Here is a 72,089-nt window from a genome sequence, read left to right as displayed (position 1 = left end):
ATAAAGTAACCTAAAGTAGATGGAAAACATCAGTGAGAGAAAATGTTTTGTATATTTATTGTTAAAATTGTGTATTAAAAACTTACTAATTGCAGGTTTTATGTTAAATTTACAGAGGGCTACAATGTGATTAACAGGCAGTATTCATGTTGTTCCATTTCCTGTATAGGAACTTTTGAGTTAAAGAAAATCTTTTGAAAAGCAATGGTTCATATTCTAGATTGTGTGACTACAATTCGAATTTGTTTACTGTGATGGCCAAATAATGCACATCGGTTAACGTTTTCTTATGGTAGAGACCCATCTTTAGAAAGCTTATTATGTTAACTGTCTCACAAAATGCACAAGAATTATAGGGTAAATCATAAAGCTACTATAACACATTTATAAAACATCAAGTAAGTTTCTCTACTTATTCATCCAGAAACTCTTCACCCAGGGGCAAGATTTAGGTTAGTGTTTTAAAAACTAAAACCAAAAAATAGATAAAACAGATATGTATGGGCAGGCCAAGAGGATTAACAATGTTTTTATGATCAGTCAACTATTAGATTAATGAATGACATTAGAGAATTACTGTATGCTTTCTGAAGTGAAGGATAAAGAATTTATGTTGTAAGATGAAACAATGTTTACAGAAAAATGTATCCTCAGTTTTTATTACAACACGGTAAGACAGTCTGTAACATTATTAAATTTTAGTCCTAAATTTTTGTTTTTCAGGTTGCAAATCTATGATATCATGAATGTGGGAAGGGAAGATATTTTGACCTACATTTTGTCAAATATATATATAAAATTTTCTAACGCAAACTTTGCCCAACCCTGAGAGTCAGTATGAAAAAGACCTTAAAAGCTTTCAAGGAGTTACCATAGTTAAAACTATATTAAATTATAATTATTATAAGTAAATGCCATGCTATTATGGTAAAAGGTATAATGCTATATATCAAAGATATGGATACATTTAACAAATTGAAGGTTATTTTGAAAAGAATAGAAATAATTAAGGACCAGATAGAATTTACGAGAATAATCTAATAACTCAATAATAGTACTTAATTACTTAATTACTAAAATAACTTGGACATGTTAAAATTAAGGCAGAAATAAAATTAACTATAATAGTATAAAATTAGGCAAAAAACTTACATGAAACATTAGGTAAAAATGATAAATTTAACTGGACTGACAATCATCTATAAGTGATGTTATTCATGCAAAGACCTCATAATTTTCCTTGAAGGTAATGAGAAAACAAGTCCTAATAGTTCAGGGGTTTTGTGAATAGGATGACTCCAAGAAAAGAGAAGTCTGCTTGGGCCCTTCCTAAACTTTGAGTCAATGAAGATGAGAGAACATTAATAGGGATATTTAATTTCTCATATTTGCACTTCTGAGAATGCATTCCATTATTTTTGTTTCAATTTTTTGCTTCTGTAGAGAATTTAACATTCTGATTTCACAATTTCCAGGGTACAAAAACAACACCTTTCTTACTGTTCTTATCTCTTAGCTCCTCTACTTCCTCATATCTTTCCACCAATACTCTCTTTCATCGTATCAACTTTTCAATCCCTCCTATTTTCCTTTACTTCTCCGTATTTGAATCTTTTGTATATTAGAAATAATCATTCCTATGGCAGATAATCCCTCAAAATCCACTCTGGTTAATATATCTATAATATAATTATTTTTTTCATAATATCCTTTTAATTTATCCCTTCTCATAAATATACTTATATTATGTTAAATTTAAATATCAGTAGAATCTTAAAAATCAAAAAACATAAAAGAGGACTTCCAGTTTCTGGTTCTACATATAGTGGACTTGGTAGTTACCACTCTATCCTAACAAGTAAAAAGCTGAAAAGACTAAAACATTAACAACTCTTCTTGGATTCATATGAGAGGAGAGGATACAGGAGTCTTCCGCAATATTGTAAGACTTACCTCCAAGAGCTCAACCATGTTCTTATAGTAAACATCCAGGAAAAAAACTTCCTATGCTTCTGGCATCAGGAAAGGAAAGGAACCATTTTGAGAGGCCAGAGCACATTGTTGTTAATAAGGCCTGCCCTCAGGGGATCCCAGTTAACAAGACCCTAACCTGCTAGGATATAATATGGGAAGGAAAATAACAAACACTTATCAGCTCTAGCCTTTCATATAGAAGAAGGGAAATACCTAACTTCAGCCCATCTAACTCCCACCTAACTACCACATAAGGGGAGAAAAGAAAAAAAATCCCTGAAAAACTTGTGAGGTTCACAGTTCAAAGGCACAGGCTCACCAAAACTGAGATCTAATCATAAGACTATCGAATGCTTTCCCTTCTCCCCATATCTTATCACCACGTTACTAAAGACCTATTTATAGTAGGTCTTTTATCATGTGCATCATGCCTAGATATTAAGAAGAAAAAAAAGAAAAAGAAAAACTAAGGCACCCTAAAAGGTAAAAAACTGTTCTAAGAGGTAAAGCAGCATTAGGACCAGACATAGCATGGATGTTAGGAATATCCACCTGGGAATTTAAAAAAAGATTACGTCAATAAGCTAAGAGTTTTCAATGGATAAAGTAACAGCACACAAAACAGATGGGCAATGTGAGCACAGAGATAGAAATCCGAAGAAACAATCACAAAGAAGCGCTGAGATCAAAAACACTGTCACAGAAATAAAGGTGGCCTTTGATGGGCTTGCTAGAGACTAGTCACAGCTGAGGAAAGAATCTGAACTTGAGAATATCTCAATAGAAACCTCCAAATCTGAGAGGCAAAATAATAAAGACTGAAAAACACAGAACTGAATACCAAGGGCTGTGGGGCAACTACAAAAGGTGTAGCGTATGCATAATGGAAATACCAGAAGGAAAAGAAAAGAGAGAAATGAACAAAAACGTATTTGAAACAATGATTGAGAATTTGCCCAAATTAATACCAGACACCAAGCCATAGATCCAGGATGCTAAGAGAACAGAAAGCAGGATAAATGCCCAAAAATCACCTAAGCATATCATTCTCAAATGACAGAAAATCAAAGAAAAAAAAAAAAGATTGTGAAATAATCCAGAGGGAAATAAAACACCTTACCTACAGAGAACCAAATATAAGAATTAACATTTATTTCTCTTCAGAAATCACGCAAATAAGGAGATTAAAGTGCAATATTTGATATGTTGAGAGAATAAAGCCACCAAACTGGAATTCTGTACTCTGTGAAATTATCCTTCAAAGGTGAAGGAGACAAAAAAGACTTTCTCAGACAAAGAAAAATTGGGGAAATTTATTGCCACTTGACCTGTCTTGCAAGAAATTTTTAAAAGAAGTTCTTCAGAGAGAAGGAAAATAGTATATGTCATACAGATATACATAAAGAAAGAGCATTGAAAAGGAATGGGTGAAAAGTAAAATGAAAACGTTCATGTTACTTATTCTTAATTGATCTAACAGACAATGGTTTGTTAAAAAAATGGCAACAGTGTATTTGATTATGCTAAGCAAAATAAGTCAGAGAAAGACAAATACCGTATGATTTCACTCATATGTGGAATTTAAGAAACAAAACAAGCAAGCAAGGGAGGAGAAAAGAGAGAGAAAGGAAAACCAAGCAGTAGACTCTTAAATATAGAGAACAAAATGATGGTTATGGGGGCAGGTGGGCTGGGGGATGGGTTAAACAGGTGATGGGGATTAAGGAGCACACTTATGATGAGCACCTGTTGATGTACAGAAATATCAAATCACTATATTATATACCTGAAACAACATTATACTGTATGCTAAGAGGAATTTAAATAAAAACTTGAAAAAAACCCACAAAATAATAATGGCAACAATGTATTTAAGTATGCTCATGTTATATATATATATATTACTTATAAGCATATATGTTTAAGTATTTTTTTATGTTTAAGTATTTTATCCATAAGTAAAACATAAGCATACCTAAACAAATACATTGTTGCTATTATTTTGTTATTTTTCATGTATATACATGTAAGTATGCTTTTAATATATGGGTAAAATGAATAAAAATAGAGATATAAATAATAGAAAGTGGAATTTAGAATTATTTTGTTATTATAAAGTACTCATACTACTCATGCAGTGGTATATACTGTTACTTGAAAGTAGACTATGTTTAGTTTTAAATATATTTTGCAAACTCTAACACTAAAAAAGTAAGAAAAGAAGTTTAGCCAATAGGCTAAGAAAGGAGAGAAAATGGAATCAAAATCTCGGTTATAAGAACAGAAGGCAGAAAAAGAAGGGTAACAAAGAGGAACCAGTAACAAAATGGTCAATATGAATCCAACTATATCACTAATCACTTCAAACGTCAATGGTCTAAATGTACTAATTTAAAAATTCATATGGGGCTCCTGGCTGGCATAGTTGGTTAAGTGTTGGCCTCTTGGTTTCAACTCAGGTCTTGATCTTGGGGTCATGAGATCGAGCCCCAAGTCTGGTTCTGCACTTAACACAAACTCTGCTTGGGTTTCTCTCTTCCTCTCCTTCTGCCCCTCTGCCCCCAGGCTCTCTCTCTCTTTCTCTCTCAAATAAATAAGTACATCTTTAAAAAAAAAGAGAGAGAGAGAGATTGTCAGATTGCATGAAAATTCAAGACTCAACCATATACTGTCTATAAGAAACCCATTTTAGATATAAAGATATATACTAATTAAGCTTACTAAATGGATGGCTGGGGTGGTAAGGGGATGGGCAAAATGGGTGAGAAGAAGTAGGAGATACAGCCTTACAGTTATGGAATGAATAAATTATGGGAATTAAAGGCACAACATAGGGAATACAGTCTTGGCATTGTAATAGCTTTGTGTAGTCACAGAGAAGAGCCACAATTGTGGTGAGCAGAGCATAATGGACAGACTTGTTGAATCACTGCCATACACCTGAAACTAATGTAACATGGTCTATCAGCTACACTTCAATTGAAGAAGAAGAAGAAGAAGAAGAAGAAGAAGAAGAAGAAGAAGAAGAAGAAGAAGAAGAAGAAGAGGAGGAGGAGGAGGAGGAGGAGGAGGAGGAGGAGGAGGAGGAGGAGGAGGAGGAAGAAAAGCAGAGGTAGCTAAATCAATTTTAGGCACAGCAGACTTCAAACAAGGAAAGTAATCAGGGATAAAGAATTGCATTACCTGACAAAGGGGTCAATCCTCCAAGAAGGTAAGACTGCAGGTGCCTAACTACAGAGCATAAGACACATGAAGCAAAAACTGGTAGAACCCCAAAGAGAAATAGATGAATTCACTATCATAGTTGGAAACTTCAACATACCTCATTAAAAAGAGACAGATCCAGCAGTCAGAAAATCAACAAGGACATAGTTGAACTCAACAACACCATTAATCAGCTGCATATAATGGATATCTATAGACTACTTCATACAACAACATCGTAATACACATTTCTATCAGGGTCACATGGGAATATTCACCAAGTTAGACCACAACCTGGGCCATAAAACACATCTTAACAATTTAAAAGAGCAGAAATCATACAATGCCTGCTTTCAGACCACAGTGGAATTAAGCTATAAATCAGTAGCAGAAAGATAACTGGAAAATCCCAAAATAAATTGAAATTAAACAACATACTTCTAAATAGCACATGGGTCATAGAAGAAATTTCAGGAGACACTGAAAAATATTCTGAACTCAATGAAAACAAAAACACAACCTGTCAAAATCTGTGTGATGCAATAAAAGGAATTCTTAAAGGGAAATTTAAAGCATGGAAGACATATATTAGAAAAGAAAATTTCTTATTAAACCAAACATACTTTTACAATACGGTATAGTAATCATGCTCTGTAGTATTTACCCGAGGGAACTGAAAATTGTATCCACAAAAAACCTGCACATGGATATTTATAGTAGCTTTATTCATAATTGCCAAAACTTGGAAGAAACCAAGTTGTCTTTATTTTCAGTGCTAAAAACAAATGAGTTATTAAGACATGAAAAGACAGGGAAGAAATGTTAAGTGCATATTACTAAATAAAGAATCCAATATGAAAAGACTATATATTGTGTGATTCTAACTATATGACATTTTGGAAAAGGAAAAACTATGGAGATGGTAACAAGATCAGTGGTTGCAAGGGGAATGGGTGGGAGCAGACAGGGAGGGATGAATAGGCAAGAGCATGAAGGACTTTTAGGCCAGTGAAAATACTCTGTATGATACTATAATGCTGCGTACATACTATTATGTATTTGTTTCAACCCACACAATTACAATACTAAGACTACTCCTTAAGGTAAACTATGGACTTTGGATGATAATGATGTGTTAATGTACGTTTACCAAAAATAACAAGTGTACCACTTTAGTGGGGATGTTGATAATGGGGGAGGTTATGCATATGTGGAGGCCAGCAGTAAATAGGAAATATCTATACCTTCACCTCGATTTTGCTGTGAAAAATTGCTCAAGAAACAAAAAGTTAAGGGACACCTTCGAGGCTCAGCAGTTGAGTGTCTACCTTTGGCTCAGGGTGTGATCCTGGAGTCCTGGGATCGAGTCCCACATCAGGCTTCCTGCATGGAGCCTGCTTCTCCCTCTGCCTGTGTCTCTGCCTCTCTGTGTCTCTTATGAATAAATAAATAAAATCTTTAAAAAAAAGTTAAACAAAAAGTTAAAAAGAAAAATACTTATTAAGGAAAAAAGAAACACTAATACTAATTTATCAGATAACAGCTCTCTATCCTCCTCTCTTACTCTCTCTTAGACTTAATTATTTCTTAATCTTGTCATTTACCAGAAGTTATTTTGTTTAGATTAGTCTTTCTACCTGCAAATCATAGCTCAATAAACTTATCACTATTTTATTTATTAGTATTTCATTACTAAGTCTTTAATATATAAGAAAATTTAATGTATTTTTATGAGAAATCATCATTTACACTTTATTAATTTTATTCTCTTATAAATCTTTATTTTTTTATTTTTTTAATTTAATTTTATTAATTTATGATAGTCACACAGAGAGAGAGAGAGACAGGCAGAGACACAGGCAGAGGGAGAAGCAGGCTCCATGCACCGGGAGCCCGACATGGGATTCGATCCCGGGTCCCCAGGATCGCGCCCTGGGCCAAAGGCAGGCGCCAAACCGCTGCGCCACCCAGGGATCCCATTTTATTCTCTTCTATCCTTAGAATTATCAGACAAGGTGTGGGTGAGGCAGGAAACTAGCTCATAAAGCACACCTCAAGCCTCTAGGAACATATCCTAACTAAAATGTTGCTAAATTAAAAATAATTATATTTTAAGGTTTTAGAGGTGGTTCTGCTTATCATCAAGATTGAATATGCAAGATCAACCCTATCTGAATTAAATTTAAAATGCTGAAATGAATACATAGGACAGCTATTTGAGGACTCTGGGGAGTAGTGGCAGCTGGTGGTTAGGGGAAGGAAAGCAGAAAGTAATGTACCATGGAACCAGTAGTGAGTTCAGTCATTTCTGTTTCCCTCGCTGTCTCCTGATCTACACTTAAAAGAGTCCTGAAACCAAGAACTGTGTATTACATGCTGACAGACAGTTTCAAGAAAAAACTTCTATTTCCGATGATCCAAAGAGTAGGAAAGGAGTACCCTGTGAGATAGTTTTGTTTTGTTTTCAATTCTTTCTGGCTGACTTCCAAGCAAACAGATGGTGGCAGAGGAATCTTTTTTCTTTGACCAGGATTGTGGTCTCAAGAGCATGAGGAGAATGCCTATTGCTTTGTTTTCACTCTACCCTCTCATCACTTGGCTCTGGAGGAGGACACTTTCAGGAATGCTTGGCTGAGTAGGGAAACTAAAACCACAGTTTTTATATAAAAAGGACCACTAAGAGCAACCTCTGAGAATCACAAACAGTTGGGAGTGTACAGAGAGGAGGGAGCTCAAGAAAACAATACCCTGAAGTTTCGTATTAGCTTTTTCTTACTCTTTAGCTACACATGCATGGGTCTGACCCTCAATAGCATACCAGTCTTCAAGAGCTGAATTGTGGATTTAGACTATTACTCAGGTCTCATATTGGCTATGAAGAAGCACTTTGACACTGGAGTGACATTAAAACTACAGCCCATGGAAATCAGGTAGGAGCTCAATGCTTCAACCTAACAAATGCTACCAAACATTTAAAGAAAAAATTAAACTATTTTACACGATCTCTTCCAGAAAAAAGGAGAGAGCACTTTCTGACTCATTTCATTGAGATAGCTTTACTCCAAACTAGAGGAAAGTACAAGAAAGTCAAACTACTGGTTAATATTTCTTGTGAACATAGACACAAAATCCTCAAAAAAAAAAAAACAGATTGAATTAAGCAATATATAAAAAGTAACCACCATGATCAAGTTGGCTTAATACTAGGAATGCAAGACAATTTCAATATTCATAAAATAAACGATGTAACTCATATTAACAAACCAAGAAAAGCTACAAGATCATATTGTTGCAGAAAAATCATTTGACAAAATTCAACATCCATTCATTATATAAAAAAAGTTTCTCAGCAAATTAGGAGGAAGAAGGAACTACCTTCTGATAAATGGAATCTACAAAACATCCACAACTAACATCCTATATAATAATCAAAGAATACTTTCCTCCTAAGTTTGGAGAAAAGGCAAAGATGTTCACCCTGACTGTTCCTAATCAAGGTAGTCTAGAGTCCCAGTCAATGCAACAATATGCAAGGAGGAGAAACAAAAGACATATAAATTAGAAAGGAAGAAATGAAATGGTCCCTATTTGAAAATATCATGACTGACACTCCCCATTTTAATATTTAATCTATCACTACAGTAATCAGACTGTGTGGAATCAAAGGGGTTTATTCAAAATCAATGGAAAATAAGAGTTCAGAAATAGACCCATACAAATACAGCCAGATGATTTAAAAAAAAAATAATGAACATTTTATTTTAGAACAGATTCCAATTTACAGAAAAAGTTGTAAAGTTAATGGAGCCTTCCCATATACCTATATCCAATTTCTCTTACAATTAACACTTCACATTAGTATGGTGTATTTGTTACAATTAATGAACCAGTAGTGACATATTATTATTAACTGAAGTTCACACTGTATTCAGATTTTCTTAGTTTCTACCTAACATCCATTTTCTGTTTCAGGATTTCATTCAGGAGAGTTATCATGTCCCCTTATCTCCTCTTCATTGTGACAGTTTTTTACACTTTCTTTATTTTTAATGACCTTGACAATTTTGAGGAGTACAAGTCAGAGATTTTCTAGACAATTCCTCAGTTGGGACTTTCGTTTTTCAGTTGGGACTTCTCTGATGTGTTTCTCACAATTAGACCAGAGTTATGGATTTTTGTGAAGAAGACTACAGGGGTAAAATATTCTTCTCACATGATTTACCACCGTTGATTCTGACCTTCATCACCTGGCTGGGGTAGTGTTTGTCAAAGTTTTCTACAGTAAAGGTCCTTTTCTCTCTCACCCCAGCCTCCTCCTGTTTTCCAATTGTTCCCTTAAGAAGGAAGTCATTACATGCAGCTCACATTTCGAATAGGGAGTTACACTACAGTTCTTTGTTTTTTTTTATTTTTATGTTTTTTAAAAAATTTTATTTAAATTCCAGTTAGTAACATACAGTGTAGTATTAGTTTCAGTTGTATAATACAATGATTCAACACTTCCATACAGCACCTGGTGCCCATCACAAGTGCACTCCTTAAATCTCTCACCTATTTAACCCATCCCCCTGCCACTTACCTCCCCTCCAGTAACTACCACATTTTTCTTTATAATTAAGAGTTTGTTTCTTGCTTTGCCTCTTTTTATGTTCCTTTACTTGTTTGTTTTGTTTCTTAAATTCCACATGAGTGAAATATTTGTCTTTCTCTAACTTATGTTGCTTAACATAATACTCTCTAGCTCCACCCATGTTGTTGCAAATGGTAAGATTTCATTCTTTCTTACAGCTGAGTATATATATATATATATATATATATATATATATATATATATATAACAGAATATTACCTCTTCTTTATCCATTCATCTGTTGATAGGCACTTGGGCTGTTTCTATAATTTGGCTATTTTAGACAATGCTCCTGTTAACATTTTTAGTGCATGTATCCATTTGAATTAGTATTTCTGTTAGTATTCCACCACTTTAAAGGTGGGGAATTTACATCAGTTATTTGGAATTCTTCTGCAGAGGAAACTTGTTTATTCTTCTCTCTATATTTACTTAATTATGAATTATGTCAACATGGCCTTATGGCGATTTGTTTAATACTCTGGCTTGTAATTCTATATTCCTTTATTTTGTTGTTAAATTACTCCAACTTTGGCTATTGAGGGATCCTTCATTTCCTTTTATTTATTACAGAATGGTATTAGAAACTAGGACCTGGGTACCAGTGTGCTCATTGCGACTGGGTTGTTGCATTTATGCCATCTCAGCTGACGAATCAAGGAATACATGCATGTATACTAATCCATGTATATGCATGTATCTACAAATATTTATATCTGTACTATATTAGGTAAATATGGGTCCTGACTCATGTCTCCAACTCTAACTTATCACCATGAGACAATTTTAATCTTCTCTCTTGCTTTTCTATATTCTCCCTCTCCAAGAGTAAGAAACCTGGCTCACCTACCATTTACTTAATCGTTCCATTTCTGTATATATATATATATATATATATATATATATATATATATATATATATAATATAGTATTTTCAGAATTGTTAATCTGTACTCCTGTGGGAAAAACTTGATCAACTAGAGTACAGTGCTTATGTGCAGCTTCCTTTTTATGTAATGTTAAAGGCTCTTCTTATTTACATGGTCAGCACTTTTCCCTCCACTCCCTTCAGTGAAGTTGTTTCATACATTTGTAATACTTAGATTGCTTTGTCACATTCTGCATTCTATCCTAGGACTTCTCTGAACTCCTAAGTGGTTTTTAAAACAAATCCACATAAATTAAAATTCTCTATTTTTGCTGTAAACCTCTTTGCATTTTGACAAATACATAGTTTCATGTATCCACCCTTATGGTATCACATAAAATAGTTACACTGCTCAAAAAATTCCCCATGCTTCACTTGTTCAATCCTTCCCTTAAACCTTTGATTTTTTTTTTTTTGCCATCCCTATAGTTTGCCTTTTTTGAAGGCCATATAACTGGAATTATACAATATATAGCCTGGTTTCTTTCCTTTAGCAATATACACTTAATAGTCACCCATGTCTTTTCATGGCTTGATATTCATTCTTTTCATTGCTGATAGCATCCCATTGTGTGGATATACCACAGTTTGTTTATTCATTCATCCCTCAAAGGACATCTTGGTTGCTTCCATTTTTGGCAGTTGCATAATGCTGCTATAACATTTCAAATCAGTTGGGGAAATACGTAGGAGTGCAATTGCTGGGTTGTATGATAGACTATTTTTAATTTTGCAAGAAATTTCCAAATGTCTTCCAAAATAGCTGTACCAATTTACATTCATATCAGCAGTGAATAAGAGTCCCTGTTGCTCTGAATCCTCACCAGCAGTTAGTACTGTTGGGTTTTTGTCCAGTTTTTTTGTAACTATTCTAATAGTTATGTGGTGGTATCTCATTTTTTAACTTGTATTTCCCTAATGAAAAATACTGTTGAGCATTTTTATTGAGATACAAGTCACATATGATATTATATTGGGTTTAGATGTACAATTTAATGATTTGATATTTATATATATTGCAAAATGATTCTATAATAACTCTAGCTAACTTCTATTACCACATGTACAATTTTTTCTTTTTGTGGTGGGAACTTTGAAGATTCATTCTCTTAGCAACTTTCAAATATATAACACAGAATTGTTCTCTGTAGTTACCAGTGGTCAAGGGTACAAACTTCCAGTTATAAGATATATAAGTTGAGCACCTTTTCATTTGCTTAGCTGCCACCTGTATATATCTTTGGAAAGGTGTCTGTTTAGTTTGCCCAGTTTGTTCATTGAGAGGTTTTACTTCCTTATTGTTGAGTTTTAGGGTTTTGGATTTTTTGTTTGGTTTTTGAATTGGTTTTTATTTCCATTCTCTTATGTGTTTATCAAAAAGCAGGATTTTTTAGCTTTAATAGGATCCAACTTTGTTTCTTTCATGATTATGCTTTTGGTAATATATCTGAAATCTCATCACCAACTGAAGCTCAAATATTCTCCTATGTTTCCTTTTATAGGTATTATAATTTTGTACTTGAAGTTTCTATGATCCATTTTGAATCAATTTTGGGTAAGGTGTAAGGTCTATGATGAGGTGTATGCTTTTTGCTTATTAATATCCAATTACTTCAGCACCATTTGTTGAAAAATTACCTTTCCCCTTTGAATTGCCTTGCACCTTTGCCAAAAATCAGTTGACTCTATAGGTGTGCATCTCTTTTGGGCTCTCTGTTATTCCATCATGCTCCATCTATGGACGTATTCTTTCACTGATACCATACTGCCTTGATTTCTGTAGCTTTGCAGTATGTCACAAAATTGGGTAGTGTGAGTTTGCAAACCTTGTTCTTCTTTTTAATACTGTATTCTAGGTCTTTTGCCTTTCCACAAAAAATTTAGTATAAGATTGTCCATATCTATCAAATAATGTACCAGTAATTTTTTGGGGATTCCATTGATTCTAAAGATTAAGTTGGGAAGAGTTGACATTTTAGTTATACTGGATTTTCAAATCACATATAAAACAGCTCTTGATTTATTTAGATCTTCATTTTCTTCCCTCAGTGTTTTGTGGTTTCTGCATGCAGATACTATTCATATTTTAATAGATTTAAATATAAGTGTTTCTTTTTGGTGCTATTGTAAATGTACTGCTTATTTAATTTTAACTTCTAGTTGTTCATTTATGGTGTATCATAAGGTATATAGATAAGAAATTGCCTCACTCATTAGTTAGAGGGATTATTGTGCACATTCGTTGGTGTCCCTACATAGACCATCATTTCACATGCAATTAAAAACAGTCTTCTTTGTTCCTTTTCAATATGCATACCTTTTTTTAAATTTTCTTCCCTTACTGCATTAAGTAGGGCTTCTAGTGTGAGGCTGAATAGAAGTGGTTTTAAATGACATCTTTGTCTTTTTCCAACTCAGGGAAAAAGCATCTAGTCTTTTACCATTAAATAGTGTTAGACTGTTAGAAAATAAGCCTCTTTTAAGCCTGTTTCAAAAAGGTATTATGTTGATATTTTTATTAAGTTACAGAAATTCCTCTCTATTCTGTTTGCGAAAGTTTTTATCATGAATCAGCAGTAGATATTTTCAAATGCTTTTTCCTTCATCAGTGGATATGATCATAAGATTTTTCTCCAGTCTTTTGATTAGACAGACTACAGTGATTGAGTTTTGAAAGTTAGCCAGTCTTGCTCATGTTTAATAAGTCCCATTTGGTCATGGTGTATAATTTTTTTATATTACTGAATTCAATTTGCTAACGTTTGGTTGAAAATTTTTATTGACATTTTCATGTAAATTTACATTTACATGTTCATGAGATATATCAGTCTGTAGTTTTTCTATCATATAATGTCTTTATCTGTTTTTGTAATAATTGGCTTCTTAGAATAAATTAAGAAGTCTTCCTTCTGCTTCTTTTCCTTTTTCTGAAGAGATTGTAGAAAATTAGTATTATTTCTTCCTTAAATGCTTGATAAAATTCACCAGTAAAACAAATTGGTCCTGGTATTTTCCTTTTAAAGGTTAATTATTGATTAAATTTTAGAATTATGTTTAGGGCAATTAAAGTTATCTCTCCTTGAGTGAGTTTTCTTAGTTTGTATTTTTCAAGGACCTTATTCATTTCATTTCAGATTTGTAGACATAGAGTTGCTTATAGTATTTCTTTATTATCACCTTAATAACCATGATATCAATAATAATAACCACTCTTTCATTTCTAATATTGATAATTTGGGTCTTCTCTCTTTCTTCATTAGAGTTTACTAATTTTATTGATTTTTTTCAAGGAATCAGCTTTTGGTTTCATTGATTTTCTCTATTTTTTATTGTCAAATTTATTTCTGCTCTAATTTTTAATATTTATTTTCTTCCATTTGCTTTAGGCTTAAATGATTACTCGTTCTTTACTTTCCTAAGGTGGAAGCTTATGTTATTGAATTTAGATCTTTCTTCTTTTGGGGTGTAAGTCAGTAATGCTATAAATTTCCCTCTAAACACTGTACTCACTGCATTTTAAAGGTTATATTTTCTACTTTAGTTAATTCAAAATATTCTTTTTTTATTTTATTTTATTATTTTTTTTTATTTATGATAGTCACAGAGAGAGAGAGAGAGAGAGAGAGGCAGAGACACAGGCAGAGGGAGAAGCAGGCTCCATGCACCGGGAGCCCGATGTGGGATTCGATCCGGGGTCTCCAGGATCGCGCCCTGGGCCAAAGGCAAGCGCCAAACCGCTGCGCCACCCAGGGATCCCAATTCAAAATATTCTATTTTTGATTTTTCTTGAGGCTTCATTTTGAAATGTTGATTATTATTTTATTTAAGGGCCCAACATATGGTCTACCTTTATGAAGGTCCATGTGAATTTGAGAAGAATGTGTATTCTGTTGTTATTTGCTAGAATATTTTATAAATGTCAAATAGACCAGGTTGGTTGACAGTGTTGTTTAGGACATCTAAATTTGTATTGATTTTCTGCCTTTTAATCTATCAGCTAACAATGGAGGGTTGTGGAAATCTCCAACCATAACAGTGGATTTGTTTATTTCTCCTTTTACTTCTGTCAGTTTGCTTCATTTATGCTGAAGATCTTTTGTTTGGAGCACATGTTATCTCTTCTTGGAGGACTGACTCCTTTACCATTATCTAATGTTCTTTATTCCTGATGATCACCCTTGTTCTGAAGTCTGTGTTACCTAAAGTTAACATAGCTACTTTCATTTTCTGTTGATTAGTGGTAGCATGATGTACTTTTCTCCTTTCCTTTTCTTTAAAACTATATGTATCTTTTTTTTTTTTGAGCTCTTGTTTGTTTTGAGATATATATATATATCTCATATATATATATATATATATATATATATAATGGGTATTTGAAAAGAATGTGTATTGTTTTTTTGGGTGGAGTGTTCTATAAATGTTGATTGATGATATTGTTGAGTTTCTCTAATCTTGCTGATTTCTGTCTAGATGTGTTATCAATTATTGAGGAAGGGGTGCTGAAGACTCCAGTTGTAAATAGGGATTTTTCTATTTCCCCTTTTAGTTCTATCAGTTTTTACTTCACATATTTTGTAGCTCTATTGTTTGTTGCATACACATTTAGGATTGCTATATTTTCTTGGTGAATTGATGCTCTTGTCATTATGTGAACATCCTTTCTGTCTCTGATAATTTTCTTTATTCAGATTAGAAAAGAACTTTGTATTAATATCAAATAGATTATTTGATATTAATTTGATATCATTTGATAAAATGATATTTGATATTGATATTTGATATTAATACATCCACTTCCAGTTTCTTCTGATTGGTATATATAATTCCTAAAGATAGCATAAATTTATTTCTTGTTTTTTATTCACTCTGACAGTGTCCTTTTTAGTTGACATATTTAGATCATCTACTCACTGCATTTATTCCTTTTTTTGTTTCTATTTTCTGCTTTTTCTAGCTTTATTTTACTTGAACTCTGTTTATCTTCTCAGTGTATCAATTGTACTTTTAAAAATAAAACTAGTGATTTCTGTAGTGTTTGCAATATAAATTGTTAACTAATCTGGGCCTACTTTCAAATAACTATACGTCTTGTGTAGGACAGTCCCAATTTGTTCTTCTCATTCCTTTAGATGCTTTGTTAATCTTTTGATTTATATATGTTCCAATCACCAAATACATAGTTTTGTTTTGTTTTTAAAAGATTTTATTTATTCATGAGAGACACAGAGAGAGGCAGAGACACAGGCAGAGGGCGAAGCAGGCCCCATGTGGGACTCCATCCTGGGTCTCCAGGATCAGGCCCCAGGTGAAGGCAGCGCTAAACCACTGAGCCACCCAGGCTACGCAATATATTGTTAATATTCTTATTTAAGAAAGTAGTTATCTTTTAGATCAATTAAAAATAACACTTCATATTACTTTCATTTGTTTCTTCTTCAAAGTTCTTTCTTCCTTTATGCAAATTCGGTGTCTGTCCTATATAATATTTCTGTTGCCTGAACAACTCCTTTAACATTTCTTACCTGAGCTGAGATCAAGATTCAGATGCTAAACTGACTAAGCCACCAGGTGCTCTAGAATGAGTCTGTTTTTGATCAGTTCTCTCAATTTTTGTTTGAGAAACTCTTTATATCTTCTGCACTTTTGAAGACAACTTTGCTTGATATAGAGTTCTAGATTAGTGGTGTTTTTCTCCTAACATTTTAACTATTTCACTCCACTTTCTTCTTGCTTACATGGTTTCTGATGAGAAGACCACTGTAATTATTATCATTGTTTATCTACAGGTGGATTTCATTTTTAAAATTTGCCTGCAGTTACTTTCAAGATTTTGTCCTTGTCTGGTTCTGAACTTTGAATATATGTATAAATGTGATCCATAAAGAAAAAAAGTAAATGGATTTTATAAAAATTAAAAACTTTTGCCTTGTTAAAGACACTACTGACAGAATGACAAGACAAACTACAAACTGGAAGAAAGTATAGTTGATTCTCATTATTTACAGTAGTTTGCCCATAAAATACAGTAGTTTGCTCTATAAAATAATATTTTATAATTAGAATAATCACTTCTAATTAATTCAGAATTAATGAATACTGGGGATGCCTGGGTTGCTCAGTAGTTGCCTTCCGCTCAGGGTATGATCCTGGGGCCCTGGGATTGAGTCCCGCATCGGGCTCCTTGCATGGAGCCTGCTTCTCCCTCTGCTTATGTCTCTGCCTCTTCTCTCTGTGTCTCTCATGAATAAATAAATAAAATCTTAAAAAAAAGAATTGATGAAAACTGAACCATTATCCCTGAAGGGAATACAGGGTTAGTTTGCTATGAGTCTCTGGTCACAATATTTTCATTGATTAATTAATATATATCCTTATTCTATGTATGTTTCTGTTTAAAGACACCTTACTTAAAATATAGTACTGATTCATTAACATTGGACTCATGGCCAATAGCACCATAATTCATTCTTGAATGAACTTTATCTAACAATCATATTTTCTCCATAACATACATCACAATTTTCTTATGCTAAGGAACATTAGATAGCATTTCAGCACAATTCTTGGGAGCTATTCTAAACAGTGAAATTACCAAAAAAACAGGCAAAAATGTTAAAATGTGGCACTAAATAGACAAAAAAGAAAACATTTTTATAGTATGATAGCTGATATAAGAAGGTAGAGTGTTGCCTTGTTTGATTCAGCTGTGAAAATGTATGTCAGGAAATTCAAAATTTTCACTATTTTGCATATCTGTGAATGACCACAGCAAGATGGCATGTATTGATTTGGGAGTTACAAATAAATTTTAGCAGTAGTCAAATGTGCAGGTACAGAATCTGCAAATAATGAGGACCAGTTGTATTTTTAAATCATATAACTGCCAAAGGACTTATATCCTAAATGTATAAGGAACTCTCAAACTCAATAGCAAAAAATTAAAAAATCAATCTTATCTCAGAAAAAGGGGATGATAAACCATACACTTCAGGTCTACTGAAGCTTCATCAGTGCACTGGGTTAGACATCTGGTCTGACTAAGGACACTATGTATCAGTGAGAACTTCTCAAGGAACAACAGAAGAAGAACTCCCTGCAGTTCTGTTCAGGTCTATACCTGAACAAAGAGATAGAAAACATGAAAAAAGAACCATTGGAGATGAAGAACTCAGTAATAGAAGTTAAAAATACTAGAGTGAATAAATAGTAGACTATAGGAAGCAGAAGAATGGATCAGAGACCTGGAGAACAGTAATGGAAAGCAATCAACCTGAACAGAAGAAAGAAAAAATAAAAAAAATATGAATAGATTAAGGGAACTCAGTGCCACCATCAAATGTAGTAACACTCATATTATAGGGATCTCAGACGGCAAAAAGAGAGAAAAAGAAGCAGAAAATTTATCTGAAAAAAAAATAATAGTTGAAAATTTCCTGAATCTAGGGTAAGAAACAGACATCCAGATCCAGGAGGCACAGGATTCACCCAACAAATTCAACACAAGGAGGCCCATAGAAGGACCCATACTAATTAAAATGGCAAAAAGTAGTGATAAAGAGATAATTTTAAAAGAAGCAAGAGACAAGAAAACAGTTATATACAAGGGAAACCCCATAAAGGTATCAGTGGGTCTTTCACAGAAACAGCAGGCCCGAGAGGAATGGTTAATATAATAAAAGTGTTGAAAGAAAAAAAAAAAAACCTGTAACCAAGAATACTCTATCCAGCAACACTGTCATTCAGAATAGAAGTATAGATAAAGAGTTTCTCAGACATACAAAAGTTAAAGGAATTCATTACCAGTAAACATCCTTATAAGGGAGGTTAAAGGGAATTCTGTAGGTATAAAGGAAAGACTATGGCTGGAGTAAGAAAAATAAGAAGTAAAAATCAGTATATCTATAAAAATCAGTCAAGGTATTCACAAAATAAAATAATGTGAAGTATGACACCGTATACCTAAAATATGGGGGAGAGTAGAAAAAATTCAGTGCTGTTAGAATAGGTTCAAACTTAAGTAACCATTAACTTAATGTAGACTATTATATGCATAAGATGTATGAACCTAATAGTAACTGCATATCAAAAACCACTCATAGATACACAAAAAATAAAGAGAAAGGAATCCGAGTATATCACTAAAGAAAACCAGCAACCTTGAGAAAAGAGAGCAGGAGAAGAAAAGAACAGAAACAAATATAAAACCCATAAAACAAGTAAAATAATGGCAATAAGGTCATTCATATCAATAAGTACTTTTAATGAAAATAGACGAAACACTTTAATCAAAAGATACAGGGTGATGGAATGTTTAAAAAACAAGATCCATCTGTATGTTGCCTACATGACATCATTTTAGACCTAAAGACACAAGTAGACTAAAAGTTAAAGGGATAGAAAAACAGTTATTATGCAAATACAAGTGAAAAGAAAGTCTGGGAGTGGTGATGCCTGGGTGGCTCAGTCAGTTAAGCTTTCAGCTCCTGGTTTCAGCTCAGGTCATGTTCTCAGGGTTATGGCATTGAGTCCCAGATTGGGTTCCATGCTCGGTGTGAAGTCTGCTTGGGATTCTCTCTCCTCCTCCCCCCCACCCCAGCTCCTACCCCTGCTCTCATTTTTTTCTCTCTCTCTTTCAAATTAAATAAATAAATAAATAAATAAATTCTTAAAAAAAAAAAAAGAATGCCTGGGTAGCACTATTTATATAGGACAGCACTATTTATATAGAACAACCAAATTTTATTATTTATTTATTTATTTATTTATTTATTTTTTATGACAACCAAATTTTAAAACAAAAACTGTAACAAGAGACAAAGAATCCAATAAGAAGACCTAATAACTCTAAGTGTTTATGCACCCAACATGGGAACACTCGAATACATAAAGTGCTAATAACAAACATAAGGGAAATAATTGATAGTAATATAATAACAGTGGAGGACTTTAACTCCTCACTCACATCCAAACAGAAAATCAAAAGGAAAAGAGTGACTTTGCATGACAATTGGACCAGATGGATCTAATAGACACAGTCAAAACATTTCATGCTTAAACAGCAGAATGCACATTCTTTTCAACTCTACATGGAACATTCTCTAGAATAGACCCCATGTTAGGCCACAAAAGAATTCTTAACAAATTCAAAAAGATGGAAATCATACCACACATCTTTTCCAACCATTACACTATGAACTAGAAATCTACCACAAGAAAAAATCTGGAAGAATACAAATACGTGGAAGTTAAGTAATATTCTACTACACAATGACTGGGTGAACCAAGACATCAAATATGAAATAAAAAAACGTAAAAGACACAAATGAAAATGAAAACACAATGATCCAAAATCTTTGGGTGCAGAAAAAGCAGTTCTAAGCGGGAAGTTTATAGCAATACAGGCCTACCTGAAGAAGCAAGAAAAATCTCAAATAAACAAATCTCAACCTATCCTTATACCTAGAGGAGTTCCAAAAAGAATAGACAAAAGCAAAACCTTTAGCAGGAAAAAAAAATATATTAGGGCAGAAATAAATGAAAAAAGAAACTAAGAAAACCAAAACAGAACAATGAATCCAAGAGTTGTTTCTTTGAAAAGATCAACAAAATCGATAAACCTGTAGCCAGACACATCAAAGAAAAGGAGAGGACTGAAATACACAAAATCAGAAATGAAAGACAAAAACAAAACTAATACCACAGAAATACAAAGGATTATGAGAGAATATTATGAAAATTTATATGCAAAGAAATTGAACAACCTAGAAGAAATGGATAGATTCCTAGAAACATACAAATTCCCAAATCTGAATCTGGAAGAAATAGAAAGTTTGAACAGACTGATTACTAGCAATGAAACTGAATAAAAAATTTAAAAATTGCCAATAAACAAAAGTCCAGGATCAGATGACTTCGCAAGTGAGTTATGCCAAAGATTTAAAGAAGAGTTAACACCTATTCTTCTCAAATTATTCCTAAAACTTGAAGAGGAAAGAAAGCTTCCAAATTCATTCTGTGAGGCCAGTATTCATCTGATATAAAACTGGATAAAGGGACTATAAAAAAAAAGAGAACTGCAGTTCAATATCTCTGATCTATTTAAACGTAAAAATCCTCAACAAAATATTAGCAAACTGAATTAAATAATATATTAAAAATTATTCACCATGATCAAGTAAGATTTATTTCTGGGATGGAAGGGTAGTTCAACATCTGCACATCAATCAATGTGATACATCACATCAATAAGAAAAAGGATAAAAACCACACAATCATTTATTTCAGTATATGCAAAAAAGCAAAAGACAAAGAGAAATTAGACCACTTTCTTACACCATACACAGAAGTAAACTCAAAATGGATTAAAAGTTAGATGTGAGACTTGAAATATATATCTATAATATCTGAGAAGACAACACAATCAGTAATTTCTCTGACATCAGCAATAGCAAAATCTTTCTAGGTATGTCTCCTGAGGCCAGGGAAACAAAAACAAAAATAAATTCTTGGGAGTACATCAAAAGTAACAGATTGTGCACAGCAAAAAGAAACAACCAACAAAACTAAAAGACAACTGGGACGCCTGGGTGGCTCAGCAGTTGAGCATCTGTCTTCAGCTCAGGGTGTGATCTTGGGATTCAGAATCAAGTCCCACGTCGGGCTCCCCACATGGAGCCTGCTTCTCCCTCTCCCTGTGTCTCTGCCTCTCTCTCTGTGTCTCTCATGAATAAATATATAAAATATTTTTAAAAGCCCAAAAGACAACTTACTGAATGGGAGATATTTGCAAATGTAAATCCAGTGAGAGGTTAATATTCAAAATATAAAAAGAACTTACACAAGTCAGCGCCAAAACATCCAATTAAAAGTAGGCAGAAGACATGAACAGACATTTCTCCAAAGTAGATATATAGATGGCCAACAGACACAAGAAAAGAAGCTCAGTATCACTCATCATCAGGGAAATGCAAATAAAAACCACAATGAGATATCATTTCACACCTGTCAGGATGGCTGAAATAAAAAAGTGTTGGCAAGTGTTGGCAAGGATGTGTAAAAAAAAAAGGAACTCTTGCACTGTTAGTGGGAATGCAAACTGATGTAGACACTGTGGAAAACAGTATGGAGGCCCCTCAAAAAATTAAGAATTGATTAAATCAATTAATTGATCCTATAATTCCACTCCTGGATATTTACCCAAAGAATAAGAAAACAATAATTTGAAAAGATATATGCACTCCTATGTTTATTGCAGCATTATTTACAATAGTCAAATTATGGAAGCAGCCCAAGTGTCCATTGATAAACTAATCGATAAATTAGTGATACATACACACACAGATTATATATAATATAATAATATATATATTATATATACTATATAATATACTATATACTACTATTATATATCATACTATATAATAATATATATTATATATATTATATATAAGTATATATAAGTATATATGATTTAATACTTATATATAAAATATATAATACTTATATATTTTATATAATTTACTTATATATAAAATATATAATACTTATATATTTTATATAATATACAATATTATATATAAGTATATATAAGTATATATAATACTTATTTTATATATATATATGTGTATATATATATATATATATATATATATATATACTTACTCAGCCCCTAAAAAGAATGAAATCTTGCAATTTGAACAACACTGGTGGGAGCAGAGGGTATAATGCTAAGTGAAATAAGTCACTCAGAAAACACAGTACTGTATTATTTCACTCACATGGGGAATTTAAGAAATCAGAGAAATAAAGAAAAAAAGAGAGAAATGAAAAAAACAGATTTTAAATCTAGAGAACAAATTGGTGGTTACCAGAAGGGAGGTAGGAGAGGATGGGTAAAATAAGTAAAGGGACTGAGAGTACACTTATGATGAGAACTGAGTAGTGCATGGAATTGTAGAACCACTGCATTGTACACCTGAAACTAACACTGTATATTAATTATAGTGGAATTTAAAAATTAAAAAAAACTTTTATGTTAAAAAATAGTACATGAATATTCATAGCAACTCTACCATAATCACCAGGAACTGAAAATAGTTCAACTGTACCTCAGTGGTAAGTGAATCAAACCAACTGTAGTCTGGCTCTACAGCTCTGTATTATTCATCCATAAAAAGGAAAGAATAATTAGTACATGCAACAATACAGATAAATGTCAAAGGCAGTGTGTTGAGTAAAAGAGGGCAGTATCAAACAGTTACATATTGTATGATTTCATTTATACGACATTTTGGAAAAGGTGAAACTATCGAGCTAAGGACAGGTCAGTGGTTGCCAGACTAAGCCATGGAGAGACAGTTTGACTACAAATAGGAAGAAATGTTTTGGGGAGTTATGGAGCTCTTCTGTGTTTGTATTGTAGAGTTAATTACATAAATCTCTATGTGCATTAAAACTCAAAATTGTGTATAATAGAAGTCAATTTCAAAGTATTTAACTAAAAATATTAGTGTCATAAAAATTCTATGGTTGGAAACATTAGAATTCAATATAGCCTCTTTATAAGTTGTATTCTCTTGCTCCTTTTGCATTCACTATTTTATATAAGAAATAAAGAAAATACACAGTATTTTAACACATCCAAATTCTCTATAAGTTATAGAATAAATACGTGTATTAAATATATAAATAGACCAAAAATTTCAGTTTCTTCTTATTTTTGTGACTCTTTTCTCCACCATGTGTGCTCAAAGATATGTTGTTAAAGTCTACTGCCTAATGTTATAGATTTGAGCTCTGAAATCACTTCTTTTTTTTTAAATTTTATTTATTCATGAGACACACACACACACACGCACACACACAGACAGAGACACAGGCAGAGGGAGAAGCAGGCTCCATGCAGGGAGCCTGACGTGGGACTCGATCCTGGGACTCCAGGATCATGCCCTGGGCTGAAGACAGGTGCTAAACCACTGAGCCACCCAGGGATCCCCTAAAATCACTTCTTAAATAGTGCAATTGAGTTGTACATTTACCCAGATTTTGGAGACTATTCACTTTTGAGCTAAAAAATATCAGGTTTTCAAAATAATTCAATCAATATTTCTTTCCTTATGTTTAATTTGAACTCTTACAAAATGACATTTACATTTTCTTTCCATATGAATTTTTAAAAAAGATTTTATTTATTTATCCATGAGAGACACAGAGAGATGCAGAGAGAGAGGCAGAGACACAAGCAGAGAGAGAACAGTCTCCATGCAGGGAGCCCGATGTGGGACTCAATCCCAGGACCCCGGGGTCATGCCCTGAGCCGAAGGCAGACGCTCAACCGCTGAGCCACCCAGGCGTCCCCTATATGAATTTTAAGGGTTGATTTTTATGCTAAGTGGCTGTGGGTGTGGATAGTTTTCCTAATAAAATAAAATGTCATTCCTACTACATTTGATATAAATGAATTTTTTAAAGGTTTTATTTATTTATTCATGAAAGAGAGAGAGAGAGTGAAAGGCAGAGACACAGGCAGAGAAGTAAGTTCCCCACAAGGAAGCCCGATGAGGGACTCGATCCTGTATTATGGGATCACTCCCTGAGCGGAAAGCAGATGCTCAACCATTGAGCCACTCAGGCTTCCCGATATAAATGAACTGTTAGGGATCCCTGGGTGGTGCAACGGTTTGGCGCCTGCCTTTGGCCCAGGGCGATCCTGGAGACCCGGGATCAAATCCCACGTCGGGCTCCCGGTGCATGGAGCCTGCTTCTCCCTCTGGCGCTCTCTCTGTCTCTCTCTCTCTCTCTCTTTCTGGTGACTATCATAAATCAATTAAAAAAAAAAAAAACAAATGAACTGTTAATTGAAAGAGGACTTAAGATACCAGTTCTTTGAGTGAAGATTAAGAAGGCCCCAAGATTGCTGATTGTAGTCTCTTGATCTTTCTAAGAAGAATCTTCCTGCCTGGAAAGCTGCTTTAAAGCAGCGATGGCAAATAAATTTGGATGTTGTTTTTTTGTTTTGTTTTTTTCAAACCCTTCAGAATATCTTCAAAGTACATTTCTTTCAGTTTGCCAAATATAACCACTTTGGGGAAATCAAGGAATCATGATGCTTTTCTGAAAGGAGAGAGATACCCTACATTCCATATCACATTTAGGATTATCAATGTCTTTGACAATTTTGATAAATATATTGTTAGCCTATTCCCTAAGTAAAGTTATGTCTTCACACTTAAGCTTTTCCTCTTGAGTGCTTTCAAGATATTCCATTTGGATTAGCTGAGCAATTGTCAGCTCAAACTGTAGTTAAATATTTTTAGCCCATGAATAACACCTATTGGACTTCCTCAATTTTTTCACCTTGGTTTCATCATGATACTTAAAACTCGCATTTTTTTTTAGAAAAGACGTATTTATGTATTTTAGAGAGAGAGTGAGAGAGTGGAGGGGAGGAGCAGAGGGAGAGAGAATCTTAAGCAGATACCATGCTGAGCATGAAGCCTGACTTGGGAGTCGATCTCATGATCCTGCGACAAGAACCTGAGCCAAAACTAAGAGTGGACACTTAACTGACAATACCCAGGTGCCCTAGAACTTCCGTTTTAATAAAAGGCTAGTTTATTCTGACCTATGGTGACACTTTGTCTTCTAACTATTGTATTGTGAGCAGTATGTTATTGGATATTTATTTTATATAAACTTCATACTGTTTCTCATGATTTGTAAAAAAAAAAGGGGGGGGGGAGGGGGATTGGGGATTCACACATAATTTGTGAGATTTGCCTTGTTTTATAAACCAACCACTTTGCCCTGACCAAGCAAACAGAAAAATTATTCAAGGCTGGTAGGGGCTTTAACCTTGTCAAAATTAGGTCCAAATTTTGGGCAGATTACTTAACTGAGAACCTGTTTATTCATCTCTTAAGTGAGGACAATAAGATTTATCTTGTAGGAGTGCTATAGGTTTAGAGATAGTAAAAGAAAAGAACTTGGTCCATTGGCTGGCTCATAATTAATAGTGACTATTTGAAACATCAATTACTTTGCACACAGAGAATTTCTCCCTTAAAAAGCAAAAACAGAAAAATTTGCCATGTTGGAAAAATGCACCCTTAAAAATCTCAATACTTTAATTCAAATACTTCTATTATTAAAATTCAAAATGATTAAGATCAGATTTTAAGTTAAAAACCATATTAACTATAGGGATTTCAAGATAATATTTGACTTTTTTTAAAACACTGGGCTTCTTTTTACCATAAACAATGCTCCCATAAATATGCTTTTCCTTATGGTGTAACTATAATTTAGGAAATCATTTATATTATAAATTTATAATATACATACATACATTAATTTTAGTTTTTAATTTTGGCTTTTCTAAGATTCTAAAAAGTCTCTGTCCTATCATTAGAGAAAACTAACCCAGCACTTCTATTTTAAATTTCAAATGTATTTTTATCAATGTATGCATATTAAAATAAGTCAATAATAAAGTGTCTTATTCTTTTCAAAAGTCTGTTTTCTCCAAATTAAATGGAAATTTTGATTTTTGTGTGGTTATTATTCGAGAAATCACTGTTAATAAGCCTAAAAATCTTCTAGCATTTTCTCAAGCAGCAAAAGTCCATTTTAAAATACGGTCTACTTCTGAGTCCTTGCATTTGTAATTATTTGTTGTTGAAAAATTTCTATGCATTTTTCATACTCTACCACAGGGTGGAGTATTGCTTTAAATATGGGATCTCTTTACACCATGCATTTCTAACTACATTTATCTTATTACACAGATAAATAGTGAAATAGGGCTTTAGTGAATGCTGAAATTTTGGGTACTAAAATTTTGAACACTATAGGAATCATTTGAATTTCTACTCAGGTATAATTAAGAACAATCCTTTTTTAATTCCTAACTTTTTAATTTGCTTCCCAGCAGATATATGGTTCTTTCTTTTTTTAAGATTTTGTTTATTTATTCATGAGAGACAGAGAATGAGACAGAGAGGCAGAGACATAGGCAGAGAGAAGTAGGCTCCATGTAGGGAGCCCAATGTGTGGGGCTTGACCCGGGACTCCAGGATCACGCCCCGGGCCGAAGGCAGATGCTCAACCGCTGAGCCACCCAGGTGTCCCAAGAACAAATATTAAACAAATATTTCATTCAATGGCCCCCAAAGGAAGAAAGCAAAGCAATCTATTCAATTCCTATGGAGATTTTATGACATAGTATCTTGAAATGGTATTTAATTTTCATCCAATTGTGTATGTTTTTTCTTCAAAAGCAGAAATCATGGAATAGTCTACTATTTTGATTATTTATTTGCATTTTGTATACATGTATTAATTTTTAAATTTCATTTTATTTTATGTATATGCATATTAATTGTGATAATGTACAGTTTGTATTGAAAAATATTTATTGACTTATATTCCATTTTCTGGAAATATGGTTGTGCTACTAAATTAATTCAGAACTATCATGCAAAAGACTTGACTTACTAAAACAAAGTCTATTTATTGACATTAAATAATTTCTAGATAGGATACATTAGTCTCCTCTTAATTACTCAATGCTCTTTTAACTCAGAACAAGCACAAATGGGAGCTAAGGCTACTTGGGCCTTATGGATTTTTATGGATTTGGCAGTCATGAAATTACATATCCATGACATCTCCCTGCAGCCTCTTGTTTATTCCTCAGTAGATTAATGACAGGGCAGCCCCGGTGGCTCAGTGGTTTGGTGCCATCGTCAGCCCAGGATGTGATCCTGGAGACCCAGGATCGAGTCCCACATTGGGCTCCCTGCATGGAGCCTGCTTCTTCCTCTGCCTGTGTCTCTGCCTCTCTCTCTCTCTCTCTCTCTCTCTCTGTCTTTCATGAATAAATAAATAAAAATCTTTAAAAAATGGGTTAATGACAGGAGGTATGATTGGGAAGCACACAGATCAAATGACAATTATGCATTAAAGTAAAGAAAGCATGTTTAAGTAGTATCCAGCAGTTCACATCTCAGACTTCTAGAAGACCACTGAAGTGCTGCTCTTGACTTACAACAAAATGCTTCAGAATCCCCATCCAGATTTATCTCTTCAAAATATTTCAACTTCTGAGCACTGGATAAACAAAAAAAAAAAAAAAAAAGGAAAAAGATTCTTTCTTGTAGCCCTCATGTCATCCTCAGTATGTATACAGAGCCAAGATTAAGAAAGTAATGGATGACAAATTCAAATTTGGAAAGAGAAAGATGACATTTACAGTGGTTATTTCTGAACTGAAGAGTTTAGGTTTTCTTTTTATAATTGTTGAGTGGTAACAGACCAAACATTTATATGTTTAGCCTAACAACTTATTTTTTTTTTATTGAGGTGTGATTCATATAACATTTTAAAGCCCACAATTCAATGTCATTTAGTGCATTCAGAATGTTGCACAACTACCTTCTTTCCCAGTTTCAAAGCTTCTGTCACCTCATAACACCTTGTACCCATTAGGTAGTCCTCCCCATTCTCTGCTCCTTCTGTCCCTGGACAATCACTAATGTGTTTTCTGGCTCCATGGATTTGCCTATTATGGATATTTCATATCAAAGGCATCATAGAATATGTGCTCTTTTGTGTCTGGTTTCTTTGACTTAGCATAATGTTTTCAAGGCTCATGCACATGGTGGCATGTATCAGAGTATCCTTCTTTTTATGGCTGAATAATATTCCATTGCATGTATATACCATATTTTATTTATTCATCCATTGGGCACTTATTTTCACCTTTTGGCTACTGTGAAAACTTCTGCAGTGAACAATTACTCAGCAATTAGAAACGACAAATACCCACCATTTGCTTCAACGTGGATGGAACTGGAGGGTATTATGCTGAGTGAAATAAGTCAATCGGAGAAGGACAAACAGTGTATGTTCTCATTCATTTGGGGAATATAAATAATAGTGAAAGGGAATATAAAGGAAGGGAACACTTCCATATGAGAATTTATCTGAGTTCCTGTTTTCAATTATTTTGGGTATATATCTAGAAGTGGAATTGCTGAGTCATGCAGTAATGCTATGTTTAGCTTCTTGAGGGATTGCCAAACTGTTCCATGCAGCAGATGCATCATTTTACATTTCCACAAGCAACGTATAGGGGTTCCAATCTCTTTACATCCTTGTCAATACTTATCTTCCTTCTTAAAAAAAACTATAGCTATCTTAGTAGCTGTGAAGTGGTATTTCATTGTGGCTGTGATTTGCAGTTACCTAATAAATATGATGTGACATATTTTTCATGTGTTATTGGCCATTTGTATATCTTCCTTGGGGAAATGTCTATTCAGGTCCTTTGTTCATTTACCAGACTTTGTGCTGTAGAGGTTTAAGGGTTCTTTATATATTCCAGATATTAAACCCTTACGAGATACATGATTTGCAAATATTTTCTGCCATTCTGTGGGTTTCCTTTCACTTTCCTGATAATATCATTCAATGGAGAAATGTTTTTTAATGTTTATGAAGTCCAACTTGCCTATTTTTTTTCTTTTGTTGCTTGTGCTTTTGGTGTCAAATCTGAAAATCCTATTGTCAATCATGAGGTCAAGAATTACCTTTATGCTTTTTGTTCTAATAGTTTTATAGTTTCATCTCTTACATTTAGGTTGTTGATCCATTTCGAGTTATTTTTTACATATGAAGTGAGGTTGGAATCCAAATTAATTCTTTTGTAAATGGCTACTCAGTTGTCTCAGCATATTATGTTACATATGTTTAAGAACTATTCTTTCCCCATTGAAATGTCTTGGCACCCTTGTCAAAAACCAATAGACCATAGATGTTTGGGTTTATTTCTGGGCTCTCAATTCTATTCCATTTGTCTAAATTTATATCTTTATGGAAATACCACACTGTTTTGAATACTCTAACTTTGTAATAAGGTTTGAAATCAGGATATGTGAATCAGAATATGTTTTTCTCTTTCAATGGTTTTTCAATGGGGCCTCTTAAAATTTCATGTGAATTTTTGGATCAGGTTTTCCATTTCTGTAAAAAAGCAAGTGGAATTTTGATAGGAATTGCATTGAATTTTTACATTACTTTGGGGAGTATGCCATCTCAAAAATAGTAAGTCTTCCACAATTCTGGACACAATATTTTTCATTTATTTAGGTCTTTAAAACTTTTCTGGACACAATATTTTTCATTTATTTAGGTCTTTGAAACTTTTTTTCAGCAGTGTTTTAGTTTTCAATATGCAAGTCTTTCAACTCCTTGGTTAAATTTATTCCTAGGTATTTTATTCTTTTGGATGCTATTGTATGGAATTATTTTCTTTATTTCATTTCAGGTTGTTTATTGCTGACTTAAGGAATGCAACTGCTTTTTGTATATTGATTCTGTAACCTGTAATTTTGCTGATTTTGTCTATTACCTCTAGAATGGTTTTTGGTGTTTTGTTTTGTTTTGTTTTTGATTCTTTAGGATTTTCTATATATTGAATCATGTCATCTGCAAATATGGTTTTATTTTTTCCTTTCAATTTGAATACTTTCTATTTCTTTTTTCTTGCCTAAGTGCTCTTGCTAGGACTTCCAATACAATGTTCAATAGCATTGGTGAAAGCAGGCATCCTTCCCTTATTCCTGATCTTAGGGGGAAAGCTTTCATTCATTCATCACTGAGTATAATATTAGCTGTGGGGTTTGTGTGTGTGTGTGTGTGTGTGTGAATGCCATTTATTATGTTGAATTTTCTTTCTATTCCTAGTTTGCTGGGTGTTTTTATTATGAATAGTTGTTGGATTTTGTCAACACACTTTATTTGTTTATTGAGATGATCATTTTTATTGTTCTTTTGTTTTATTACTGTGGTGTATTTCATTGATTGACTTTCTTGTGTTGAACCACTGTTGCGTTCCTGGGATGAATCCCAGCTGACCATGGTGTATAAACATTTTAATATGCTGTTGGATATGGTTTGCTAGTATTTTGTTGAGGACTTTCACATTTATTTTAATAAGGGATATTGATATTGATTTGTAGCGTCTTCGTCCAGCTTTGGTATCAGGATAGTGTTAGCCTCTTAAGACATGTTAGGAAGTGTTCCTTCATCTTTTATTTTTTTGGAAGAATTTGATTAGAATTGGTATTAACTTTTCTCCAAATGTTTGACAGAATTTATCTACAGAACTGACTTCCTGATTCAGTTTTGGTAATATATATATTATACTTATTTTCTATGTCTTATATCTTTTTCTCCTCACGTCCTCCAATACTGTCTTCTTTGTGTTTGATAGACTTTTTCTTAATAAACCATTGGACTCCCCCACTCATTATTTATATATATATATAAATATATATGTATATTTATATATGTATATTTATATATGTATGTATGTATTATATATATGTATGTATGTATATATATGTATATATATGTATATACACATACATACATCTATATCTATATATATATAATTAGGTTTCCTGAGATATAATTTATATACAATAAAATTCACCCTTTTTGGCATACAATTCTGAGTTTTGCCAAATGCATACAGTAATATTAACTACCACCACAATCAAGATATAAAACAGTTCACTCCCTACCAAATATTCACTTGTGCCCTTTGTAGTAAACGCTCTCCACATGCCAGTCCTTCACAACTACTGATCTATTATCTGTCTTTCTAGATTGTCTTTAGAAAATCATACAGCATGTAGACTTTTTTGTGGTAAGAATACTTAACATAAAATATGCCCTGGCAAATGTTTAAGTATATAATACAGTATCATTAACTACAGACAATATGTGGTACAGTAGATCTCTTGGACTTATTCATCTTGTATAACTTTTTGTACACTTTGACTAATATCTCTGTTTCCCCCTCTCCACAGACCCTAGAATCCATTATTCTATTCTGTGTCTATGAGTCTATTTTAGATTCCTTATATAAGTTGTATCATGTATTATTTATCCTTTGGTCTCTGGCTTATTTCCCTTAGCATAGCATCTTCCAAGTTCATCCATGTTGTCTCAAATGGTAGAATTTCCTTGTTTTTAAAGCCTGAATAAGGGATGCCTGGGTGACTCAGCGGATTAGCGCCGCCTTTGGCCTAGGGTGTGATCCTGGCGATCTGGGATCCAGTCCCACATCGGGCTCCCTGCATGGAGCCTGCTTCTCCCTCTGCCTGTGTGTCTGCCTCTCTCTCTCTCTCTCTCTCTCTGTGTCTCTCATGAATAAATAAATAAAATCTTTAAAAAAATAAAATCTGAATAATATTCTATTGTAAGCATATACCACATTTTCTTTTATTTATTTTTATTTTAATTTTTAATTTCTTTTACATTTTCCTTATGCATTCTTCCATTGAGGGACATTTAGGTTGTTTCCATATCTTGGCTATTGTGAATAATGCTGCAATGAACATGGGAATACAGATATATCTTCAAGATCCTAACTTCATTTCTTTTGAATATATACCTACTAGTGAGATTGCTGACACGGAGATATGGTAGTTCTATTTTATTTTTTATTTTATTTTTTTTTAATAATAAATTTATTTTTTATTGGTGTTCAATTTGCCAACTTACAGAATAATACCCAGTGCTCATCCCGTCAAGTGCCCCTCTCAGTGCCTGTCACCCATTCACCCCCACCCCCCGCCCTCTTCCCCTTCCACCACCCCTAGTTTGTTTCCCAGAGTTTGGAGTCCTTATGTTCTGTCTCCCTTTCTGATATTTCCCACACACTTCTTCATCAAGATAAGAAGCTTTTGCACAGCAAAGGATACAGTCAACAAAACTAAAAGACAACCTACAGAATGGGAGAAGATATTTGCAAATGACCTATCAGATAAAGGGCTAGTTTCCAAGATCTATAAAGAACTTATCAAACTCAACACCAAAGAAACAAACAATCCAATCATGAAATGGGCAAAAGACATGAACAGAAATCTCACAGAGGAAGACATGGACATGGCCAACACGCACATGAGAAAATGCTCTGCATCACTTGCCATCAGGGAAATACAAATCAAAACCACAATGAGATACCACCTCACACCAGTGAGAATGGGGAAAATTAACAAGGCAGGAAACCACAAACATTGGAGAGGATGTGGAGAAAGGGGAACCCTCTTACACTGTTGGTGGGAATGTGAACTGGTGCAGCCACTCTGGAAAACTGTGTGGAGGTTCCTCAAAGAGTTAAAAATAGATCTGTCCTAGGACCCAGCAATTGCACTGCTGGGGATTTACCCCAAAGATACAGATGCAGGGAAACGCCGGGACACCTGCACCCCGATGTTTCTAGCAGCAATGTCCACAATAGCCAAACTGTGGAAGGATCCTCAGTGTCCATCGAAAGATGAATGGATAAAGAAGATGTGGTTTATGTATACAATGGAATATTACTCAGCCATTAGAAATGACAAATACCCACCATTTGCTTCAATGTGGATGGAACTGGAGGGTATTATGCTGAGTGAAGTTAGTCAATCTGAGAAGGACAAACATTATATGTTCTCATTCATTTGGGGAATATAAATAATAGTGAAAGGTAGTTCTATTTTAAATTCCTTGAGGAACCAGGTAATAGCCATCTTGGCAGATGTGAGGTAATATTTCATTATAGTTTTAATTTGCATTTCCATAATGATTAATGATGCTAAGCACCTTTTCGTATATGTATTGACCACCTGTATGCCTTCTTTGGAAAAATGTATGTAAAGGTTTTTCTCCTATTTTTAAATTGGGTTATTTGTGTTTTGCTTTTTTCCCCTTGTTATTGAGTTGTATGAGTTCCTTGAATATTTTAGATATTAACCTTTTATCAGACATATGGTTTAAAATTATTTTATCCCATTTCATACATTGCCTTTTCATTTTGCTGATGATTTCCTTTGCTATAGACAGCTTTTTAGTTTGTTGTTGTTCTATTTGTCTATTCTTGATTTTGTTTCTTATGCTTTTATTATCACATCCAATAAATTATTGCAAGGACCAATGTAAAAATTCAACATCCTTTCATAACTGAAAACACTTAATAAATTGGGTAAGAGAAAACATGCCTTAACATTAATTAAGCACATATATGACAAACCCACAGCTACAATCATACTCAATGATTAAATGCTGAAAGGTTTTTCTCTAACATCAGGAACAAGACAAGGGTGCCTACTCTCATTACTTTTATTCAAGATAGCCCTGGAAGTTCTACTAGAGTAGTTGGGGAAAAAAAAAAACCTATTTATCTATCATCTATCTATATCTATCTATCTATCTATCTATCTATCTATCTATCTATCTATCATCTATCATCTATCTATCATCTATCTATTTATGAAAGGAAGAAAAGTCATGCAATCAGAAAGGAAGAAGTAAAATTATCTCTGTTTGCAGATGACATGATATTGTATAAGCAAAATCCTAATGACTTCCGTCACAAAATGCTAGCAGTAATAAACAAATTTATTTATATTATAGGACACAAAATCAATATACAAAATTTAATTGCATTTCTATATGCTGCCAATTAACTATCTGAAAAGGAAATTAAGAAAACAATTTCATTTATAATAGCACCAAAAAACATAAAATACTTAGGAATAAATTGAACCAACAGGCAAAAGAGCAGTACACCAAAATTGTAAGACACTGATGAAAGAGTGTTAAGAAGACAACATTAAATGCAGATGAGTCTTTGAAAGATCATAGCAGTTACTCTATGTTCAGCTCAAAGATTGTTTTCTGTTCATGCCAATCATTATATCCTGTGTTCACTGATACGTACTTCGGTGTAAGTAAGCTTCAATTACTATTAAAATCGGTAATGAATTTCTGGAGTGAATTTCAATTTGTAAATCAAACTTCTTGTCTTCTCACCTAATAAATACATTAAGGTACTGATTTTCATCTTATACTTCCAATCTCCCTTACTTTGAAAACTATAACAAGGACCCAATATTTGATAGTATCATTGATTTTCTTCCGAACAGTTTCCATTAAATTTACCTATAAAAAGTGGTAGGATTTATGTCAATGTTCCAACTGCAGGTGGCACTGACTGACTTAATTTGTCAGCTCTGCTCTTAGTTATTCTTTCTTAACCTGGAAGTGAACAGAATACTACACATCATGAATCATGTTGAAGGAAAAGCCTGAAGAATGGTTCCTTTGAGGGAGTAGTTTCATGTGGGAAACCATTTTCTCTTTTTATCTATTGTGCTCCTAGGAGCCCAGCCAGGACCGCATCTGTTTAGTTTATCTGAAATATCTTGGTGTCTAGCATGGTGACGTGAGCATGTAGACATTTGATAAATGCTATATCATTATAGTAGTGGCTCTCATTATTAGAATGACTATGAAACCCATTCAAAAATGATTCGATGTTATGATGTCATGGTAAGAAATGTTTTGTCTCCAGATTTCTTTTAATAGAAGCCTTGAATGAACTACATTTGTTTAAATATTCAGGGAATCATAGGAGGGAATCAAAGAGGCTACCTAGTCCGTATACCTTATTTTAAACAGAAGAATTTGAAGACCAGGAAGGTTTGACTTGTCCAATATAAAGAGTGCATTTGGCTCCAGATCTAGGAGAAAAAAAATAGGTCTTCTGATCCTGAGCACAATGATATTTCTACTCTACTAAAAGAAGTTGCTTTTATTATTATAAAATAGTAATTTATTGCTCTTAGTAACAATTCTTTTAGAATTATGTTTTAGAACTCACAACATAATACAAAGAATACTGAAAATTATTTAAGTATATTCCTTCCCAACTTGAAGATTTTGATAGAGTGGGTGGGCCTATCCTATTTTATCAGGCATTTATTGAGTAGTAATAAAATACAGAGCTAAGAGAATACAACTTAATTAAGTCTAGTTGTGTAGCCAATTTCAACCACATCTTACAAAGGAAACTGACAGATTTAAGCAAATAGAACTTCAGGGTGTTTGTTAATATTGGCTTTCTAGAATTAAAAAAAGAATTAAAGATTTACCTCCTTGGTGAGATGACTAGTGTTGAAAGCAAAATTCCTTTATAAAAGTGACCGAGGTATCGATTTCTGTTGGAGCTCAGGGAAAAGACTGAGGACTTCATAATACACAATATTGTATATATTCTGACATTAATGATTTTCATTGGCTAAGGCCAATTGATGTAGTATAAGAGGAAAATCCTATACATTCCAAAGTAGGCTTGATGCAAAATGCAGCTACCACAACAAACCTCAAAAGACGTTTGTTCATTTGGTTAATTTTGTGGCCAAATGTTTTATTTCATAATTCTGGAAGTCAACCAACTCCCTGTTCCCTCACTACATTTCAGCGCTGAATAAATACAGTGCTGGACTTGGCCCACTGAAAACGACCTGCTATCACTCATGCAGGCAAAGCCACAGATTCTGAATTGATTTGGTCCTCCTTCTGGATTGTGGTAGGGAAAATAAACGCACACAGTGACTTATGTCTGTTTCTTCAGGTGACTTTCACCTTGGCTGACTGATTTGTGCTGGGGGGACCACAGAGAGACCTTCCTCTGCTTCCCAGCAACCAAAGGTCAAGATAGTTTCATGCTTCTCTCTCTCATTTTCCTTCCTTCTGGGATTGATCCTGTTCTTTCAGGCCTTATATTATTGTCACACCTCCTTTAACTTTTTTTTAAAAAAAAAGTTAAAAAAAAGTTTAAAAAAGTTAAAAAAAAAGTTAACTTTTTAAAAAAAAAAGTTAAACTTTTAAAACTTTTAACTTTTAAAACTTTTAAAAAACTTTTAACTTTGTGATTAATTGTGTGTTTCTTTTAAGCATAATATAAATCTATTTATTATTTTACAAAAGAAGAATTCTTATGAAGAGTCTTTTCCTTGCCTCTGGCCCAGCCTGGCTGAGCCATTTGCTTTTCTCCAGAGGGGTGAGGCACCTTCATCTCTTTTTGCTTTTGTGTATGCTGCTTTGTTAGCCTAAGATGTCCATTCTTTACTTCTGTGCCTAGCTGACTTCTACGCTCTGTAAGACTCAGCTTTATCATTACCACAAAACAAAAACAAACAAAAAAACTCCAAAAATTTCTTGTTCCATCCACTTGGTCTTGATTAAATGCTTCTGATTATATTTCCTACATTATATCCTGGCTCATCATTCTACTCCTCACACTATATTGTTAGTGCCATTTTGTTTCCAGCATGCACCCGATCACTACCTCATAAGCCAACTTAGAGCAATTACTGCCTTTCTTTTTTTTTTTTTTTCTTCTGTTTGTGCCTCGCAAAGGACCTGACAGACAGTAGGTACAAAACCCATGATGGTTGAATAAATGGATAGGCATTTGGAAGAAGAATCAGCTCGTGGGACTGCTAATTTCAAACATACATTTTATAGAAAATAGTTATGTGATATAGATGGAAGAAAATTAGATTTAGAATCAGAGGACTTGAGGTATGACCTAGACAAGAATCTCATCTAATCCTCATTTCAATTTGCTCCTTTGTAAAATAAAACTGCACTAACTGATCTCTCATGATAAAAACAATTCTTAGAGACATTACTTTTTTTGTCACAGTGTACAATGTTCATAGCACTTTAAAAAATAATTCAGAGCTGGGTTGACCACAAAATTCAAATAAATAAATGTTTTAACCTTAACAAAAAGTTATTCAGCACAGACCGCAAGTTCATATGCCAATATGTATAGGAAAAGGAAGTACCAACTCAGGATGGTTGTAGGAGGAGTGCTTATAGGAAAGGAATTTTACAACCTAAGGAATGAGTACCAGTGAAGAATAACAGAATTTTAACACTGAATCTGTCCTAGAGTCACCTCTTTTTTTTGATTTAGAACAAATTCAGTTGATGTTTGATGAGGTGTAGACAAATCAAAGAGTATACAGAATCCTGCCTGGAATGGATGATTCTCAATCTGATACTCTTTCTACCATAACATCTGACCTCTTTTATGATGGTTGAGGCTACAGCCAGTAGTGACAAGACATGTAAAGCCAAGGGTAGAAAGAAAAAAAAAGTAGTAGAGTCAAGGCCCTTGAAATTCCACCTACATATTCTAGACAAAATCCAGACACGTATTTCAAATGCTACGTGAAGCAAATATCTGCTTTTATTTTTCCTGCCCAATATCACTTTCTTTGATGAGAAAACTCTACTTTTCCTCAATGAACTATCTCTTCCAGACTCTCAGTCCTTGTAGCTTAAATGGAGCCTCTCTGTCTAGAAGTAACCTTCTTGCTGATCTGTGTATTTCTAATTTATTTATTTTATATATTTGTAGAATAAACATTTTAAAGTGGATAAAAGAATCTTTTTTTATCTAACTTTTGAAAAGTCTGCGTTGACTTAATGAAGATCATCATCCATTCTATAGTAGCATATTTATGCCATAATTTAGTTAAATATTTATTGAAGACTGTTTTCCACCTTTCCACCTCTGACATTGTGAACCTTGCGTCTTTTAAAAAAAAATTATAAATTTATTTTTTATTGGTGTTCAATTTGCCAACATACAGAATAACACCCAGTGCTCATCCCGTCAAGTGCCCACCTCAGTGCCCGCCACCCAGTCACCCCCACCCCCTACCCACCTCCCCATTTACATGAGGCTGGAGACCCAGAGGTCACAGTCTAAAGTCTGCATGGGGACTTTGTCCGCCCAAAGTTTCAGGGGAAAGTCCAAGTGGCTGAAAAAGCAGTTTTAAAAATTAATTAATTAATTAATTAATTAATTATTGAAGTTCGATTTGCCAACATGTAGTATAACACCCACTGCTCATCCTGTCAAGTACCCCACTAAGGGCCCGTCACCCATCACCTCCACCCCCCCACCTGCCTCCCCTTCCACTATCCCTTGTTGTTTCCCAGAGTTAGGAGTCTCTCATGGTTTGTCTCCTTCTCTAATTTTTCCCACTCAGTTTCCTTCCTTTCCCTTATAATCTCTTTCACTATTTCTTAAACTCCCCGTATGAGTGAAACCATATAATGATTGTCCTTCTCCGATTGGCTTACTTCACTCAGCATAATACCCTCCAGTTCCATCCACGTTGAAGCAAATGGTGGGTATTCATCCTTTCTGATGGCTGAGTAACATCCCATTGTCTATATAAACCACATTTTCTTTATCCATTCATCTGTCGAAGGACATCGTGGCTCCTTCCACAGTTTGGCTATTGTGGACATTGCTGCTGTGAACATTAGGGTGCAGGTGTCCTGCCGTTTCCCTGCATCTGTATCTTTGGGGTAAATCCCCAGCAGTGCAATTGCTGGGTCGTAGGGCAGGTCTATTTTTAACTCTTTGAGGAACCTCCACACAGTTTTCCAGAGTGGCTGCACCAGTTCACATTCCCACCAACAGTGCAGGAGGATGAACCTTGGGTCTTAACTGCTATAATCTTTTCTAATATATTTAAACTTCCTTTCCAACCCTCCTAAATGCATGGTTTCCATTATGAGGCTTCTACTAAACCCTATTCCACACAGCTTCTAAGGGTCCACACTCCATATTATCAATTATAACAGTGTGACTTTTCTTTTTGTCAAATGTATTTTTGAACATTGCCTCTCTGTTTTACAAAACAATGTTAGCTCTGCAGATAGATACCTTTGGGTTTGAATGTTGGCCATATCACATGTTAGCTACATGATCTTGGGAAAGCTACTTAACATCTTTTAGCATAATTTTTTTTTATTTGCAAAATATATAATAATTTATATCTCCCTATGTGGCTATTGTAGGTATAGAGTAATATAGATATTATATGTAATTTATTTATCAGAGTTCATGGTACTTAGCACTATAAGTATTAGACATTACTGTTATCATTATTCTTACTCCATAATATTCACTAAGTATTCTTTTCCACTTCTATTAAGTTGTTAAATTTTTGTAGCACCTTTCCATATTTTGAGGGCTGAGAACTTAGTTTTTTCTTTAAGACACAAACTCACCATTGCTATTGGGTCCTTTCCTGGTCATTTAATAATAAAATAATATTTGTCTCTAGTAACCTTATGCAAGTTAGAGAATAGATAGATGATAGATAGATAGATAGATATAGATAGATAGATAGATAGATAGATAGATAGACAGGTAGATGCCAGTATATGTATCTCTACTCTGTCATTAGACTCCAGCATCTGTCTTAAGGAAGGACCAAAAGCTTGTACAGCTTGCTGTCTATAGCTCCTGTAGCATATGACTTACTACTCAGAAATAAGAAAGGGAGGGAGAAAGATACAGAAGAGACACCAAAGAATTACTTCATAGTATTTTCAAATGTTTTCAGTCTGAATTCTAGAAAGCATTTTAAAGTGGTGTATGGAAATTATATATATTTACATCATATATATATATATATTTTTCCTATATAATCAACATGTCAAAAAACTGTCCAAATTTCTTATTAAACTATGTTTCTCTGAATGAATGTGCCTCTTGATCTTTTTTAAAAAATGTGTCAACACAGAGATGTTACTTTCTTATATACTTTGTGTAAATACATTTCATTAATTCAACATAAAATTACTGATCAACTATGGGGTAAGCAGTATGCTAGATGTTGGAAATGAGCAGATAAATAAAATATGATATCTGCTTTGCTGGAGGTTATAAATTAGTTAAGTAAAATGGCTAATAGGTAGAAAAACTATGGTATAACAGTTTTGAGCATGGGACCCAATGGAGTTGTTAAGTTAGCATGGATCTGAAGAATGAAGTAATTAACACCATGGGAAGCTGAATGGTGGACCTAAAGCTAGCTTTTAGTTAGGTTATTTTTGCCAGAAGAGAGTGCATTTATTTATAAACTTAAAAATATTAATTTTAATTTTGCTTTCTCACAGCTTAGTCTTTGAAGACCTCAGTAATACTCTTCCTGCCTTCCTTATACAGATGTCCAGATTTTTTTTTGTAACTCAAGTCTGAATTTTGCCTCTATCATTTCTCTCCTCCCAAAAGTGGATGCTAAGGGCATAGCCAAAGGTGAAGGCAGGAGTGGGTGTATATATGATAAAACTATTGGGATGTAAGCAGATATATCTTTTGGCAAAATGACAGAAACTCAATTCATACTTGCTTAGTCAAGAAAGGTGATGCATCATCTTTCACAACCAAATGTAACAGTGAGGAATATGCCAATCTCAGCCAGGCAAGGAAGGGATTTGAATACTGACAGGATCCTCTCACCACTTCACTTGCCTACTATTCCTATGTCCACTTCCTTCCCCTAGACAAATCATACTGTTGAAACAAGGGCTTCTGATGGCTTCTAGGTTATTATGAGTCCCTTCTATTAGTTTCTACTTGAAAAACTCTTCGGAAAAATTTTGTTAGACAGATGTGATGTGGATGTGAACAATGAACAAGCAATGGTGAAATGTGACCACAGGACTGTGGCTCTTGTTCAACTACACAGTGGTGGAGGAGGAAGAAAGAATGCATTTGAGAAGGGGAATGAGTGGAAGGTCAAACAGAAGCAGTCATATATACATGTTGGCTTTCAAGAAATGTTTACTGAATTCTTACAATGGGCCAAGCATGAGACTTGGTGCCACAATCGAATGGACAAGAACAATATTATTCAAATAATCTATAAATAAGCCTCCTCAATGGAGGACAGGGGCAGTTGCCCTGTTTCAGGTGAGTTCCACATTCTAGCATCTCCCGGAACCTGACCCCAGCCAGCGCCATCAGGCTAGGATCAGTCAGGAAAACAGACTCACTAGTATAATTCTTCCAAGAACAAAAGGCTTCAGTTAGAAATTCGCCTTTATATAGATGTTGGAAGATCTGGAAAGGGAAGATCAGAGCGTTGCCATGGAAAATCAAGGGCACTGAAGCTAGAAAGTCTGGGAAGATGGCTTGGAGGTCAGGTTACCTCTACCATTTGAAGGCATGACATGTGTAGTTCTCATGTGCTCACTAAAATGCTGCTATGATTCTCATGCCTGCCTACAAGTCTGGCTGCCACCATATCCAAACAATATGTTTAACTTCTCTTCTGCTATCCAAACCTCAGACAACCTCCTCTCAAACGGAAAGGGGAAAATCATACCTAAGATGAAATAAGAAAGGGGAGTTTGGGGAATGCAACTTCCCAGACCTTAGAAAGGTGTAATTATGATGTTGAGCTGGCAGTGAACAATTCATCCCATAATCCTTACCCTGATTCAGATGTTAACATGCTGGCTGATGACTAGCTTCTACCAGTCACTGTCCTTAGTATTTCATGTTTTCTCAATAAAGCCTTACCATAACCATAGAGTTGGTGTGGGGTAGAGGGAGCAGCAGGGAGAGAGAGCTTTAGTTTCCACCTTTTATAGATAAGGAAAACTAAAGCTAAGAGAAGGAACTGACCTGTAGTTCCACCGCTGAGGTAACAGTGGAGCTGTAGTTCAAATCCAAATCTCTGGCAAAAGAGACTATTTCCGAACTGCATACAATACTGTCTCTCTAATCTATTTCTTCTTTGAAAAAATTGTTGGTTATGGCTCAGGGAGCCAAAGGCAGTTTGTTCTCCCATGCAATTTCACTGAAGATGGCACTTCTACTTTCCATGACTCTTGTAAAAGAGCCATTTGGAGAGATATGTCTAGATGTATAAAGTTTAAAGTCCTAAAAGACACACTCCCAAAGGAAATTTCAGCAACTCTGAGGGAAGCTAAATAAAATGCGTATAGCATGGATAGATAGGATTCTTTGTCCAAAATTATTTAAGGGAAAAAAACATATTTGGAAATTTTATCAATAGCAGTAATCTTTTAAAAACTAGGAAATAGTAATTCTGCTGGGCCATTAAAAAAGCAATCAACTCACCCTTGTGAGTTGTAACATAGTATGAAAGTATACTGAAATGAAGAAAGGTGCTATTGCAATGAAAATGAAAGGTAGTTATAATGGAATATGAAACAAAGAGAGCTTGTCAGAAAAAAAAAAATGTGCCCCTGGTTATCAGGACAATTTTAGAAAGGAACAAAAAAAAAAAAAAAAAAAGAGAGAGAGAAGGAGCAAGAGAGTAACAGAATTAGCGAGTGTGTGAGGGAGATTGATTGTGTATGGAAGATTCAAGTAACATATCCTGTCCTCAGAAGGAGGGGGGTATCTTGTATAGTAGAAATGATCATTTTGATTATTGGAAAGATGTGTTCCAAGATAAATACATATATCTGAAAATTGCCTTATAAATTTATTTCTGGTACATATATAATCAGACTCACAACTTTCAAGATCTCAATGTAGAACTGATATCCTGAATTCTGGATACTAAAAACTGAGAGCCAAATATTAGGCCACTATGATCACTCCACTGATACTCAAAAACCTTCATGGATGTCATTGTGATATGGCCTGCAGCTTTAGCTTCCTGTATCCACAAGAGAACAATGCGGGGTGTATTTTGGTCCAGATGCAGATGAGAAAATTGTGTCAAATGAGTACCTATAATTCTGATTTTTCAGCTTGTCGGGGGAAGGTGTTACAAGGCCATCTCCATTTGGTATCTGTGATGCTTAAAAAAATTTCTTTAAAAAACGGCAGCAAAAGCACCCTCTACTTGAAGGTTAACAGTTTTTTTTACTAATAATAGGTCCTCCATTTTAGGGGCTTGCAGTCGAGAAATGAAATTATTATTATTTTAAATTCACGAGACACAAGCAACAAATTATCTATGATAAGGTACTTTTTAAAAATCTCCTTGGTCAGATGGGCTGATATTTGCATATCCTAACAATAAGATCATCAAATGTGAGGTAATGAAAAACAGTAATTTGCTAATTTTGCTTATTCCAAATTCTTTCACCCCAAATTTTGAGAAGAAAACAGAATGCCACTGTGAGGAGCAAATTACCTTGAATAGTTTATACTTACTCAACTGAACTACTCAGAGTTCTCAAAGGAAATGATGTCTGGCCATTCCTAGATAATTTCTCCAAAGTCTTTAAGCTTCTTTTTATTTAACTGGCAAAACCTACATCATGCCAGCCTGTCATCATTCTATCATCTTCCACCACTGAAAGTCAAAAGCTCTTGCTGAGATGGCTTAGAAAGAAAGTCAAAATTGTAAAATTTTCAGTAATTTAGCCCCTTAACTAACAGTCAGGCAGCATCCACTCATTGTGAACTCAACGTACCTCCATGAATCTTTTGCTACCTACTCTTAGGTTGGCTGCTGCATTGTCACTGGGAAAATGCAAAATATAAGTAAGTGGAAAGAGCCAGGTGGCATGGGGATTTGGTAAAGCCACTTTTCATTCCTGGAAGTCTGTGTGAAAAACAATGCTGAAACCAAAATCCGAAAGTGTTGGATGGAGTGAGCCCAGTCTCGGGATATTTGGCTGAACAAACTCAAAAGGCCTAAGCCTTCTGGCCAAATACAGTATGATTGGCAGCTCATGGTGATGGCTGTGATGGAAATAGCAGGCATGTGGATCAGAGCTGAGGTGAGTGAACAAATGTGTGGATCCCTGGAGAAAGAGTGTGGAGAGAGAGAAATGATATTTTGGCATTCAGGGAAGTTTCTGGATTCAGCACATCATATTGAATAAAAGATAATGTGTACTTGGCAATAGACATGAAACTTAATGACTCATTAGTTGAGATAAATCTGATTGCTTTTGAAAGAAATTCTATCTCAGGTTGCAGAGTGAGTAGTTATGTAAGTCAAATAAAGTAAGCAACTTACTTTATTTTTAATCCGAATGGGGATGAATCTGAATAGTAGCAAAAAGAAAATGGAGAAATAATGAATAAAAGGTTTCAAAATAGTGTAAAAGTACTTAGGCAGGGGTAATAAACTGCAAAAGTGTGAACATTCAGTTTGTAAACACGTGATACATGGCCATATTGAGTTGATGTTTATTTTATCTAAGTTGGTGTTCTCACCAGCAAATCTTCCACCAGCCAATTCCAAAATGAAGAGAAAAATACATAAAACATTGCCATAAAAATTCAGTCTTTCACCTGAATCTCTAAACATGTGGTAACAAAGAATGCAAATATGTAGTAGAGTCTAACAGAATCAGGAGCACCTGATCATCAAGTTTCAGGCACTTTTGTTTATTCTGTAATCCAAAGTGCGTGGTCTACATATCCATGCTGAAACAACTCTGAAAATGATGAAGTTATAATGGAGAGAGGCCTTACATGGTATAAACTGGGTCTGAGAAGACATATGATTGTGTTGCAGAAAAGGAACAAAAAAGTCAAGAGGGAAGGAGAAAGGAGAGAACAAGAGGGGAAGGAGAGAGGGAAAGAGGTGCAGAGGAAGGCAGGAAGGAAGAAAGTTGGCTGATGTTACTAAAAATAATATGTAAAAATAAATATTTAGGGAATCCATTGTGTTATGATCCGGATAATTATAAGCCAGACTGATAGGCTAGTAATAATAAAGATCCTCAAGGTATATGTATTACATAAAGTGGGAAAATGAGAGGGGTTTGCTCTGAAGAATGATATGGAAACAAAGACAATTTGTACTGTAATGAGGTACACCAAAAGTTTCTATGAAAGCAGTGTTCTGGTCAGTGGACACAGAGGACTGCTTTAACAATGATAATCAAATTTATATGTAACAATATGTACAGAACTGTACTCTATATAAACCAAGTAAGAATGGATATATTTATCAATTCTGTATGGATTATTTTGAAGAGAGCTATTTGTATGTTTCTCATCATACAAGAAAGATGACATTCAAACGTAGAACATGTTCTAGTAGGCTTACCTGAGTTAGATACAGTTCCCTGAGGGCTGGTGAACTCTTGTTTTTTTTTTTTTTTTTTTTTCCTTCTATGCAACAAACTAGAATGGAAAGCAATGGACCAAGAGTATTATTCTAGGGATGGCCTTATATTTGCTTTTCTTTTTTAAAGGAAGGAAATCATCTGCAAATTTTAGTTCTTAATTTTCAATATTACGTTGCTTGGGCATTCATTACAACACACCAGTATGTAGCAAACTTACTCTTAGAACCACCGCCAGTAATAAAGAACTCTTAAAAAAAGAAGGCCAAAATCAATTAGAAAAATGTGCAAGGAATATGAATAGACAATTTACAGGGAAAGATATACAAATCACCTTTAACATACAGAAATATGCTCATATTTAATTTTTGTTCAGCAATGCACTTTTAATAATTTAACCTAAGATACATCTCTCAAAATTATATATATATATATATATAAAACCCTTGTTTATATATATATATATAAAATAACCCCTAAGCATATATATATATATATAAACAAGGGTTTTATATATATATATATATAATTTTGAGAGATTCAAAATTCATCTATATATATATATATATATATATATGCTTAAGGGTTTTCTTTGCAGCATTATTTGCAGTATCAGAATTTTAGAAATGACCTAAATGCCCATAATATAAGAGTGGTTGAATAAACTATGGTACTTTCATACGATGGAAGACCATCAAGCTACAAAGAGTGAATATCTCTATTAACTGATATTGAAGGATTTTGAGGATATCACTATGTTAGATTTAAAAAAAAAAGCAAGGAACAAAAATTTTCTGTTACACTCTACCTCTTGTGTAAGAAAAAAAGCTGTAATTATGCATGCATATTTCCTTATTTCTTTTATCTATATTTGTGCTTGAAAACAAAACACTACTACTATCAAAACCTCTATTGACATTTTTGACATCTTGATGGAATGTTTGTATCTCTCCAAAATTTTTACGTTAAATCCTAGCTCGTGTTATTAGGAGAGAGAGATATCATATAAAGTATTTGCATATCTGTAAAATAGCAGATAGTGAATTTAAGAACACATTCATCACCTATTTCTCACTAATTACCAACTCTTGGTCAATATTTATATTGATCACTAGGCATTTTTCCAGCTCTCACAATTCTAAAACGTTTAGTACAAATTCTTCATGTCTATTGATTTAAAAAGTATTCTTTGTTTCCTCATTATTTTTTTTCTTCTCTTCACTTCCTTTCTGAATGTCTATAGTTTCATTCACCAGGATCATTTCTGACTGCTCATTGTAAACTTTGTTCACTATGGAATTATTTCAAACCCCAAATTCTTTGAGTAATTTAAAGATTCCCTTTAAAATTTTTAAACGTGTATTGTCTGTAAGTTTTTGTAGTTATAGTGCAAGTTACTTGGGAATTCCCATCTGTATCCAATGTGCAGCTGGCACCATGCTACAGTTATTTTAAGTTCTTTTTTTAAAAGAAAAGATTGTACAAGAGAATTAATCCTAAAAAACAGCAATTGTATTTCCATTAATATCAAGTTGTGTATATTCTATCTCAACATCTTATCTAATATTTTTCTGTTTATCTAGAGCCCAATTCCCTAGATAGTTTCACTGGAAATTTATCTAGTGTGGGGCTGAGAATGCAGATATGCAAAGAGACACTATGTTTCAGTATCAGTTATTTGTACTATGTTACAGTACAAATACTGTAATGTAAAATAATTTAAGCCAAGAGACAGTTTTGAATAGTATGAATTTCAGATCTATTTACATAAAAGACATTCATTCAAGAAAATCTAACATTATCCATAAAGAAATATACTTATCTATATAAACAATCAAACAATGCTGTTGATTATCCTCAAGGAAAACACCAAAGGGCTTACTGCAATTCTTTTAAACTCCTTCTCAATTCCAACTGAACTCTAAAATATCCAGTTCTCTTTATCGATTCTGGGGGTTGATATGATATTGTATGCATACCTAAGTATTCAACTCTGTATTTTCTAATTTAGAGATTTTTAAATATTTCTCCTTTGTTATGACCTAAATGTTTGTGTCCCTCCTCCCAAATTCACGCATTGAAGCCCCAACACCTAGTGATGGTATTTGGAGATGGGGTCTTTGGGGGGTAACTGAGGTTACAGGAGGTCATAAGGCTAGGGCCCTCGTAATGGGATTAGTGCCCTTATAAGAAAAAGAAGAAATCTTTCCCAAACCCACCCCCAACTCTGCCGTGTGAGGAAACAATGAGAAGGCACCCATCTGCAAGCCAGGAAGAGAATCTTCATCAGAAACCAACAATTCTCGCATCCTGATCTTGGACTTACAGCCTGTAGCTTATCTTTTCATGTTTTAAACAGGATCTTTTGAAGAAGAAATTTTAAATTTTTGATTAAGCCCAATTTATCAGTGTTTCTTTTTATGGATTGTGCTTTTTGTGTCAAGTCTAAGAATTCATTGTCAAACCTAGATTCACTATAATTGTGGATTTGTCTCTTTCTCCTTCCAGTTCTGTGAGTTTTTTCCTACTGGATTTTCTCTATTATCTAGTGCATACATCTTTAAGATTGTTATGTCTTTGTGGATTGGTCCTTTTATAATTATATACTCTCTCTCTGTCTCTGGTAATTTTCTTTGTCCTGAAGTCTTATATTAGTATAGCTACTCCTGCTTTCCTTAGATTAATATTTAGATGATATATCTTTGTCCATACCTTTACTTTCTATCTACCTTTTTCATTCTATTTGAAGTGATTTTATTGTCAATAGCATATGGTAGGGTCATATTTTTTAATTCAATCTGCTGAGTCTCCATTTTCTAATTGGCATATTTAGATTTTTTTTTTTTTACATTTAGATTGTTATTGATATATCTAGGGCTTTAGTTTGCCATTTTGTTTTTGTTTGCTCCTTCTGTTTTTTCATTTCTCTGTTTTATTTTTAATGCCATCTTGTGGGTTACTTGAACATTTTTTAGAATTTTATTTTGATATATTTATAATATTTTGAGTATAGCTCTTTCTATAGATTTCTAAGTGGTTGCTCTAAGTATTACATTACATATACACCATAGTTTATTGTTATCCTCACTTTACCATTTCAAGTAAGGTGTAGAAACCTTAGCTTCCCTTGCTTCTTATTACCATCACCCATTCACTATATCATTGTCTTAAATATTTCCTCTACATATATTTAGAACCACGTTTGACTTTTTTAAAATTTTTGCTTGAACCATTGTATGTAATTTTTAAAAATCAAGAGGAAAATAAAAACCAATTGTATTTACTCATGTTTTTGCTTATTATGTTCTTTGTTCCTGATATTCCAATGTTCCTTCTCATATTGTTTTCCTTCCTGTTTAGAGAAATTCCTTTAGCCATTTTTTTAGGGTAGGTCTCCTGGAACAAACTCCCTTAGTTTTCCTTGCTCTTGATTTCCCATTCATTCCTGAGAGATATTCACTAGATGTAAGATTGAGTTGATGGTTCTTTCCTACAGCATCTGAACAATAAATATTGTGCCCCTTCCTTGTTTCCGTGCATTCTTATAAGAAGTCTGTCATTCTAATTGTTTTTCTCCATATATAAAGTGTTGTATTTTTCTGACTACTTTCAAGATTTGTTTATCCTTAATTTTCAGTTGTTTTAATTTTGATGTGCTTTCACATTAATTTCTGAGGGGCTTATTCAGTATCCTAAATCTGTAGGTCTATATGTCTTTCTGAATTTGAGAAGTTTTTAGCCATTATTTCTTTGAGTATTTTTTCAGCCTTGCCCTCCTTCTCCTATGACACTAATATTAGAAATTTTATTTTAATCTCTAAGATCCCTAAGGCTCTGTTCATTTATGTTTAGTTTCCTCAATCTCTGTTGCTCAAATTGAGTAATTTCAATTGTCGTTCTCCTTTCCTTTGTCCCTTACTCTGTCATTGAGCCTTTCAACTTTGGTCATTGTGTTTTTCAGTCATAAAATTTCCATAAAGTTCTTCTTTATATCATCAATTATTTGCAAATGCTTTCTAAATTTTCATTTGTTTCAAGTATGTTTTTAAGTTGCTTAATGAAGTATTTTTACAATGGCTCTTTTAAGATACTTGTCAAATAATTCTAACACCTAGGTCATCTTGATGCTATATTGTTGCTATATTTTAATCATTTATTTGCATCTTCCTGCTTCTTGGTATGATAAATGATTTTCTATTATAACCAGGACATTTTTGCATTACCTTTTGAGAACATGGATCTTATTTAAATCTTCTGTTTTAGCTAGCTTTCTTTGACACTGTTCTGGCAGGGAGGTGGGGACAGATCTTCATTATTGTTAGATGGTTAAAGTCCAATTTCCCACCTGTCCTCCACTGACACAAGAAGGAAAAATCCTCATTACTGCTGAGTGGGCTTAGCTACTGTGAAAGTCTTGACTTTCCATCAGGGCTTCTCCAACACCACCCAGGAAACAGGTGAAAGGATGGATATCATATTACTCCGGGGTGGAAATGGAAGTCCAGGATCCTTAGTTGGTCTCCACTGACACTGAGGGGTTAGAATGAGGGCTTATCAGTGGCCAGTAAGGATAAAGTCCCAGCTCTCTACTCGGCTTTCCCTGACATCACCAGTTGGGGGGGTGTTGCAGTACCTTATTACAACCTCATGAAGGTGAATTTTAAGCTTCTTACTCAGCTTTTACTGTAAGGGCTCAAATGACACTGCAGGGTTTTGTGTAACATCTGGCTCGAGTGGAGTGATTATAATCTAAATGTTTTCTGTATGATCATACAACTTCAATGTTTACAGGAACTTTAAAAATTATATAGTTCACTCCTTTAATTTTATATAAGGGGCCCAGAGAAATTGTATATTTTGCCTATGATCATATTATCTACTTACTATCAGATATTGAATTAAAATATGTCTTTGGATTCCAAATTCAAGGCTCTTTCTCCTTTCCAAGGTGCTTTATACAGCCACAGTTAGTTCAGGAGATAAAAGGGTATCATTGTAAATATTTAAAAATTATTTTGATTTTTAGATAACTATGTATTTGTAAATTTAATGGTCCAAACACAAATATTTCACTTTATCAAGTAAATATGACATTACATCAAAACCCTAAAGTTTCTTGAGCTATAATTTCAGTAAAAATTGGTGTAGTCATATGACCTTAGATATTTCTTTTCTTTTCTCTCTACAGATTTCCCCAAGACAGCCTTGATGTTTGCGCCTAAAATACTTCACTCTTTGAAGTTCGATAGGATAGACGCTCCTATGAGAAATGCTATATTTTCAAAGCTTTGCCTTAAAAATAGTTCATTTTTCATAGTTTTCAGTGGTAATGGAAGAATATGAGATATATTTAGAATTTATGGTGTGCTCCCTGGAAGAGGTCTTTGCCTTAGAAAGAAACATTTACTTAGTCCTGGATAAGAGGAACATGATTGAGGTGTTACTCTTAACACTAGGATTAGAGAATTGGTAACTATCCTATCCAAAAGGATAAAAAGGCTAAGTCTACCAAATTCCAAAACACTTTTTTTAAACTTTTTTTTAATTTATTTTAATTTATGATAGTCACAGAGAGAGAGAGAGAGAGGCAGAGACATAGCAGAGGGAGAAACAGGCTCCAAGCACCGGGAGCCCGATGTGGGATTCGATCCCGGGTCTTCAGGATCGCGCCCTGGGCCAGAGGCAGGCGCCAAACCGCTGCGCCACCCAGGGACCCCCTCAAAACACTTTTTATAGTAATATTTCCTCTCTTAAAAGTGTCTCTTCAGTTCATGCCTACTTTTCAGTGTTGGGAATGAGAGAGAATGTGAATTTATCTCACTGATAGTAATTAATAAGGATTCTGTTTTCAAGAGTAACACCCAATCAGAAACTTGAAATAAAAAAAATAGTATTTATTTATTTTTAAGTTTTTATTTATCTGTTCATGAGAAACAGAGAGAAAGGCAGAGACATAGGCAGAGACATATGCAGGCTCCCTATGGGGAGCCTGATATGGGCCTCCATAGCAGGACCCCAGGATCACCAACTGAGCCAAACACAGATAGATGCTCAACCACTGAACCACCCAGTGGCTAATACTAAAAATAATATTTAGCTATAGAAGAGAAATTAACAACAAACATTTTAAGATTTAAATATCTACTTTCTTGTATATAATGTGCTGTTTATATTAAAAACCCAGATTGTGTGCATGATAGAAAATGTGGGGTGAATAGAAGCAATACACTACATTGTGTGCAAGACAAAAGAGTACATTAGATGTGCAATAGTAGAAAAACATGAAGTTTTGTAGGAATAATGTTTTATAGGGACTTATGAGTTATAACAACTAGAGTGATACATTCATATCTATGAATCTTGGAATTTAATCTATGAATCAGATCATTATATATTTCTGTGTATGTGTAATACTTTTAGCTTTCTATTACTTAAGGCTTTACAACATTTAGGTGATTTATAATTTTCATTTTAACATGAAAATCTACAATTTAACATAAGTATTATGATTACATAATAATCATAATAATCTATTGTATTATTAATATAATAATTTACTGAGTACCTACTATGAACTAGTTCCTGGACCAAGTACTAAAAAACTGTTAAAAACTAATCATGTCTTTTTGATGTTTATAGTTTCGTGACATGACACAGATTTGCAAATGTGCAAAACTATAATTAAGATCATGTGATATGCACTGTAAAAGCAATATATATCATTCTAGTACAGAAGATCAAGGATAACGAAACACTGACTTCCTTTGAACTTCAAAATTTAAGCACAGGGCAACGTGTAAAAATACTCCAAAGTTAGAAAAGCCCAGGAATCCTGTTTCTACATTTAAAGTCGAACATGGAAGAGAGGATGATTTTCTTAAATTTGCACACAAGAAAGAAATACAGGCATACAGAGCCGGAAAAAAAAAGTTACTTAATGTTAATCTACTTTGATAAAGATTTATATTCCTCTATGAAACCAGATGGTAAAGATTATATATTTTGATATAAAATGGGTAAATATGCCATGATGGAAAGAAAGGATTATGGAGAGAACTTTGATCTATGGAGGTGCTAGAAACAATTAAAGATATGAAAGAAATAAGTATCACCAGTCCCAGATGGAGTTCCTGTGAATTCGACTAAGTGTTCCAAGACTGTTTGACAAGTCCTCTAGCAGATGTTTTTAATCTTGGATTGAGAGTCCAAGCATTACCTGGATGCATGAAAAAGGCTACTTTGGAAGTGATGGCAGTAAAGGAATCAGGATCTTGACTCTGGCTCTTCATTTTGATCGGTCTTCTGGGCATCAGTGTCTATCAGCCAAAATCCACTCTTTGGTGATTATCTCTGTGGGATGCATAAGAAAGGATGTGGGTCATTTGAGACCATCTGATGGATATAATAAGAAAGAAATTAAACATGGTTTATATATCCAATAGTGAAGTTTTACACTAGAACAAGCAAATTAAAAGAAAGGTAGACTTAAAAAAAAAGAGAAAGAAATGTAGATTAGTTTCTTTTGATGGAGTAGACTTATAGGTAGTATGCCATCTATCTAGAGGGCAGAGCAGAGGACATCTCATCTTGACATGACACAAATATTCCGGACATCTTGGAATTTAATTTGGGTGTACTACTGGAAAATTATTGTCAGAAAAAAAGTCTTGACAGGACCCAAAATGGTGAGTTATCTATTATTGCAGCCTGGAGTTTAGATGCAACCTGAATGTTTAAGAAAAAGATGATTTTAGATTCAATGATATCTGCTTATTAGACAACAAACAGCAAATAAATATTCATTCCCTTCCTTCCTATTGGGTAATTTGAAAATAAGTATATTTCCAAAGATAGGGGAAATGATCAGTAGATTTTCATTCACACTTCTGAAGATTTCGTTAGCATCTTCCAAATCTTACTTGGCAAAAGTCAAATATATTCTCAGATGAATGCAAATGTGCAAAAATCCAAAAAAAGTTATTTGCCAAGAATCTCTTTCTCCCTCCTCCTTCCCTCACTCCCCAGCTCTCTCTTCTCTTGCACTCTCTTTTATTCTCACTCTCTTTTTTATTCCAGACACTTCCATTTGGAGTCCTAGAGAAATAAATATTTCAGAGAGGAATTCCATGCTTTCTTTGGAGGAAATATTCCCCAAGAGTTCAATAATACTCTATAGAAACAGTTAGTGGTGGGAGGCCTTCCCTACTAAATTTAAAACAATATTATCAGGCATGCCAATTAAAATCCTTGTGGGATTGGGTGTGGTGGTAGAAGCAACTTCAGGTCACTTCAGAACACAGAAAATGTTCAAAGCAAACCTCTAAATGAAATTGGGTCTCTTTTCCTCCCATCTTAATAGAAAGGATGGTTCATTCTTATATCCACTCTATTGTTGATATAACCTTAAAGTTTTGGCAACATGTCTCAGAAAAACTGACCACATCCCCACCTTTTATTCCATCAAAGATGGGGAAATGCTGATCTGGATAAGTTTCTGAGGAGACAGAGAAGGTTCGTGAACCTTACCATTATTACAGTTCTCAAAGCAAAATTGTTCCAAGAACAAGTTTAGATAGAGGGAGAGCACAATTATTTTCCATTTTAGAATTCTATTCTCTAAGTTTTTGTATGGCTGACCACCCAGTATAATAAAGTATTGTTATAGCATAAATGGGTGGCATTCAACTACTTATGAATCAATATAATTTAATAATATGTCTAATAAAATAATTTGATACATAATTAAGAAGAGAAAAACTATTGTATTTCCATATTTATAAGCAATATGTATATTCACATTTTAATATTTCTAAATTAGTATGCAGTTTTTATAATTGATGCATACCTTTGTAGTGGACTTTTATTTTTTACTTATTTATTTTTTTGATAATTAAACAATTTTATTTTTAATTTTTTTGTATATATTTTTTATTGGAGTTCAATTTGCCAACATATAGCATAACACCCAGTGCTCATTCTGTCAAGTGCTCCCCTCAGTGCTCATCACCCAGTCACTCCAACCCCCTGCCCACCTCCCTTTGTATTGGGCTTTTTAAAAGTAGACATTTTAAAAAGCGGTTAGGAAATCAATAATGCCTTTTCATGAATTTTTTATGCCTTTTCATCTTAGATTTGGAAAAGTACATTATTTTCTATAAAATGATATTGTCTAATTTTCTATGGATTTTATCACTTTGCTTCTCATATCTATAATAAAAAAAGACTGTGAAAATAAAATGGTAACTATTATATGATTAGATTGGGAAGACTTATATCATACACACACACATACACACACAAACAATTACGAAGTAAGTACTGTATCACCTTCTTCAAACATCAAAGAAAATTACTACCTAACACTTTGGATTATAAAAATTGGCCATAAGCCAGAGTGTTAGTCCATTTGGATTGATAACAAAATACCACAGACAGGGTAGCTTAGTAACAAGAGAAATTGATTTCTCATACTTCTGGAGGCCTGAAAGTCTAAGATCAAGGCCCTGGCAGATTTGGTATCTGGTGAGGGCCAGCTTCCGGGCTCATGACTGGCTGCTTTGTCACCGTAATCTCACATGATAAAAAGGGGGCAAGACAGCGCTCTGGAGCCTCTTTTATTAGTGCATCAATCCCATTCATGAGGGCTCTATCTTCTATCGTTATGCTCTAATCACGTCCCAAAGTGATTAGAGCATCCACCTCCTAATACTCTCCTAATGCACCTAATCCCACCTCCTAATACTCTCACATTAGGTATCAGGATTTAACATACGAATTCTGGAGGGACATGAACATTCAGCAGCCAGTGAGAAGCCAAATTAGCATTTTGGACAACAAATAGGCTAAGTCTAAAGGGCAGACATCTTCAAACTAGGCTGTATTGTTTCATCCCAAATGTTTCCCCTCTACATTGATATAAAGGCAGTTGTAGAGAATATTTAAGGTATGCTGAAATAGTCACAATGGCTAGGTAAATCAGTGGTAAATAGCAGCTTGAAGTTATCTTCCTGTCTGGAATTTTTGCTCTACTCCATATAATTCCACCACTGTCACACTGAAGTAATCAAGTCTATACTTAAAGGATTCATTATTTCTTATCTGACCTAAGGTGTGCCTGGTACAGTACCTAATATGGACTGAGTCTAACAAAAATATACTTATATATTTGTTGGTTTAAAGTTGTATGTTGGATATTCATATACATGGGAAAAGATGGACAAATAAAGCATACTTATTTCTAAACAGTATGAGATGAGATACAGGAATCTTGGACAGAAGTTCTGTGGGGTAAGGGGTTGGTCAAGGCCAGGAAGACATGTAAACTCCCAAGAAGCCTTGGAAAATTATTCATTAAATCACTCTTCACCCTACAAAATCTAGTAAATATTTGTTGCTACGAAAAAGGAATTACAGTTCTTAAAAACATTAAACTCCTTCTATTACAGCCTGAATATTTTTTTAGATATTTCACACTGTGCTTATAAATTGGGTAAGCCTCAAAAAGTTGGGCAAAATCTCTTTAAAATGCATATGAATTTGGATAAGACTTTAAGACATTGGTCAGCGTTTCAAGAAAATGTGGAATAAACTACCCTTAAATACTTTTAGAGTAGGAAAAAAAAGCCTATTGTTCAAACTACTGCAGTTGGAAAATGAGAAACATTAAGAACACAAGTGCTTGGAAATAGTTGAATTGCAACCCTAACCATCTTAAATGCCTGTAGAAACCAGGAAGTATTGCCCCAAAGTGAACAGCTTCACCATGGATGCCAGCACTCTCCCTCTTAGATGTGGACTTTGAAATCAACTGTGCATAAAGAATCCTCAAGCTATAAGATCCCAATTAGGGCTGGGGAGAAAAGTGATGGGAAAGAATAGTTTGGAAAAGATGCTTTCAGTTAGTGTTTCCTTTTAAAATTCTATTTCATTTCTATTGAAAGTACATGCATATAAGTATAAAATACTCATACGTTCATATAGATAGAAATTTCAAATAAAAGACTCTTTATGAGTCTGTTTTCCATGGAAATCATTGTAATCTTTATACATCTTAGACCACCTTTAAATATCTGCTTCCTCTCCATACTGCAAGCCCAGATTCAGGTATGCTTTAGGTCTCTGGGCTTTTCTATGGAGATGAAATTCCTCTGTCAGCCAAGTTCTGAGGCACTTGACAATGAAATAGTCCTGACTAAATGTCAGCACTCTCATTCCCCTCAGTTTGACTATAGATATTTAGTTAGGTAATAACCAGCTCCCATTCATGTACCAAAGATGGTTGTCTGACTTCCACAAAGATAAAATCTTGAAAATGTAAACAGTTCTTTAGAAGCTGGCCTAGTCTCAAATGAGAAGTGTATCTGGATGTTAATACATTTTCTAGCACCAGACAGAAAAGTCACATCAGTCCAGCCATGTCTGAATTATCTTGTCAGGATTTCACACAGACAGTGGAAACTTTTCAACATTGTACCACATAAAATTGTAACCAGGCTGATAAATCTGTTTATTTTCCTCTAAGTGTGCCCTGGTTTTCATAATACAGACATTTTGTAAGTGTGCTGATGAATGGCAACACCCTCATCTGAATCTCAATCTTCATAGTCCTTCTGCCAAGAAATTTGTTTTGTGAATTTTCAACCTTTGTTTTTCCACCATGAAAACTAACCACGAGACCTGGCTTGAAAGGAGTTTTAACAATTTTTTCAAATGCACTTACTTTGATAGCTGAAAATGACCTCAAAGAATGATTAATACCTTGTGGGGGTCGATGACATAAATCTGCTCCAGTGTGCCCAATGCAAGTTCTCTCAGAAGGAATGTTACAGCTATATTGCTGTGGAAACCTGGTGACACTGAGCAGACCACACCAGATATAAAATCTTCAAAAAGCATAACTACTTAACCTGAACTTGAATTTATATGTACTTGACTCGTTACCAAAAAAAATCAAGGAACTATTTTCCCTAGAAACTGCACAATGTGTTGCAAACTACTCAGAAGAAAATCCCTCTCCTTTAACAGTTTCAAATGTGCTAACAAAAAAAAAAAGAATGAGTTACTTCCTAAGAATTTTAATTTCTTGGTCCCTTAAGCATGCTTTTCTCTTATCTGAGGGAAGAATGGCGCAGTGAGGGCAGGGGATGGCAGGGTGAAAAGCACATGTCAAAAATCTGTCAAGCATGTGACTGCACAGGATACCATGACAAAATACTATGTTTGGTCAAAATGTTTGTGAGGCCAATCTTTAACGTGATTGACAGAGTGATTTTATGGGACCTTCATATACATAAATTGACTAATAAAAAGTCAGTTCAATGCTCCTACCTGACAAACTAAATAAATTATGAATTAAGAAACATTTATGATTATGGTGACACAGGTTGCTTATCACAGTGGTTAAGAATGTGACCTCCAAAGCCAAGTCATGAGGATCAAAGCCTTGAATGACCATAAGCAAGTTAATCTTCTCATGTCTTAGTTTCCTCGACTGTAAAATAAATATAATAATAGCACCTACCTCACAGAGTTATAATGAGGATTTAACAACTTAAGTTTTGTTTAAAAAAAAAAGGCCTGGAGGAGTAGCTAACAAATGCTCAATAATATTTAGTTATTTTAGATTCAGATAAGTGATTTTTATCAACATCAAATATTAACTGAATGTAAATATATTCATGTGGCGAGTGTTGAATTTACATAGCTGATTTCATACTCGACTGTTTAAAGAATAGTCTCGCTATTGTACTATGGTATATACATACATGTGGTTGTTAAACTTGCAGCCAATGAAGCTGCAAGAATCTTAATAGGGTGGAGATTAGAATCTTATAGAGGAAGAGATTTTAGTTGTAATCCAATATGATTTTCCAGAGTAGGAAACCAAGATCCACAGAAATTAAGTGGCTTTCCCAAGGAAACATAAATTAATAGCAGAGCTGAGCTTTGAATTCAGAATTCTTCTGATTTTGTGTACATTTGTGCAAACAATTTTTAATTTTTTGAGAGTGTTTTATTCATTGGGTTATAAAAAGATACTTGTCTATTAGCATGGGAATAATTATATAATTACAACTTTTGACTCCTATCAAAGACTCACCATTAAAAATGATAGATATTACTTAATATTTGCTATGACATGATTAACATTTACATAATTATTTAAAATAGGAAAAAGTATTCATACTGTACACAGTGCTAGTTTGAAGTGTAACAATCAGTATAAAATATAGACAACATCTAAAAATAAGCTCTGTATGCTGAAAAAGAGAAATACTTTTATTTTTCATCATGCTGATGTCTTCTCATGTAATGCTCATACCAATCTTAGATTATGAACTTATTTTATGAATAACTGAAGACCAAAGTTATTTAAGTAGTTTTGGCCATGATCACACAATTATTGTGTGGCCCAGATGAATTTAAAGCCAGATCTGGCATCAAATCTTACACTATTTCCAATATACTGGATGAGTTTATTCCATATGCATTTATTCATTCTTCACTTTGCCTTCTAAAAATATAAAGACTTCTTGGAGATGATTTTTTTTGCATGGTCCAAATCTTTTTTAAGTGATAAATGAAGTTCAATTGAATAATTTCCTTTTTTATGCTCAGATTTCTTTACCCAAGTAAAGGCCTCCAAATCCTTGCAAATGAGAGTAGTTTGAAGCCCCACACTATGGGCATCACTCAGGAGCTTAGAAATGCAGATTCTCAGTTCCCAGTACAGATCTACTTATTTGGAATCTGCATTGTAACAAACTCTCAGATGCTATATATGCACATTGAACTTTGAAAACCATCAGTCTAAATCACTATACACTTTTTTCCCTGGTTATTAAATAGTAATTTATTGTAGTTCTTAATTCTTAAAAGATCTTACTGTCTCAATTAGCACTTTTACTCCTAAGAATCAATACTGATTTTACTGTATGCATTTTTTTTACTTAAATTCAATTAGCCAACATATAGTGCATCATTATTTTCAAATATAGTGTTCAATAATTTATCAGTACTATACACTTTTTTAAAATGCTGCTCGACTACCCAGTAATGGTGTCAGTAATGGTGGCTTCAGTACTGCTGTTTTGCAAACTAAACAGAATTTTTTCTTTAACTGAAGAGTTGAATCAATTCTTATCCCTTTTACAATTTCTTTCCTCTTTAGTTTACCTCAAGCTTTGCACAGCAATTAAAAAGTATCAATTATGGACATCAGAGGACCTCACATATCTTTTAAAATAAAGTATCACATCATTGGGATTTTTACAAGGATTCAAAAGCATCTTCCAGAGAACTGAGAAGATAGGAATAATGGAACATTGGATCACCGTCAGTCACCTTAATTGCTAACATTTACAAATCTCTAAAATGGGAGAGGAAGTTTAACACACATCATTGTATTCATGTTTCAGACAATAGAGAAATTGTATTTTAGCTGAATAATCCAGAAATTGAGGCATATGACAGACTTTAACATCAATGTACTTCAATTAGTAAAATTTCTTTTAAAAATTGCTTCTTATAGCAAGTCCTTATATGTCATATAGTTTGTTTTTCGCAGTAGTTCTATGGCCAAAACTTTGTTATTCCCATATTTTAATAGATAAATTAAGACAAAAGATATTGAGAAAATTAATAGTACCTTGAATAGCTATTATAATGTTATAATGGGTTAGATTTGGCTGTTTGCAAGCCCATGTTCTTTCTATTTTATGGATTTAGTTTGGTAGGATTTTAAAAAATCATTTAATTAAAAAAACCTTTTACATTAAAAATATTTGAAGCCTGTCACAATGCCCCAGTAAAAAAAAATGCTTTTAGCTATTATTCTGATCACTTAGCTTATAATTTGATAATGCATTTGAGTAAAATATATACTGATAACTGAATATATTATACCAAGTTAGTGCTGAATTACAAGAATATGAATAACCTGGAGTCTCATATATAGTTAGAATAGGTACCCTTCCAAACTATTTTCTGTGATAAACTTAGTCCCTCTTCCTATTTTAGGTGTTCTTTATCTCTTATTCATAATTAGTGACTTTCATATATGCTTCCTTCCTTTTTATCGTTTGCATAATTTCAATGAGGAGTTCATCAGGTTTAAAGAAAACGAAGATAAAGTGACAGTTCCCCAAATTGCCCAAGCCACCTCCTGTGTCTCTCTTTAGTATACACAGACTATTATTGCAATCAAGCTTACACTATGAACTATGGCTCAGCCGTATTCTACCAAACTGGCCATGAGCTACAAATCTGGTTTGGAATCCTGGAGAACCTTTGGAGGCAGATTATTTTTCATTATTTCATGGTTATAAAGGGTTTGTAATGGTGCTGTATGGGATAAATGGAGGAAATACACAAGAGATGGCAAGTTTGTCACATACCTTCCAAAAAAAGGTAGAACAATTAGTTATTATGTATATTGTATTTAATCTGTGTCATGAAAATAATAGTGGTTGGTAACAGCAGTATATATGTTTATATTTACTTTGACTGAGATTTCTATGAATAAATATTTTTAAAGGGCTTTGGTAAGATATAATATTCAGAATAAGTGGGAAGTAGGAAAAACACACACTTTTAAAAGTGTTTTTAAAAAAAACGCTTTTCTTTTCCTCTGTCATTGGCAACTTTTTCAGTGTACGTAAAAATGTAAATGAATATTGTCCATACTTTCAGAGATAAGTTCCTAAATAATTACAGCTATGTTCTACTACACCATAGCAATTTTTAACAAATTATGAGATAATTTAAGAGGTTATACAAATATGTGACCTAATCTTCAAAAATGATTCAAATTGTGATTTCAGAGAAAATAATGAAAGGTGAAATGAATAAAATGGGGAGATAAGCAGAATAATCAGAAAATGAAAGGAGGACAGGGAGGCTCCTTTCATTAACAGAAGGTCATTAACAGAAGCCTTCTTTGAATGACATTTAAACTGATACTTGAGGGATGAGAAGGAATCTGTCATAAGGAATAGGAGCTGGGGATATTGGAGGGAAAGACAAGAGAATATGGAGAGAAAAGACAAGGGACCTCGTCCTGAGTCTTGAGGGTTTCTGACAGTTGAAGTCTGGTTAGAGAAATAAGTTGCAAAATAGTAATGGGAACACAGAGTGGTATGAGAAAAATTTGTAGACCTGATGATAGAGAAAATAAAAACATGTCAAATCCTGCTAAGGGATCATATAAGATAAGGGTAGATTGTGTCTGTTTGAATTTGAACATGGAGTGGTAGGAGACATGAAAGCAGAATCCACAGGCAGAAGACAGGCAACTGCCAAGTGAGCAAGTAGACACAATCAGAAGGAAGGAACGCTTGTGTTAGCTGGGAATGAGGAGGTTGGAGGTGGTGGTGGTAGAAAATGAAGCATTAACTGGAAGAGGATGTGGAAATACGAGATGATTAATGAGTTTAGTTTTCCAACTTTGTTCTTTTTCAAGATTGCTTTGATTGTTTGGGGTGCTTGTGATTGCATACGCATTTTAGGATGGATTTTAAAATTTCTTCCAAAAATGCCACTGGGATTTTGTTTTTGTTTTTGTTTTTTAATAATAAATTTAGTTTTTATTGGTGTTCAATTTGCCAACATACAGAATAACACCCAGTGCTCATACTGTCAAGTGCCCCCCCCAGTGCCCATCACCCATTCACCCCCAACCCCCGCCCACCTCCCCTTCCACCACCCCTAGTTTGTTTCCCAGAGTTAGGAGTCTCTCATGTTCTGTCTCCTTTTCTGATATTTCCCACTCATTTTTTCTCCTTTCCCCTTTAATTCCCTTTCACTATTTTTTATATTCCCTAAATGAATGAGACCATATAATGTTTGTCCTTCTCCGATTGACTTATTTCACTCAGCATAATACCCTCCAGTTCTATCCATGTTGAAGCAAATGGTGGGTATTTGTCGTTTCTAATCGCTGAGTAATATTCCATTGTATACATAAACCACATCTTCTTTATCCATTCATCTTTCGATGGACACCGAGGCTCCTTCCACAGTTTGGCTATTGTGGCCATTGCTGCTAGGAACATCGGGGTGCAGGTGTCCTGGTGTTTCATTGCATATGTATCTTTGGGGTAAATCCCCAGCAGTGCAATTGCTGGGTCCTAGGGCAGATCTATTTTTAACTCTTTGAGGAACCTCCACACAGTTTTCCAGAGTGGCTGCACCAGTTCACATTCCCACCAACAGTGCAAGAGGGTTCCCCTTTCTCCACATCCTCTCCAACACTTGTTGTTTCCTGCCTTGTTAATTTTCCCCATTCTCACTGGTGTGAGGTGGTATCTCATTGTGGTTTTGATTTGTATTTCCCTGATGGCAAGTGATGTGGAGCATTTTCTCATGTGCGTGTTGGCCATGTCTATGTCTTCCTCTGTGAGATTTCTGTTCATGTCTTTTGCCCATTTCATGATTGGATTGTTTGTTTCTTTGGTGTTGAGTTTAATAAGTTCTTTATAGATCTTGGAAATTAGCCCTTTATCTGATATGTCATTTGCAAATATCTTCTCCCATTCTGTAGGTTGTCTTTTACTTTTGTTTACTGTATCCTTTGCTGTGCAAAAGCTTCTTATCTTGATGAAGTCCCAATAGTTCATTTTTGCGTGTCTTTCTTTTGCCTTCGTGGATGTATCTTGCAAGAAGTTACTGTGGCCGACTTCAAAAAGGGTGTTGCCTGTGTTCTCCTCTAGGATTTTGATGGAATCTTGTCTCACATTTAGATCTCTCATCCATTTTGAGTTTATCTTTGTGTATGGTGTAAGAGAGTGGTCTAGTTTCATTCTTCTGCATGTGGATGTCCAATTTTCCCAGCACCATTTATTGAAGAGACTGTCTTTTTTCCAGTGGATAGTCTTTCCTCCTTTATCGAATATTAGTTGACCATAAAGTTGAGGGTCCACTTCTGGATTCTCTATTCTGTTCCATTGATCTATGTGTCTGTTTTTGTGCCAGTACCACACTGTCTTGATGACCACAGCTTTGTAGTACAACCTGAAATCTGGCATTGTGATGCCCCCAGCTATGGTTTTCTTTTTTAAAATTCCCCTGGCTATTCAGGGTCTTTTCTGATTCCACACAAATCTTAAAATACTTTGTTCTAACTCTGAAGAAAGTCCATGGTATTTTGATAGGGATTGCATTAAATGTATAAATTGCCCTGGGTAACACTGACATTTTCACAATATTAATTCTGCCAAATCATGAGCATGGAATATTATTCCATCTCTTTGTGTCTTCCTCAATGTCTTTCAAAGTGTTCTATAGTTTTTAGGGTATAGATCCTTTACCTATTTGGTTAGGTTTATTCCGAGGTATCTTATGCTTTTGGGTGTGATTGTAAATGGGATTGACTCCTTAATTTCTCTTTCTTCAGTCTCATTGTTAGTGTATAGAAATGCCACTGACTTCTGGGCATTGATTTTGTATCCTGCCACGCTGCCAAATTGCTGTATGAGTTCTAGCAATCTTGGGGTGGAGGCTTTGGGGTTTTTTATGTAGAGTATCATGTCATTGGCGAAGAGGGAGAGTTTGACTTCTTCTTTGCCAATTTGAATGCCTTTAATATCTTTTTGTTGTCTGATTGCTGAGGCGAGGACTTCCAGTACTATGTTGAACAGCAGTGGTGAGAGTGGACATCCCTGTCTTGTTCCTGATCTTAGGGGAAAGGCTCCCAGTGCTTCCCCATTGAGAACGATATTTGCTGTGGGTTTTTCGTAGATGGCTTTTAAGATGTTGAGGAATGTTCCCTCTATCCCTACACTCTGAAGAGTTTTGATCAGGAATGGATGCTGTATTTTGTCAAATGCTTTCTCTGCATCTAATGAGAAGATCATATGGCTCTTGGTTTTTCTCTTGCTGATATGATGAATCACATTGATTGTTTTACGAGTGTTGAACCAGCCTTGTGTCCCAGGAATAAATCCTACTTGGTCATGGTGAATAATTTCCTTAATGTACTATTGGATCCTATTGGCTAGTATCTTGTTGAGAATTTTTGCATCCATGTTCATCAGGGATATTGGTCTGTAATTCTCCTTTTTGGTAGGGTCTTTGTCTGGTTTTGGAATTAAGGTGACGCTGGCCTCATAGAACGAATTTGGAAGTACTCCATCTCTTTCTAGCTTTCCAAACAGCTTTAGTAGAATAGGTATGGTTTCTTCTTTAAACGTTTGATAGAATTCCCCTGGGAAGCCATCTGGCCCTGGACTCTTGTGTCTTGGGAGGTTTTTGATGACTGCTTCAATTTCCTCCCTGGTCATTGGCCTGTTCAGGTGTTCTATTTCTTCCTGTTCCAGTTTTGGTAGTTTGTGGCTTTCCAGAAATGCATCCATTTCTTCTAGATTGCCCAATTTATTGGCATATAGCTGTTCATAATATGTTTTTAAAATCGTTTGTATTTCCTTGGTGTTGGTAGTGATCTCTCCTTTCTCATTCATGATTTTATTAATTTGAGTCTTTTCTCTCTTCTTTTTAATAAGGCTGGCTAATGGTTTATCTATCTTATTAATTCTTTCAAAGAACCAACTCCTGGTTTTGTTGATCTGTTCCACAGTTCTTCTGGTCTCAATTTCGTTGAGTTCTGCTCAAATCTTTATTAACTCTCTTCTTCTGCTGGGTGTAGGATCTATTTGCTGTTTTTTCTCTAGCTCCTTTAGGTGTAAGGTTAGCTTTTGTATTTGAGTTCTTTCCAGTTTTTGAATGGATGCTTGTATTGCGATGTATTTCCCCCTCAGGACTGCTTTTGCTGCATCCCAACTATTTTTAACAGTTGTATTTTCATTCTCATTAGTTTCCATGAATCTTTTTAATTCTTCCTTAATTTCCTGATTGACCCTTTCATCTTTTAGCAGGATGGTCCTCCACCTGTTTGAAGTCCTTCCAAACTTCTTGTTGTGATTTAGTTCTAATTTCAAGGCATTATGGTCTGAGGATATGCAGGGGACGATCCCAATCTTTTGGTATCAGTTCAGACCTGATTTGTGACCCAGTATGTGGTCTATTCTGGAGAAAGTTCCATGTGCACTTGAGAAGAATGTATATTCAGTTGAGTTTGGATGTAAAGTTCTGTAGATATCTGTGAAATCCATCTGGTCCAGTGTATCATTAAAAGCTCTTGTTTCTTTGGAAATATTGTGTTTAGAAGACCTATCGAGTGTAGAAAGTGCTAGATTGAAGTCACCAAGTATAAGTGTATTATTATCTAAGTATGTCTTCGCTTTGGTTATTAATTGATTGATATATTTGGCGGCTCCCACATTCGGGGCATATATATTGAGGATTGTTAAGTCCTCTTGTTGGATAGATCCTTTAAGTATGATATAGTGTCCCTCTTCATCCCCCACTATAGTCTTCGGGGTAAATTTTAGTTTATCTGATATAAGGATGGCTACCCCTGCTTTCTTTTGAGGATCATTTGAATGGTAAATGGTTCTCCAACCTTTTATTTTCAGGCTGTAGGTGTCCTTCTGTCCTTCTGTCTAAAATGAGTCTCTTGTAGAGAGCAAATAGATGGGTCCTGCTTTTTTATCCAGTCTGAAACCCTGCGCCTTTTGATGGGGTCATTAAGCCCGTTCACGTTCAGAGTTACTATTGACAGACATGAGTTTAGTGTCATCATGATATCTATTCAGTCCTTATTTTTGTGGATTGTTCCACTGGACTTCTTCTTAAAGGGGAATTTTAAGAGTCCCCCTTAAAATTTCTTGCAGAGAAATTTTGGAGGTTACATATTCTTTCAGTTCCTGCCTGTCTTGGAAGCTCTTTATCTCTCCTTCTATTCTGAATGAGAGCCTTGCTGGATAAAGTATTCTTGGTTGCATGTTTTTCTCATTTAGGACCCTGAATATATCCTGCCAGCCCTTTCTGGCCTGCCAGGTCTCTGTGGAGAGGTCTGCTGTTACCCTAATACTCTTCCCCATAAAAGTCAGGGATTTCTTGTCTCTGACTTTAAGGATCTTCTTTATCTTTGGAATTTGCAAGCTTAACTATTAGATGTCGAGGTGTTGAATGGTTTTTATTGATTTTAGGGGGGGATCTCTCTATTTCCTGGATCTGAATGCCTGTTTCCCTTCCCAGATTAGGAAAGTTTTCAGCTAGGATTTGTTCAAATACATATTCTGGACCTCTGTCCCTTTCGGCGCCCTCGGGAACCCCAATTAAATGTAGTTTTTCTTCCTCAGGCTGTCATTTATTTCCCTTAATCTGTCTTCATGGTCTTTTAATTGTCTCTTTTTTCCTCAGTTTCCCTCTTTGCCATCAACTTGTCTTCTATGTCACTCACTTGTTCTTCCACCTCGTTAACCCTCGTCGTTAGGACTTCTAGTTTGGATTGCATCTCATTCAATTGATTTTTAATTTATGCCTGATTGGATCTAAATTCTGTAGTCATGAAGTCTCTTGAGTCCTTTATGCTTTTTTCTAGAGCCACCAGTAGCTGTATAGTAGTGCTTCTGAATTGGCTTTCTGGCATTGAATTGTAATCCAAATTTTGTAACTCTCTGGGAGAGAGGACTGTTTCTGATTCTTTCTTTTGAGGTGAGGTTTTCCTTCTAGTCATTTTGCTCAGTGCAGAGTGGCCAAAAACAAGTTGTATTGGGAAAAGGAGAAAAAGAGAAAGAAGGAAAGAAAAGAGAAAAAGAAAAAAGAAAGAAGGAAGAGAAAAAGAAAAAAGAGAAGAAAAAAGGGTGGGGGAAGCAAACAGAAATCAAAAAGAAAAAAAACAAACAAACAAACAAACAAAAAAAAAACCAGGGGGGAGTATCCTCTGATTCTGTGTACTTTAAGTCCCTTGACTTCCCCTGGAACTGGTCCGTGTCGCTGGTCTTCTGGGAGCGGAGCCTGTTGTGCTGATTTTCAGGTGTTAGCACTTGGGGGAGCTGCTCTGCCCCCTGCCTGGTGCAGGGCTCAGTGGGGGTTGTTCACCCCGTGAGGCCCCGGGAGGAACAACCCCAGTGGCGGGGGCAGCTCTGGGACCCTGGAGTCAGCCCCCGCAGTATCTCCGGGGCTCTCCTTCTGCAGGGCCTGGAGGCTCCGGGGCGGGGCCGCTGATCTGCTCAGCTCGAGGCAGGAGCGTCCTTGCTGTCCTGGGCCCTCCTGGCCTCTGCCTGTCCCGGGGGAGGCCGGATCCTGGGCTGTGTCCCGGCGCCCTGTGCTCCTGGTCTGCGCTGTTGGATCCGCGCTCCCGCCCCGCAGCCCCCTCCGCGGAGCCGCCGCCCGAGCCCCTCCGAGCTGCTCCGGGTCCCGCCGAGCGCTGCAGCCCTTAGGGAGCTCGGGGCGCACTCCCCGGGCGCAGGTGCCTGTTACTGTCCCAGGGAGCCCGAGGGCATCCCCGCCTTTCTGGGGATCCTGCTCCAACTCCCTGCGAGCCCCTTTCCGCCCGGGAAGGTTGGTGCAGCTCCTGCTCCTCCGGGACGGGGCTCTCCTGTCCTGGGGACACTCGCCCCGGCCTCAGCCCGGCTCCTCGCGGGCCTCTCCCCCTTGGAGGCCTTTTGTTTCTTTATTTTCTTTTTCCCCGTCTTCCTACCTTGATAGAAGCACGAACTCTTCTCACTGTAGCGTTCCAGCTGGTCTCTCTTTAAGTCTGAGGCCGAATTCGTAGATTTTCAGGATGGTTTGAAGGTTATCTAGGTAATTTGGTGGGGACAGGTGACTTGGGGACCTACTCTTCCGCCATCCTGCCCCTCCCTCTCACTGGGATTTTGATTCAGACTGCTTTGATCTATTGATAACTTTGGGAGGTACTGCCATCTTTACAGTAAGTCCTAACACCATTTGTTGAAAAGACTGAGTTATTTTTATTTTATTTTTTTAAGATTTATTTATTTATTCATGAGAGGCACACACACATACACACGCACAGAGGCAGAGACACAGGCAGAGGGAGAAGCAGGCTCCATCCAGGGAGCCCGCTGCAGAACTTGATCCCGGATCCTGGGATCACGCCCTGAGCCAAAGGCAAATGCTCAACTGCTGAGCCACCCAGGTGTCCCAATACTGAGTTATTTTTAATGGAGATTTTAAGCTATATTTGAATGCTGATGCATCAATCAAATTGTCTTAATTTATCAAATATTTACTGAATATCTTCTACGTGGCAGGCATTATTTTAAATGATGGTCATTAGAGCCAAGATAAGTAAACCAAGGTTCATGATCTCCTGGGAAGATATTGCAATATCAAGATTGTAGATCAGATCATACGGGCAACAGTGGAGAAGGTGAGAAGTGCTTAGATTCTGAAACTCTTTTGACTATAAAGAGAACCTGCTGATGGACCAGGGATGGAAGGTGAAAAAAGGAGGGGAGGCAAGGTTGGCTCCAGAGCTATTAGCCTGATAAAAATGACAAGGAGTGGCCATCAAATAGATGAGCATGCTTTGAATGGAACAAAACTTTCAAGGAAGGATCATTAATATGGCTTAAAGACACCAGCTATATATGAGAAAAGTAGGAGACTAGAAGGAAAGGTGCAATATTTGCATGGTAGTACAGTAAAAGAGTGAGTTTACTTAAAAACATCATGGTTGTATACCCATTTGAGGGTATAGCCAGGAATCTGACAACAACCTGCCAGATGTGTGATCATTTCCATCATTGCCGAGATGTACACATTCAGTAAAGCAGAAGATGGATGTTTGGGTCCATTTAAGATTGGATTGCAGACAGTCAAGTATGAGGAGGGAGAAAAAGACAGTGAATAGAGGAAATTTGCCAATGAGGGTCTATAATAATGAGCTGTGGAATCCAAGTGGCATAAGGAAGGAAGTAAAGAGGAATCAAAATATCAACAACATACATACTTGTAAGACTCAGAAATCACTAATGCATGTAAGACCATTACCAAAGATTAGCATTAAAAATGTGCATACAAATAAACATATATACCTAGTTGTTGTTGATATCAGTATTCAAATTGGTGAGCCCAGACATTAATAGGAAATGCAAGTATAAAATCAAATATACTTGTAAAGTTCAAGATCATTTTTATTTATTATTTGTAACTAGTGGACTTAATAAAAACTTCTTACAGAAATAGTCATTAAGTATAAATAGCTTATAATCTTTGAATTTGTGAATGATTCTCTGATGATATTATTTAGTCCTTTGATTCTCATAGGTAGACTTAATTTAATGAGTAAATGAAATGTGTGAGGACAGCTTCTGTTGCATTGGAAGCTTTGTGGGATTTGCATGCTACCTCTAGCCAGCTGTATCAAATGTGGATTTAATCAGAATTCCTTATCCTCCATTTCCAAGAAAGTTCTATAGGAAATTATCATGTTTTCCTATTCCAGTGCTTGTTTGGCAGAAAGAATTAAGGTTTTTATTTTTATGGCTTCAACATTTCATTATACAAGGCCTTTCCCTAAGTCAGTTTCCTAAGTGACACGGCTAATTCTAATGATTTCCATTCTTCAAACAGAGACCAAATAGATCTTATAACTTACTCAAAACTAGATAGAAAGCATAATGGGTAAGTTTGGATAAAGCTACATTTCCTATAATCATTAAAACTTTATCAGAATCAGATTATAAAGATCTACATACTACTTCATTTCTCTCTTAGGGCATTTAGTGCTTATTTATTAAATCATGGAAAATACTGCCATCATATATCTGGTAATTCTATGGACTAGATTAGTTTGTGTCAAATTTCCCAGAATCTTATCTAGTTCTAAGTCTGTAATGCCATCGGTTCTTCTCTGTTCATGCAAGAAATATCATTGAATATAAGTATCATAAGAAACATATTTTCTTTTAACATTTCTGCTTCATATGGAGGTATTAGACTGGTTATTTTGGAAGAAGTCAGCTAACATCATTCTTGGGTATCAAGTGTATTTAAGGCAGGAGGGATGAATATTTGGACAGGTCTGATGTTTCCTTATAATTAAATTCAGGTTGTGGACTTTCAATAATAACTATTGAGGAGATCAAACAATTCTCAAAGCAAGTATAAAACTGAATAAAATAGAAAAGAAAAAAACGAAGTATTTCAGGTACTTCAAAGTGACCAAAGACACAACCAAATGCAATGTGTTTCCTCCTAAAAGAATGCTACCAGATTGGGAAAAACCAATGGCAATTCTGTGGCCGTCTTGTATGGGGATGCTTCCAACCCCATCTCACTCCACCACTCTAGTTCAGGCCACAAAAACCGCAGCTTTATGAATGGTGGATGAGAACTGTTCAAAGTCGATGGCAAATATCAGAACACTTTATTGGCAACCTTGGTGGACCCATTCAAGAGGAGGGTATAAATGGTTACTATAGAAAAGTCAATGGCTCCCCCTTATAACTAAAAGCAAACAATTGGAATTTGAAATAAAAACAAAAATCCATTTACATTACCACCAAAAAATATGAAATACTTATATATACATCTGATGAATTATGTGTAAAATCTATGTGAGAAAAAGTAGGGAATTTAAAGAAAGAAATGAAAGAAATCAAGGATTTAAAGAAATAGTCTAGAAATGTTATGGATAGAAATGTTAAGAAACTTATTCTTCCCAACCTGATCCCAACAGATTTAAGGGAATACCAATAAAAATTCCAATTTATTCTTTGGTTATCAACAAACTCATTCTAAAGTTTATATAGAAAGGAAACAGACCCAAGACGGTTAACATAACATTGCAGAAAAACAAAGTCAGAGGACAGACACTACTCACTTCAAGAATTACTATAAAGTTACAATAATCAAGGAAGTGTGGTATTTATGAAAGACTAGACAAATAGATCAATGGGATAGAATAGAAAGCCCAGAAACAGATACATAAAAAAAGACAAAGGAACAAAGGCAATTCCATAAATAATAGTCTTTTTAACAAATGGTGCTGGAACAGTTAGTTGGACATTCATATGAAAAGAATTGCATATAGACCTAATATATTTTGAAAAAAATTAACCCTAATGGATTTAACATCAAAGTATAAAATGCAAAACTATAAGCTTCTGAAAGATAATAGGACAAAATCTAACTGACCATGGGTTTGGTGATGAGTTTTTATTTTTATTTTTTTTAATTTTTTGTTTAAAAAGATTTAATTTATTCATGAGAGACACACAGAGACAGAGAGAGGCAGAGACACAGGCAGAGGGAGAAGTAGGCTCCATGCAGGGAGCCCGACGGGGGACTCGATCCCAGGTCTCCAGAATCATGCCCTGGGCTGAAGGCGCCGCTAAACCGCTGGGCCACCAGGGCTGCCCGGTGATGAGTTTTTAGATACAATACAAACATCATCTGTGGAAGAAATTTTTGATATGGATTTTCTTAAACTTGGGTTTTCTTAAAGTTATATTTTTGTTCACTGTTAAGATGATGAAGAAATAAGTCACAGAACTGGTGAGAGCATTTGCAAAATATATATTAGATAAAGGAGTTGTATCAAAATATATAAGAACTCTTAAAATCCAATAATATTTAAACCAATACAATTACAAAGGAATAAAATATCTGAAGAAACCTCAGCAAAGATGGCACATAAGCACATGAAAAGATGTTCCACATCACATGTCATGAAGAAACTGCAAATTAAAATAATAATGAGATGCTTCTACACATCTATTGGAATAACTAAAATCCAATAATAATAACAAATGC

Source organism: Vulpes vulpes, chromosome 7 (genome assembly GCF_048418805.1).
Source record: "Vulpes vulpes isolate BD-2025 chromosome 7, VulVul3, whole genome shotgun sequence".
Taxonomy (NCBI): Eukaryota; Metazoa; Chordata; class Mammalia; order Carnivora; family Canidae; genus Vulpes; species Vulpes vulpes.
The sequence above is the reverse complement of the archived record's forward strand: the minus strand, read 5'-3'. Positions refer to the sequence as shown.